The 72,089-nt window shown below is 40.2% G+C and overlaps 2 long non-coding RNA genes across 2 annotated transcripts; both read right to left on the bottom strand.

The window, feature by feature from the left end:
- Positions 1-711: 711 nt before the first annotated feature.
- LOC119087418 lies at positions 712-6,501 on the bottom strand. The gene is made up of 3 exons (XR_005090866.1): positions 6,342-6,501; positions 5,094-5,256; positions 712-1,760 (listed from the first exon to the last, which is right to left on the bottom strand). It is a non-coding gene; the product is annotated as an uncharacterized LOC119087418 (long non-coding RNA).
- A 36,394-nt stretch (positions 6,502-42,895) lies between these two features.
- Positions 42,896-58,160, bottom strand: LOC119087417. The gene is made up of 3 exons (XR_005090865.1): positions 57,998-58,160; positions 47,326-47,413; positions 42,896-43,837 (listed from the first exon to the last, which is right to left on the bottom strand). It is a non-coding gene; the product is annotated as an uncharacterized LOC119087417 (long non-coding RNA).
- Positions 58,161-72,089: the final 13,929 nt, after the last annotated feature.

Here is a 72,089-nt window from a genome sequence, read left to right as displayed (position 1 = left end):
GGAGGAGGAGGAGGAAGAGAAACCAGTGGATGAACAGGAGTGAGGTGTATTCGGACAGTGTCTAGACGGCAGTGTGTGATCTGTCACGTCCTTGGCTATGTTATCCTGAGGACAGTTTGAGATGATTACAACAAGCAAAGCCCATGCCAGCCTTGGAGGGATAAAAAGTGTGAGAAAGGAAGAAAGGTAGGTGGGCTAGGCCATTAAGATAAAGTTGTTTGTTACTGAGACAAAACCTCGAGTGTGCTTCCTGTTGTGAGATACGACCGAGTATTAAAAATTGCTGATTCTAAATTAAGGCACGACCCTCTTGGCATCAGGATACAGTTGCAAACGGATCAGTGGTTAGAGGTTGAGTCAGTGTTTTATAATAGAGCAAAGAGAACTAGAAAGTCAGGACATCGTGGGATACTTGTAAAAGTATGATAGAGAAGTGCTGCATCTACTTATCAGAACATCTCTCTGGAGAGCACAGCAAATCTGCCTGTCAAACACCATAGCACATTCACTCAAGCACGTAAACAGTGTTTGGGGTACAGCATCTGTATACACTAAGAACCCCAATAAATTGTACTTATTTCTCTTTTCCGTTCATAATCAGCCCTCCCATCCCCCGTGCCCCCCCACACACAAACACACAAGATTGTTTCCAGTATTAATTACAAAAGATTTCTCAACAGCTACTTTGAAGCTAGAGAAAGATTTCTTAAATTCTTGACCAGTACTTTTTATTGTCATAGATGACAGAGTGGACTCAATCATAATCTACAGTGACAGTATTGGCAGTGTGACCCAACAGTCTCAGATAGATGACTTGGCCTCTAGATCTTCACATATAGCATCAACTCCAATGAAAGAAACAGTCATTTGTTTACTGCCTGTGAATTACTTCTGCTAAACACCTGTTCAGACTTCTACAGGCACTAAGTCAAACTGAGAGTTCAGCATGAAGAGTTACTGTGGTATGGTATTCCCAGAGATGGGCACACAAGCAAAATCTTTACAACAGTGTAAAGATCCACAGGCATTTTTTTTTTTTTTACCTAATGCTGAACTTTATCAAAGAATTTTTCTTTCCAATTTGCTCTTTCAAATAAATGTTAACCATACAGTGTCTTCTTTCTCCCTTCAGGATATACAAACCACAGAATTCCGATGACTCATCCCAAAATAGCTTATGAATATGCCAGGGCGGAAGGGCATGCTGTTTGCTTCTTTAAGACTTCCTGCCAAACTGAAGGAAAAAAAATCCGAGAAGCCAGGCATACGAAGATATTTGGGACAACTGTGAGTAATAACGAGAATCTAATCCTTTGTTGTTCTCAGCTTAGCAACAGTTGCCCGCCATGTCCAGTTGCATCCTGTTTGTTATACATGTGACTCTTCAAAATAATAATAATCTAACACTAATAGCACAATGTATCATTGTCCAGACTGCTATTATCGGTGTTCATTTGTAGACTTCTTGGAATATCTATAAAGAAGAGGAATTAGTAAATAGACATACTGCCATACACCTTTAAAATAAATTAGCCAGGATCTAATATGTGGAATTAATCACAAATCAGCATAAAGCATTGTACTGGCTAGTTTTAATATCATCTTGGCACAGGCTGGAGTCATTGGGAAGGAGGGAACCTCAATTGAGAAAATGCTCCCAACCAGATGGACCTGTGGTGCCTTTTCTTGTTTGATGATTGATGTAAGAGCTCACTGTGGGTGGTGCCATCTCTGGGCCCAGGGTGTATGCAGGAGCAGTCCTAGATACGATAAGAGAGCACAGTGAGCAAACCAGTAAGCAGCACTCCCCTATGGACTCTGTATCGGTTCCTGCCTCAATCTGCGTGGATGGTATACTACAGGCTGTAAGCTGAAATAAACTCTTTCCTTCCCAAGTTGTTTGTGGTCATAGTGTTTCATCACAGCAATAGAAAAAGAAAGTGCAGTGAAGTATAATTATTAAAATGAAAAATTGGTTCATCAGTCCAGAAAACAGCAAAGCCACCTTCCCTGCTGCTCAGTAGCCCCCTGGGTCTTCCATATGCAATTCAGAGTCATAATAATAATATTATCTGGGCCTAGGGACTTTGGGAGAATTGGACTGGAGGTGTTTGCAACAAAGGGAGACTGCTCAGAAAATGAACTCTCCAATGTATTCTCTCCTCACAAATGATAACTCTGGAGACTAAAGCCGTTGAGTAACCTAGGAGTTGCCAGCCTATAAGTGCAGCCCTAGAACAGGCTGTTGTGTTGCTGTGGTTAAAGACACAGGTCTCCAGAGCCAGTCAGGCCGATCTCCAATCCCTTCGTCCAACTGCTTAGCTGCACAGTCCCAGGAAAGTCACCCAGACTGTCAACCTCAATGTTTAAACTGAAATAAAAAATAATAATAGTAAATGATAATAATACATAATTATTATATTATTATTTATTATTGATATTATTATTATTATTATGCCTTTCTCAGAGAGTCGAGACACCTTAAATGTGTAGTGGCCATAGCTGTAACCGGCTGTAAAGGCAAGTCGGTAAATACTTCTGCAATGCAATAAAGCTAGTAGGTTCTGGTTCCTCCAAAAACAAATATTAAAGCAAAATAAAAGTCAACAATGCCAGGTTTTACAATCCGTATCCCTGAAAGCAGCCCTAACTTAAAAAATAAACAACTGAAAAGTTTGTTCAATATAGTTTACATGGGATCAAAATATTTGCACAGGTCCTTCCAGATCAAGACATAGGTCTTCTTGAAGCATTTGTTTCCTTTTCTGATAGAGGAAGGATACAAGCAAACAACGTAAAACTATTTCAAGCAACAGCTCTCTGCTCAAAAGCCACTCAGAGTTTGAGAAGACTGCCCAAGCTGAGGAAAGCTGGGAGCAGGAGAGGTGGCCCTCCCCAGGGAAAAGCACACCAACTGGTCCATGTCCAGTGCCAACCGGTCAGCCCTGAAAACACACATATGGGTGAAAACATACATATGGGTAGTATTATGTGGACTAAAGAGGTTTTCTTGTGGTTTTTTTGTTGCTGGTTTTTTTGTGTGTGTGTGTGTGTGTGTGTGTGTGTGTGTGTGTGTGTGTGTGTGAACTGAGCGGTGGTGGCACACACCTTTAATCCCAGCATTTGGGAGACAGATGTAGGCAGATTTCTGTGAGTTTGAGGTAGACCAAGTTCCAGGACAGCCAATAGATACACACAGATATACTCTGTCTCAAACAGATGAAAAAAGAAAGAAGGGAGGGAGGGAGGGAGGGAAGGAGGAAGGAAAGAAGGAAGGAGAAAGAGAGAGAAGAAAAAAAAGAGAAAGATCTATGTATATGCACATACATATATACATACACCATGATTAGTGAAAAAAGAGGCCATGAATTTGAAGGAGAGCTGTGGGGGATATATGGGAGGGTTTGGAGGGGAGAAGGGGAAGGGAGAAATATTATAATTAAATAAAAATAAAGAAAAGACTAGCAGTACCCAACTGTCCACGGCATCTATCCATCTAGCTTCAGGGTCTTTCTCCAGATCAGCTGCAGTGAAAATGCCATACCTCTGCCATATACAAAATAAGAACAACAGTGCACATCTACCTTATGATATGTCTAGATGGAAATGGATGTGTGATATGATTTATAAATATAAACTGTTCTTCTCATTCTGATTTTATTTTAAAAGTTATAGTTCTTTGACTAATTTATGCAAAACTATTCTGAAACAGATACCCAAAAAGAAACAAAAATACTTTTCTTTCTTTATTTATAACGTATCCAAAGGATACAGAGAATGTCAAGAAACAGTGAAGGAGAAACTTTCAGATCCTGGAGAAAGAAACACTGTATTTTTGTACCCCTTGACAAGAGTTATCACAGAACTACATACTTAGTAGATTCATGTGTTACAACTAGGTGAGACACAAACCCAATAGTTAGTATCGATTGTGTCCAATATTCAGTTGAGGTGACTCTGCTCCTATTCCCACCCAGCTAGGACCTAATTTGAAGATCACTGGCCTAGGCAGAGCCATCAACGGCTTCCTAGAGTCAGCCAGCTCTGTGAGCACCTTTATGCAAATGTTAAAATGGGTGGCAACAGTGTGAAGGTGCCAGTAACCTAGGACTTTGTTTCTAGCAGTGGCACACTGTCTTTGCATTGCCTTGAAATTGTGCAAGTGACTGAAATCTCAAATTGAGGCCAGTTGGCCACAGGGCACTAAATGTCATGTTTACTGTCCCAAATACACTTCCTTTGAAAGTGAAAGAGAAAAATGCCACATGTGCTGTGTGCTCCATACAAAACAGGAAGAAATGTAACATAAAAACAAATGGGAGTGTTGTATCGTGTGGGGGAGAGAAGGGAGCCTGAGAAGGTGATGGCCCCTCACAGCCCTTCAGACTTCCAAAAGAGAACTTGATGAACAGACATCAGTTTGAATGTTTCAGGCAACACCACAGTCAGACTGTTCCCGCCTGAGCACATCACAGCATCTCCACTAAAGATTAGCCGCAGACAACCTTAGCAGATTCGTGTCTGCTGGCACAACAGCTGGTGTGTCCGAGCCTCACCTGATATGGACTTATCAAATCAAAAAAAACCAAGGCATACAGATGACCTGCCAATCATTTGTAACTTGCCATTTCCATCCAATGGCGCCAAGCCCCTCCAGATATCTCCTGGGTTATTTTCCCCTTACACTCTGAAACATTCCTAAAATCCCAGCCACTGACACTTGGGCATTCTCACATCATTCAGAGGGTTCGGTATCCCCTGATGGGTCCTCCGTTCATAGCCACCTCCATGCCAACACTGCTGCGGAGGCCGACAGTTCATGGCATGCTCTGACTTCACTCGCCTCAGCTCAGAGATGCCAGGCAGCAAAGACTGCCAGATTTCCTAAACGCATCTTGAAAACGTGGTCTGGCATCACAGATATAGGAGGTTGTTTCCTCACAGGGAGAAATTTTCTCAAAGGCACTGCATTAAGTCTCAGTAAGACACTGTGTGTGTGGCGTTCAGGCTTCATGTAAATATAATGCGTGTCTGTCACCACACTGGAAACGTGAATCAGTAACAAAATCCCCCCAGGATAACAGATGACTCACAGATCTGAGTTAAGCCGAGTGTACACTGGACACAGTGGTCTTGATGCATTCGATTAGCACGCCTTCCCATCTTCCGCAACAGACTCCACTGCCCACTGTGTATACCCTGTTCCTCCAAAGTGCTCAGAACAATGATGGGCATTTGGAATATTTTCTTCCAGAACTAAAGAAAAAAAGTGAATAGGGAATTACAGGAGAAAAAAAAGAAAGGAAAAAGGAAGAGGGGAGACACTCTATCCCTTATCCTCAAAGAATTGAAAAAATTTCCATGTATATTAAAATGTTCGAGATTTTAAAAAATCAGATTTTCAACTAAGGAATGCTGAGAATGAGAGAATAGTCTTCCCCAGGGAAGGACATACTGATTATCCAATAACCAAATATTGGTTATCTAATAGCAAATGGTCAGCCCTAAAATCATACATACAAGTAACATTATACAGACTGAGCAGCTGTAGTTATATATTAAATATATATAAATGCATATATGTATACAACAAAGAAAAAAGAGGCCATCAATTTGAAAAGGAGCAAGGAAGGGTCTATGGAAAGGTTTGAAGAAGGAAAGGGAAGGGGGAAATGATTATATTGTAATCTCAAAAATAGAACTAATTTTACAATATTAGATTTGTACAAGGATCAAACAACTCACATATGAAAGACTAGCGATACTTTTGAAATGTTGAGAAGGAAGAGAGTTTCTGGGAAGTTAAAACACAAATAAATAAGTGCATGAATAAGGAGGAGAAGAAGCAAATGCAGGTGGACAGGTGGGGACTGCTGGGGCTGGAATCTATGAAATCGAAAAAGAGAAGCTAAGAGCAAATGTCTGATGAAGCACTCCAGTTTGTACAAGGAGTGGTCAGGATGGGAGGCAGAGCCTGGCCTGGCCTGCTCTTCTGCAGAAATGACCTGCTCTTGGTTGCAAGCACTCTACATAACATCTAGTAGTCAATGGGCACATGTGCAGGATGAGAGGAAAAGAATGAAGAAAAAGAAAAACCTTGAAGAGCCACCAAGGCCAGCTGGGGATAACCAGCCAAGATAAGAGAGGGCAGCAGAGAAGTGTGTGAAGCCAGCACACACACACACACACACACACACACACACACACTCAGCTGGTCTGTGCCCGAGGCCTCTAAGGCCATTTGCACTTAGCAGTCCTAGCAAATGTGTTACTGATTTCCTCCTTTTCCCCTGCCAGTTTACCGCCTCCGAGCATGCTGTTTGCTCACAGCAGGTACTTACAAAACACTTGCTGATTGGAAATGGAAGGATAGAACCTTGGACAAAGACTTCTCCTGTAGCTGAGGTGAGAGTAAATTCAGCCCTGGCACAAGCTTCTTTAAGGCCCCCAGACCTGTGTATTATTTTGAGCCTATTTTTGTAGTAGCCCATGCATAGAAATTTGGTAAGAACAGCCTCTCAACCGGAACAAAGCTGAACGCGTATCATTCTCAGCAACTCTAACTGACTTAGAACGAGATTGCCTTTTTATGGTTAGCTGCACAGCAGAAGAAATGCCTGAGATCGCATTTCTGTTGTGACTTAAACGCAACAAAGAATGATGCAGGACACAAAAGACAGACACCCCCACAGCTCTTAGAACCAGGAGCAAGGAGTCCACCAGTCCACGGACAGAGTAAAAATGCAGGAATTAGTAAAAATGCAGGAATTTCATGATGTGGCTGGCTTTAAGAAAACTAATAAAATGCAAAAAAATAAAAAAAAAGAAGAGTTATTTTGGCAACATAGGAGAGAGGTGGTGAATGACAAGACAATAATGGGTCTATTTGGGAGAACTTTGCACTTAAGAGACTGTTTATATTGACAATGTATACAGATTGCTTTTTATTTTTTTTCTTTTGCTCTTCCCTGGAGCAAGTTAAATAGGCACCACTCTCTCAAAGGGAAGATTCCTAACCCATCAACTTAATGGCATGTTACATAGCCTCAAAATACACCATTATTCATTTATGTGGAAGCATAAAAATTCACCTATTTATTGATCAAACAAATAGCTGCTGACTTTCTCCTCTCTCCAGCTCTGATGAGCTATGTCATAGGATGTCTGTAAACATAAAACAAGATTAAACAAGATGAATTCCAATCAGGATCAGATCCGACAAGACAATATCCCAGCTACCCAAAGAAATCCTCTCAGGAGAATGTCGCCAAAAAGGAAACAAAAAGGAAATAAAAACAGAAGTTTTGTAGCATGATTAAAAAAAATAATAATAAAGTATGTGTGCCTGAGAAGGCAGGAAAGCCAGGGAAATTCTCAGAGGCCAGAAGTGATGAGGAATCACATAACCTCAGAGCCAAACAAGCCACTGAGTCAGCAGCTGCTTTGTGGGCCTCTGTGACTCAGGAGGACCAAGGATTGGGTGCCAAAAAGGTGAGGAATGAACCGTAAGGCCAGGATTCCCAAAACAGTGGTTTCAAAGGCACACTGAGGAACTCTCCCATGTCACCCTTATAGTCAGTGTGTGGGAAAAATAAAATCTACATCAAAAGTCTCCTGGCAAAATCCTGCAACCACAGAGATCAAAGGGCCTTTGGTCACCGTCCCTGTGAGGATCTGGGTCGTGAAAATAAAGGTGGTAATTTAGACTGAAATGTCCCCGGGTTTGTGAAGGCATCAAGTCCCTGACAAGTAAAATGACAAACTCATTTCTCATGTGGGCTCCATTACCCCTTCAATTCACAGTGTCTATGAAACTGAGTGGGGAAATGCCATGTGTTTGTTTTCATAGCTGTAAATCTAGTATTTCTTTCTGTTATGAGCATAAAAAAACAGAAATCATAGTCACGACAATAATAACTGGCATTTTCTCAAATATGTCAGGTATTTTCATATTATGACAGCTGTTATAAGTATCATTAAATATCACTTATACTTATCAGGATTATGTTACTCATTTTAATCAGCTTAGTGACTCTTATTATTTGATGAGTTGATTTTTTTTAAAGTATACATATTCACCAGTCCTGGTATCAGAGGCCAGCTGAGGAAGCTGAGGGCAAGAATACTGCTGTTTTGAGACTAGCCTGGGCTACAGAGTGAATTCAAGGCCAGCCTGGACAACTTAGTGAGACCCATCTTAAAATAAAAGGCAAAAAGAGGCTTGAGAATATAGCTCAGTGGTTGAGTATGTAGCTAGCATGAGGTCCTGGGATCAATGCCCAGTATAATAAAATGTGTATATGTTAGCATATCACAATGAGGCTTTGTGCAAGCACACAGGTGTGTGTGTGTGTGTGTGTGTGTGTGTGTGTGTGTGTGTGTGCGCGCGCGCGCGCACGTGTTTATAACTATATTTCAATATAATCAGCTTCTTTTCTGTTATTACTTATAATTTGAAGCATCCCTGGGGTATATCCGACAAAGTCTTCTGTTTTAAAAACAACACTACAGAAGAAATTCAGAAATGTACACCTGACTGAAACTTCATACTGGACTCCAAAAATACATACAATTATTTGTTCAATGGAAGTTTTTAGAATTCAGAAAGGAATGCGATGGGACGGCTTCTCAAAAATATCAATCAAATTTAACTTCTTTCTACTTTTAAATGCTAAGGAAATTTAATTAAAATGTTTTTGTTTGGGCCTTCACGTTTTATTGCAGATATCTGAGGCAAATTCAATAGTGAAAGAATACTAAAGGGAACAGAGTTGGAGGGGGTACTTTGAAGGCTACCCAGCTGTAATCTCACTGCTTATTTGAAGGCCTTTACTTTCTCTTAGTTAATTCCAAGTCACTCATCTAAGAATTTATACTGGACATTACATATTTTCTTTTCTATTCTTCTGAGGAAATAAACTACTTACACTCACTGCTTGGCATGTAAAGTGCAATTTAGTTTTCCGATGTTCCTACACAAGAGCCTGGGTTTAGTTAGGTATTCTGCAATTTGTAAAACGAGGCTGTGTCATCCCATCCAATCTTCAATCTCTTTGCAAAATGTAAAAGTGAAGCATCTACGTGTTTGTGTCTGGGCTCCATAGACTCAGCTGACCCACCACACCCTCACCAGAAAGAACTTCAAAGGAAGCTCTGAGAGGCGGTGCTTTCCTAGCTGGAGGATCATCCTGTGTCCCTCCCTGTTTACTCTTGCAGTGTTTGGGGCTCCTTTCATCTCCAGTTCTCAGACTCCAGAACAATAGGCCTGCTCTGACATTTGCCTCTAACCCTCTGGGTCTTAGCTGTCACAGGAGCTTCATGCTTTGATGATTCTGTGGCTGTCCTCACTTGGATAATTGCATTATACACTATCTGGCATGAATCTGTCTAAAGTCAATGTTTACTTCTCTAGAGAGCAGGTAGTGAGACATCGTCCACAGGCCTTCTTCATGCAAGAGGCCAGGCAGACTTGGAAAGATGCTCTACCAGTAGCCACACTTCAAAGCAAATTTCTCTGTGCCTCAGAATATGAGATCTCTGATGCTCTCCTGTGACTCCACTGAATCCAAACATCATGTTCTACTTTCAATCCTACTTCAACAAAGCAGCACATCCAGTGGGACAGAAAAGCGGTCTTTTCCAAATGTTTCCTAAGTGGATAGTGAATACAATGAATTATGCCTTTCAGCCTGGAGAAAATCTTCCCAAAGATGTGCTTTCCCCAGCCTCCCCCCGACCCCAAGTCCTCTCATTGTACAGCACTGGCCTCCCCTCTCTCTTGAATCTAGCTCACTTTATCAAGTTCCATCTGTTATAAAAACAGCATGACAAAGATGTCCATGAACAAATGTCTATGAACAATTTCCAGATACTGTTACATGATGAAAGGGTGGGGCAGAAGAGCGTGCAGTCTGCCACCTTTTGTGTAAAATGCAGGGTGTGGGGGGATGGTAAATCTCACCTACACCTGCACATGTTTGCAAAAGGAACAAGCAAGAAGAAATCGGAATACCTTGCATCTGGTTACCAAGAGATGAAGGGAAGGGAGTGAAGTGGGGTTCACAAGTTCCTACCACTTGGCTGAAAATGTTATAGTTTTGTCATGACATCATATATATTGAAAAGATAGACTAAATTCGTAAGAGAAAAAAAAGAAAGAAACCACGACAGTGAATCCACTGTTTCTTCAAATGGACATACCACCAGAGCAAGGATAAGGTGGTGGTGGAATCATGACTCCAGGGACCTCTGGCCCACAGTCTTGGGCCTTGGCAAGGTGTGAGGGATAGAGAGTTAGGAAAGCACAAACACATCTTGACATCATGTTAGCGGGTTTGCTCTTCAGTGGCACACAAAAAGAACTTCTGAGATAATTCAGACCTTCCGTAATATGAGTGAACAAATATATAGATGCTTTCATTTAACTATTATTGCCCATGTGTATAAACATATATAAAGCCAGTTCATGTGGGTGTCTGCTGGCATTTATTAAGCCTAATTATATATCTTCGTGCTGTCCACAGAAAGGCCAAACACAAGGGCCACAACTGCAATAAATACACCAACTTTGCCTCTAATGTCATTTCCCATTCATGAAAACAGGGAATCCTAATTTCCATGGTCTCCATCTTCACTCAAACAGTTTCAAACTGACTTTTGAATGACCTATTTAAAAATGGATATTGCTAAGGGCTGGAAAGATATCCCAGTGATTAAGAGCACTGGCTGCTCTACCAGAGGACACAAGGTAGATTCCCAGCAGCTACATGGTGGCTAGCAATTGTTTGTAACTCAAGTTCCGGGGGACCTGACACCCTACTCTGGCCTCCATGGGCACCAGGCACACACAAGGTGTACAGACATACATTCAGGCAAAATATCCATACACATAAAATAAATCTTTTAATATGGATATTGTTGTTATTCAAAAATCACTACTTTCTAATCAAATCAAGTTCTTCAAGTGTTTTTTATCAAAGAACTTGTTACGATCTTTAAAGAATCCTATTTATACAAAAACAAGAATGAGCCATTGATAGGGGTTCACTGGCTGTCAGGATTTTTTTTAAAAGATCAACATATTTAAATGCATACAGCCCTGCTCATACTGATGTTATTGAAAAGAATACTTGGGAAATAACCTATAGGCAACAGCAGTGTTAATACAGAAAACTCAACTCTTTTTTGCTTCAACGGCCTTGTAGTTACAGAAGAGTTGAGAAGATCACAAAGAATGGGCTAAACCAAAGTTATGTCATTAATGCTTGGACCCTTTTCAGAATAATACAGTAAACTCATTTTTTAATCACAAGGAAGCTGAAGTATAAACAGGTTCCCAAGCATATACTTTGCATTCATCCCCTCTTTTCTCTTCTCTCTCTCTCTCTCTCTCTCTCTCTCTCTCTCTCTCTCTCTCTCTCTCTCTCTCTCCCTCCCTCCCTCCCTCCCTCCCTCTCCTTTCTCATTTGACATTGATTTTATAGAATCTTTACCAATGACGGCAGCTTTCATAGAAGTAGGTTGTAAACAGCAGCTTAGTTTCAAAAGGAGAGAAGTACATGGCTTAGCATGCTTTCCTTGTAATAGAGCTATCGGTGGCTTCTTCCTGGGATCTGGATGGATGATATCAGAAAGGACCCGGGTAAAATCCCTACCAGCAGGGAACTCACCCTGCTCCCTGTTGATAAATCCAACGGGCAGAGGCTTGGCCAGAGCCCAAGGGGAGTTAGTTGGTTAAACCAATGCCTGAGCTAAGATCAGACTGTACCCAGTTGGCCAGTCAATAGGCACGGCTGTCATGAGAACTCAAAACAAGAAAAAAAAAAAAAAAAAAAAAAAAAACACTATTCATCTATATTGATTTCCTCTTCAAAAATAGAAGGTAGGTTAAAAGAATGTTCAGTATAAAAGTGTGACACACCTGGAACTAAATCCATAATTTTAGATCTCCATTCTAGAATCTCCAGAAGAGAATCTGTGTTGTGACTGTTCCTTATGTCAACTGGCTCAGTCAGCTCATAGGCGTGACAAAGTCAATGTATGAAAAGTTTATTTTTGCTGCTGAGTCTCATTACTGCCCAGCCCTCTTGCACTGTACTAAATAAACCTATTTTCTTAAGAAAAAAAGTAAGTTTCTTCTTGAAATATTGAAGTTTACTTCCTATGTTGTGAATTATCTATGTACATTAAAAAAAAGGCAGAAATAATAGACTGTTTCAATACCGTGTAGGCTGTAAGAAACAGTAAATGGCAGTGGTGGTAGGCATAGTATATTAGTATTGAACGAACATTCAAAAAGTATCGACTTTGGTAGATATAACTAAGGTGTTGGCCTAAAGGGAGTAGTATTGTTTATTGTTTAAATTGTTTTTCCTTTCACTACTAGAGATTCAATCACAGTTTGTGTGACTGTTAATGTTGTCAGCTTGACAGAATCTGCAATTACCTGGGAGATGGGCCTCTGGGCATGCCTGTTGTGTATCTTGATTAAAGAATTGCCCGCTATGGATAGCACTGCTGCTGACCGGGATTCCAGCCACAATTGAGAGAGGGATCTGAGCATCTCTTGCTGTCTGTCTCTTGACTGTTGTTGCAATGTGACAAGCTGCTTCAAATTCATTCTGTCTTGACTTTCCTGACACGTTGAACTGTGCTTTGAACTGTTGATCATAATAAACCCTTTTCTTCCTAAGTCCTGCTTTTGTCAGAGTATTTGATCACAACAGGAAAAGAAATAGGGATAGTTTTGAAATCATCCATATACTCTGGACCCCTGAGTCTTTATTTAAACTTTTTAAGTTATATTGTTTTGTTCAGATATGTATAAGGACAAATGCTTAAATGTTGTTTGAGATTATGCTGGTTCAGTAAAGTGGAGGCTGTAGGTTTTCCTCCAAGATCCATGACTTCATTAGCCCTGAGTAGTTGTCTAGGTTTCCAGTACCAGGCATGGTTTACCTCTTGCTGAGCAGGTCCTAAGTTCAATTAGAGAGCTGTTGGTTACAGACGATGCATGTGTGCACTACTGTACCTTTAGTGTTCTTATGCCATGCTGGTCATTGTTGGGGTTCATAGGTGTCATAGCTGGGTAGGACTGTTGGTTGCTTTCTTTCCTTGGAAGCTTACATGAAAGCTAGGCTTTCAGGTTAGCTCCAGCACAGAGACCTCTGAACCCTGTGTCTGAAGTGCATGGTGTCTTCAGCAATAAGGAGTTAATTTCCACCTCTGGAGGGCAAACAAGGGCAACAGTCATAGTCTGTAAAGTTTTGGGAATCTCTTAGACAGCCCTGACGGCACCTCCAAAGAGGGATCCTCATTCCTAGCATTGATGGTGTTGTTAGATAATCTTTGGCTTTCAGAGGGAGCACTACCAGCCCAGATGAAGACATTTCATCTAAACTACATGTCTTATTTAATGGCAATTAAAGGCCAGATAATGCAGCCTTCTACTATGATGTGAAAACATAACTGATTCCAGGGCGGGGGGTATCCATCCAGTCAGTACTGCAAAGGAATCAGGGAAGGAAAAGATGGGGAGATGAGAAAAGGATCTATCTCAGTACTTCTCCATAGTCAATCCTCAGCTAAGACCAGAAAGCCGACATCTGATCCTGGATGGAAGGTGTGGACCTGGGTGGTATATGTGGAAATCTTACTATATGAATGAACCAATGAAATCACCAAAAGTTTCCTGTGTCATATAGGAATGACAAATGTGTTTATCAACATGTTATAATTTAAGAGCATTCAATTAAAGTGCTGGGGATCCAGACACTGGTTTTAGTATTAGGGACCACAAAAAGCTAATGAAAACAAGAGTTTCTCAACAGTTAGAAGAATTCTAACTTTAGGAGGGCTATTAAATAGTATGTCAGCTACACCTGACTTCCTTGCCAAAATTTAATATTTAAACAGACATTCATTTATCTTAAAGTTAATACTCTTCCAAGTGTATCAATGACTCATTAATCCTTATAATAATATAAGAATTAATTTCCAATTAGAAGTTTTTGTTGGCCGTTGCATTCCTGGGAGGCACAGGAGAAGATTAAGAGTGCTGGGGAAAGCCTAAGACACATGGAGTTTGTGTCTCTAGAGAAGGTTTTAGAAGCAGGAGGATGAGCCCTGAAACAGGAAAATATCGTGAAAGAGCAAAGAATTGTGATCAGACACACAAACACTCAGAAAAGAGTTTTCAAAAGTATTGAAAAAGAATTCATTCTCAAAAATGTTAAAAAGAAAAACAGAAAGGTAGACAATATTCCATACATCAATCAAAAACTAATACATTAACATATTAAACCGATAGTTTGTTTGAAATGAATATTCATTTTCTAAACTAGAAGATAATAACTAGAACTAAACAACAGATACTTACAATCTTGAAAGTATTTACAGTCCTCTCTGTGGAATTGAGTTCCATTTTTGGGGATTTGCTACAGAACACTCACTAGTTAGCACAAGGAGTGAAGAAAAAGTTTAACATTCTCAAATAATCTGAGATAAATACATCAAACAAAATTTAAATTAAAATAAGTGACTTGGAAAGAAGTTCTAATTTTTTACACAAATACACATCCTTATACATGTTTTGCACACCCCCCCACACACACAAAGGAAAGACTAAGAAATACATCAGAATACATCAGAATACTGAGTGATTGCCACCAGGTGATGGAATTGCTATTTTTTTCCAGCATTTTTCTAAGAAACATGTATTTCTTTTATAACCAGAAAAATAAAAATTAGCAAAATGAAAATAATAAATTATTCAACCTCCCAAGAAAACAAAATTTCATAAAATTTAAAAAGGAAAGATGATGGGCATGTCTTTAATCCCAGCACTCGGGAGGCAGAGGCAGGTAGATCTCTGTGAGTTCAAGGCCAACCTGGTCTACAGAGTGAGTTCCAGGGCTACACAAAGAAACCCTGTTTCACAGGAAACAAAACCAAAAACAAAAGTGGGAAAACTTTTATATTGCCTAACATATCATTTACAAACAGAGACAGCCTAATGTCTCAAACAAGAGGACTCGGCTGCCCTTCAAGCTGAGACAGCAGGGCTGAGCTCCTAGCCAGCTCCGGCTAGGAATGACTGGAAGGTCTTTGTGCACAATTAGGAAGACTGTCTCAAAATGAAATGTAAATAGAAGGCTGGAGAGACAGCTCAGCTGTGAAAATCACTTTCGTAACGGGTGATTTGAGCCCCACAACTCAGAGTCGATGGAGAAAACAGACTAAGAGTTGTTCTCTGACCTCCTCACACACAGTATGGCACACTTACCCGGGTTCACACAAGCACACACACACACACATATACATGCACACACACACACACCATACAACCTTTGTACAATGATAATAATTAAAATCATTAAATAACAATTTAAAAAAGCACAGAGGTCTGCAGACATACATACATATGTCAGTGGTGGCACACTTTCCTAGCTTGTGTGATGCTCTGGCTTCAACCTCTAGTCCTCCAAATAAAATATAAACAACCACAACAGAAATACTAGGAATTTTCACAAATCCCTGACATAATTGTTTTTGTATAATTATTACTCGTCTATCATAATTATCATTTTATCATCATTAGTAAAAGTGTTTTTATCAAGTAAGTGCTTTTTATGATTTCTGGCCACTCACTTTTCACTTTCTTTGCTTAGTCACAATCAACGGGAAAGAACTGTTGAAAGGAGTCTGTCAAGCAACTTTGGAAATAGATATTAAATAATATAAAATCAATTTTGTAGTTATGACACAGTTTATACATAAAGTCTATTGTCTCAACTAACAATGCATAATATATTACTTATGGCTAAAGTCATTCAAGGTCTGGAACTCACCTATATATTTCATTCACAAAAAAAGGATAGAATACATGAACAAGTTCATCCAACTATTGATAATAAGCTGACAGGATCATGAGGATTCAGGATGCTCTATTAAAAGTACTGGGAATTTCACACCATGCACCCCAATCCCACTCACTTCCCAGTCCTTCCATGTCCTTCCTCCACCCTTGTAGCCCCTAAAATAAAATAAAACCAAACAAACAAACAAACAAACAAACAAAAAACAGAAAAAAAATATTTCAGTTCTCAGTCTTTCCCACCTCTCCAGGGCACATTCATTTGTCATAATGGCCTTGCGAGCTATGGTGTGTCATGCAGTACACTCTTTGGCCCAAACAACTTTACTTGCAAATGTTCAGTACAATGAGTTGTTGGTCAGGTTCAAAGCCTCTGACTTCTGGTACACCATCAGTACTGGATCCCTCACTGGATGTTGTCTCAGACATCCTGCCGTTGTCCCGAGTCATGGAGATCCTGCAGCTGTGGTACCACAGGACCAGCCCCTTTGCATGCTTCAGTGGGTTATAGATGAGGTAGATGTTGGGGGGGGGGTAGCAACTCAAGTGTGGATATAGGCCTGGATGGTAGCTGAGTTGGTCAGTATGAGCCTCCAGCAGGACAGCCTCCCTCAGGCAAGGGTCAGGGCTAGCTCTTCAGTGCTCATGCCACTGGGGCCAGTTCTCCTGTGAGAAGGGAACAGCTCTCTCACTGATGGAGCTGCCAAAGGGCAGGACCAGTTCTCCCGGGGCCCCATGGTATCAACCATGAACATCAACCCTGGCTGCAGTAGGACAACTGACACATGGCCTTAGGCTGCAGCTTGGGCCCAAATGTCACTATAGCCCTGGGTGGCAGCACAGGCCACTCAGATCAGCGTGGCCCCAGGACACCAACATGCCCCCGAGTGACAGCTCAGACCCATGGCATTCAGTGGCAACATGGGTCATGGTCATCGTCATAGACCCTGGCTGTGGTTGGGTCATGGACCCAGACATGGCCCTTGGCTGCAGCTCTGGCCCAGACATTACCATGACCTCAGGTGACAGCACAGGCCACTCAGGTTAGTACCAGCAGCATTTCGCTCTTGGAAATCAACATGGCCTTAGGTGGTGGCTCAGACCATGGTTATCTGGATGGCCTTTGGTGGTAACATGGGTCACAGATACCAACACTGACCGCAGCTGTGGTAGTCCCAAGGACCCAGACATGGCCCCAGGTGGCAGTGTAGGCCACCCTTATCAGCCTATTCCTCACCACTTTTGTGTTTTCAATTCCACTTCTCTCCATAAAGCATGAACCACTCTCCTTCTCCTCCTCTCCCATTTCTCCACCACATACCTGTTCATATAGAGTGGCATCCACTAGGGCACCAATATATGATTTTTAATGCCATAATATTATTTTATACTGTGTAATAAAATTTCATTTTACTTACACTTAATATCTACTGTACCATTTAGGTAAAAAAAAATTAATACATTTAAATTAGATCAACATGTATAAAGTTAAAGTGGCCAAATAATGAAAGAGAAAAAGAACCCATACAATGATAGCAAGCAAAATATACACTTATTTATGTATTTATCAGTGTGTTGTTGCCAGATTTCATTGAATTTCAGATCCTACTAGACTTTTATGAGTTTGAAGTCACACAAAAAAGTGTGTCGATGTTGATACATGTTTTGGTGAAAATCTAAATGAGTTTTTAAAACAATTTCATTGATATTATAAGAAAGATTATTAGAATTTTTATGATTCTTTTTGTTTCAAATAATCGTAAGGGGGCCTTTAGTGTTCCTGGTATTAAGCAACGAGCACTTTCTCTTAAAAAAAACTAAATTCCCTGCTTATCACTCTGAGGTGACATTAATGACCCTAGGATAGCATATATGTTTCTCTTGATGTGTTTAATCACTGTTTCACAAAATGTAGAGAGATTTTTAAAAGTAAAAAGTAGGAAAGAAACACCCCTTTTTTTTCACCTTCCGCCACAACATCATTTTTTCAGGCTTTAAATGCAGCCATAAGAATTTGGTAAATGTCTCCTAAGAAGAAAATTCACTCACTAGAAATGGAGGCATTCATTCTTTAAAGGGAGTAAATGTTAGTGAATAAAGAAGACATCCAATTAGTAGGTTTTTCCGTGGGGTAACTAAAGAAGTTAAAGAGGCATTGGCTCTTATCAGAAAGCTGTCACTAAAGCACTGTGTCATGGTGGCTCCCACGGGGGTGTCTAAGAGGGGTGCTTTATCAAGTTGGAGTTATAAAATGCCCTCGGTTATTTTCCAAGTGTGAAGCAGATAAGGACAGGAGACCTTTTTATTGATCGTATCCCTAAAGCAAAAACAGCCACCTGAATTTTGTAGGCTAACAAAACTCACCTCTGACCTAATGGTAAGATGGTAAATACTTTATCCCCTTTGGTGGTAATTGTATGTGTTTACTTGTCTATACTGTAGCGCCAAGCATTTGGTCAGACGGCAGTTAAGATGTTGCCATGAAACTGTTTTATATGGAATTAATTTAATCAGTAGACTTTGAGTAAAGCGGAGTACCCTTTAGAATGCAAGCAGGCCTCACCCAATCAACTGCAGGCTATTACTGAAAAAAAAAAACAGGTTTCCTCTAGACTACAACATAGAAACATTGAGAAGGACCTGTTGGCTACTGCCCTAGGGGCACAGTACATGAGATTTGGAGCTATCTTTCTCTCCTTCTGTGTGGATGGGAAATGTTTCCTGGAGGAAGTATTATAGTCCTTAAATATTTGGCCATATGGATGATCCTATCTAAATCCATCCGCAAATCCTCCCACTGTCAGCAAAATTTCAAAAGTTTAGGCCATGTGTTCTTACTCTTCCCTAAGGAATACTTACCCACAGGGCCACACAGTAAAACGACAGACCACAGAAGCAAAGGCATCAGGAAAGAAAACAGCCTGGGGAATGGCAGCCGTAGCAAGTCCATCAGGACGGCTGCACCGCTGTAGCTCAAGATCACATGAGTGTGCGCATGCGTGGGCACACACACACACACACACACACACACACACACACACACACACACACACCCCTGAACAATAAGGGGAAAAAAGATGAACTCCACATAATCCTATCACTTATTATAATAGGAAGAAATCTGGACCTAATGAAAGCATTAAGAATTCTAGGAGAAGAAGCTGGAGAGAAGGCTCAGTAGTTAAGAGCACTGGCGGCTTTGCCAGAGGACGCAGATTCAGTTCTCACCACCTATACGGCAGCTCACAACGGTCTGCAGGTACAGTTCCATGGGATCAGATGCCTTCTCCTAGACTGCACACACACACACACACACACACACACACACACACACACACACAATTATATATATATAATTTTAAAACAAGAATGACTTAAAAGAAATAAAAATAATTTATATTTTAGAAAGTAGGAAGTTTATACTCCTAATTACAAAAAAAAAAAAAGCGGGGGGGGGGGGGGTGCTGGGAGAAGATCCAAAGTTACCAAAGAAATCAAACTCAGTTCCCCGGGTCAACAGCTATGAATCCTTCAAGTATAACTTGTCTAGAGACCTCTCTTTTAAACAAATATATATTCCTTTTACTTACAAAACTACTATCTATAATACAATGACCTATAGAAAAATAAATATTAAAAGATTGAAAATACCTATTTCACTGTATTATGATAATTATATCTGTATCTATAGCTGAGAGAATATTTTACAATGCTTGTATTTTAGTTCATTTCAGATCACAATGAGTATACATTTTTTCATTTGATATTTTTGATAATTTGATATTTTTCACTTGATATTTCTTCATGAATATTTTTATTAACTATTCTTTGAAGTCTAGAGGCTCCACAACATTTACAGTATGAATCTGTATCACAGACCTATCAAAATGTACCTTCTATTGTTGGATATCAATGTTGCTAACCAGCTTTCTCTATTGTAAGTCAAGGATGAAGGAGCACCCACTACTTACCATGAAAACTGACAAATACACAGAGTCAAGGGTGATATGTACTACCTTTCCAGCATGCACTGTTTTAAAGTAATTGGATTATTAGAAAAGACAAATTTTTCTTTTTTTAAGTGTTATAGAAAATTACCAGTTAATTGATATAGAAAAGATAAACTAGCAGCCTATATTTAATAAATTCTAACAGAATGGCAGATCAAGACAATGATCACTAATGAATATATTTTTCATTTTATTTTATGTGTGTGTGTGCCTGAATGTATGTATTGTACCACATGTGTACATGAGCTGGCAAACATCAGAAAAGAACATCAGATTCTCTGGAACTGGTGGTTTTGAGCTGTCATGTGGTTGCTGGAAACTGAACCCAAGTCCTCTGCAAGAGTAGCAAGTTCTCTTAACCACTGAGCCACATCTCCAGTCCCACTAGCAAATATATGAACCATGATGCAAAATGTCAATGAGAAAGTTGATCGTGGAGGAGTCTTCATATGCTGTTAACCAACTTTAGCTCCTTTAAAAACAGGGCAACCAGAAACAACATCATTCTGGTGTGTTGCAACAGGAAGAGCACATACCACAAATCTACGATCTTGCCAAAAGCAAATAAAATAAAATCAACCTGACTCCAGTCAAACCTCTCATTTCAAGTACTGTTATACAAGAAATAAGTGGGAGGAATCTCATGACATTATGAAGCAAATATCAGCTGGATGTAGAATATGGCACATATAAGACAAAGAACAGGACAGTGTTCTATTTATCCAACACAGAACAGGACAATGAGCAAAGCAATGTATTCTGCAGATCTTGCTTGGGCTCTAACGTGAAAATAATATACGAAAAAAATATATTCTTAATTGAGCACAATAGTGCATACCTATACATCTGCATCAATGTATAGTTCTTGTAGTACGTATCTATCCAATTTGCCACACCATCACCAAAAATGAATGTATTAAGAAACACTCATTCTATTTCAATACATTATTTCATGTTTAATTAACATTTTCTTTACTAAATGATTTGAAATTTTTCTATGGTAGTTGGGTATTTATATTCTTTTCTTGCTTGAACTATACAGCTGTAATCTTAATCCACTCATCAGTTCCCAGTGTTTTAGTCTTTGAATTATAGGAATATCAATGAGTTTTGTTGGTGCTACTTACAAGAATGTGGGTGATGGGTTACTTACAGGAGCAGAAATGACTCCAAAACAGCTGCACCACCAAAGCCCACCCCAGCAAAGGTGACAGTTCCCAAAGCTGGGAACCAGGAGCACACTGCACAGCCTGCGGGCAGCACAACAGGTTAGAGAGTGTCCTTTCCAGGTACCTCAGTTAGTCTGAACCTCTTCCAGGCAGATCAGCTAGTTTCTGCCTCTTCCAGGTAGCTGGCCTGGTCTCAGAGTCTTCTTGGCAGCTTTGATTGAGAATCTTCTTTTCAGCTTGGCTTTTCTCTGTCTGAGAGAGACTCACAGTTTTTATCACTTATGCTAGCTGGGAGAAGCCTAGTAAAAGTGGTCAGTTTCAGGGACTTCTGAAGCTATTCTGAGTGGTTTACCTTCATGCTTAAGGAGCTTCCTGCAAGACAGAGTGTTTTAGTCTCAAGGGAAACAACAGTAAACTAAACTAGCAACTTTCCTTTATCTGATACCAAGCACTGCCTGTTAGTTATTTGGCTTTTATTTTATTCTTATTCTGAATATTTTTGTTGCGGCTATTCTTTCATTATTGTGTTTATGCTTAGGAAGTCTGACATTAGGCAGAAGAGAGTGGTGCAGACCTGTAGCCCCAGGACTTGAGTCTGAGGCAAAACAATTGTCATAACTTCAAGACCTCAGACAAAACAGAGAACAAGGCTCACTCTCCCCTAAGATGAGCTAAAGGTGCATGCTGTTGCCACTTCATTAAAAACTACCTTTTTACTTTGAAATCCATTCTGTGGCAAGGATTGGTGGCAACTAGGATCTTCAGTCTTTTGCAAACAGTGCAACAATCGTTTCCTTTTTCCTACTGAAATACCACCTGACAGAATCTCTATCAACTCCCTACGATTCTCACCTTTTTCCTTTTCCATTTGTTTATTGTTTACGGGAGGAGCATGGGTCTGCCATTGCATGAGTGTGGAGGGTAGAGGCCAACCTGAAATCATCTGTATGATGAGACCGTGAGTAAAAGAGACAAAATTCTCACCGTAGTTCTAAGGCAACGGGGCAGGTGTGATGCTCACGGTCATTCCTAAGAGCTCTTACAGGTGAGATTTGAACACATTCTTCTCTGTTCATTTCAACAAATCCTAAGGAGCCAGGCACATGGGATCAGAATCTGGGATCTATGTCTTCAAAAAGATGGAAGAAGCACACAGTAGAACAGCAGAGAGGGGTGAAACACCCCAGGGAGGCAGCCCGGATGAAGTTCCGCCCTTGCACCCACTGTTTCAGCACTTCTGACCACCCACAGTGCAGTATTTTGTTCTGATAATCATCTGTCTTTAATTCTGCTGCTGTCACTGCTTCTCTGCTCTCCTGCCAGCCCAAGCCCTGATGTTTGCTGGCTTCCCAAACATTTGTGACCTCACTTTTCTGGGCCTCACCTTTTATGTCAACATGGATAGACGGACACAGCCTGAGGCATACCTTCTGTAAATCCACTAGATGGACCGATCCAAACTGCAAGTGGATAACAGAAGGTGCTGCTGGAGACTGGAAGGCATCAGGCTCAAGTCGAGATTGTACAACTATACTTTACATTAAGGTTCACATTTACATTTTTCTCAAGTGAGAGAAGTGGCCTATGAAAAAGAATGTCCACTAAAATATAACACCCATGAATAAACTTTAAACCTACTAAGGCTTCTGTAGCTTTTAGTAATGGTATTTTCTCATTGTTTTAAGTGCATCATCTAGGTGTGAACCATCAAATGAAAACTAAGTCTGCCTATCATCCCACACTTACCTTTAATCTATTCAATGTACTCTCATTATCAAACTACATTCACATCATATGCATAAGACCAGACCATATATAAACAAAACACCATCCTGAGTTGTCAGTGTTTCACCTCGGAGGGAAAGGCTTCCCAGATGGAAGTATAAGGCTCTGAGGGGAGAGCTCCCGCACTGGAGGTGTTGCAGCTCTGAGGGGAGAGGCTTCCTCAAGGGAAGTGTTGCAGCCCGGAGAGGGGAAGGTTTCACCAATGCAAGTGTTACAGCTCTGAAGCGAAAGGTATCTTGGCAATTGGGAGCCAAGGAATACCACAAAGTCACACAATGCGACAAACCTCACAGAAGAGATTCAGTTGGGAAAGACACAAGAGAAGGCTACCTCTGCTCAGGTGGGAAGCAGCAGGGGACCGAGCAGGACACAGGCTTATAGAGAGTTTCTTGGGGAGAATATTTCCAGGGTGGAGATTTCCAGGGTGGGGATTGGTGAGATTTCAAGCCTTGCCCAGGGATTGGGGGGTTTGTGCTCAGGGACTGGTGGGTTTTGGTAAGTTTTCAAACCTGAGTTGGGCTCAGACATTTTGCCCTCCATGTATGCCCTTCCTAAAACCACCAAGTAAAACCAGGACCTCACACCGACTACAACTAAGTAAAAAGTCTAGGCCTCTTTTTTCTCCTATAGTTAAGCATTAAAATTAAGCATGCTACTAAGTTTTGTTTTCTCCTAATTTCTAAAATTCCTATTAAATACTTACCATATGTTAAACATAACTGGGCACTTGCCCATCAATTTTCTCACTTAAACCACATAGCCCTCTAATATCATTGCATAGTGTGGTCTTCTTTCCCAGATTCCTGGCAAAGTTCAGTTCAAAAACAGAACAACCAAAAACACATAAGGAGAAAATATCCTTACACTACATGCTTCAACATGAGGTGCTGGGGCTTTTCATAATTCCAGTACAATCATGGATCCCACACATGGAAGGGTCAAATTTAACCATTCTCAACCGCTGTTTCACAGCTGAGTCAGAGCTGCTTCCTGCAGGATACATAAACCAACATAAAAAGGAGCACGTGTGTTGGTCTCTTATGTGCTTGCTACAATGTTTGATTTCACTTCCCATGCATAACACCATTCTCATTTTTCATATAAAGAAACCGAGGCACAGAGAGGTTAACTTGTGTACATCACAAAACCTGACTATGACAACACTTGGATTTTGACACAGTCTGATTACAGAATTATGAGTCTTTTCCCTAGTCCTGTGCAATGTCATGAAGAAGAAAAAAGTGAAAAAGGCTTTGTCCTAGTTGGCTTTCTGTTGCTGTGAAAAAGACCATGACCAAAAGCAACTTGGGAAAGAAAAGGATTATTTGGCCTAATGTCCCCATCACAGTTCATCACTGAAGAGAGCTAAGGCAGAAACTCAAGCAAGGCAGAAGGCTGGAGGCAGAAACTGAAGCAGAGGCCAAGGAGAATTTGTGTGGGTGTACGCACATATTGGGGGTGGCTCGTGCCACATCACATATGTGGAGTTCAGAGAACAATTATAGTGTCAGTTCTGGGGGTTAAATTCAAGCTTCCAACTTGTTTAGCAAATGCTGGCCCATCTCACTATCCCTGCTAGTTTAATTTTTAGTAGTTAATGATCACTAACACAATCTTCCTCAATTTCCTCACTACAGTGTAAAACTCTTAGAATATATCAAGTGGAAATTCATTCAAAAATTCAAAACTGTTATTTCACTCCTTCTCTCTTCCTACATCTCCAGACTAAAATCTCGCAGTCATGAGGCAAATGGATAAATACACCCACGTCTGTGGCCTTGTGGTCATTCTTGAATATTTATTCAGGTTTCTTTCAATGCCAACTATCTATATACCACAATCTATACCCCACATTTCTTTCATTTTGCAAAAACAAAGCTATCTTCTGCAAATGATTCAGCAAGCCTCATAATATAGCAGCAGCAGCCGCTAGAACAGGAAAGCGAAGGAGGATTAAAATGCCTTTAAAAGTAAGCTTTACAAATGATTCTTAAATGTAGTGAGCACTTACCTAATTTCGACACAAAGAGTTGGTCAAAAGAGAACTTGTTTCTGAATGTTAGCGGTTAGATATTTGTTTAGGATGGATGTTATAACTCCAGCACTGTGCTCAAGAGATATTTCATAGATAAACAAGTAGGCATTTCCTTTCTTCAGGCCTGGGAGATTGGTGTCCAGGCAGTATTTCTTCCCTAAAGCTTTCAGCCCACCATCCTCCAAATGCCTTTAGTCTGCACGATCATAAATCCAGAGAGTTCTTCTAATGACTTACACTATACCTTTTGAAACTGACTACAATTAAGTTTTAAGCAAAGTCGTATCAAAAAGGAATAAAACACAGATTGGTAGGAAGGCCCTCATTTATCCTTATTTTTTTTTATTTTACATGCCAACCACAGTTTCTCCTCTTTCCTCTCCTCCTGTTCCCTCTCCCCACCTCTTTTCTACCCTACCCCCTATCCATTCCTCAGAAAGGGTAATGCCTGCCATGGGAGTCAACAAAGCATGGTGTATCAAGTTGAAACTGAACCAAGCTCTTGCCCTATGCATCAAGGCTGAGTAAGGGAATAGGTTCCAAACAGCCAGCTCATGCATCAGGGACAGATCCTGGTTCCACTGCTAAGGGCCCCACAAACAGACCAAGCTACACAATTTCACCCACATGTACCCCTAAGTCAGTCCCATGCAGGCTCCCTAGCTGTTGGTCCAGAGTCTGTGAGCTTCTGTGAGCACCCATGAGCTTGGGTCAGCTTTCTCTGTGGGTTTCCCCCATCATGATCTTGACTCCCCTTGGTTATATAATCCCTCCTTCCTCCCTTCAACTGGACTCCTGGAGCTCGGCCCAGTGCTTGGCTATGGATCTCTGCATCTGCTTCCATCAGTTGCTGGATGAAGATTCTATGATGGCAATTAAGGTAGTCACCAATCTGATTACAGGAGAAGGCCAGTTCAGGCACCCTCTCCACTATTGCTAGGAATCTTAGCTGGGGTCATTCTTGTGGATTCCTGAGAGTTTCCCTGGCACCAGCTTTCTCCCTAACCCTGTAAGGCCCCCTTTATCAAGATATCAATTTCGTTGCTATCCCTCTCCATCCCTCCCCAAACTCAACCATCCTTTTCCTTCGTGTTCCCATCCCCTATACCCTACCCTCAACTTCCTCTCACCTGCCACCCCCAGCTTACCCAGAACATCTCATCTATTTCCCCTTCCCAGGGTGATCCATGCATCCCTCTTAGTGTCCTCCTTGTTACCTAGTTTCTCTAGGACTGTGGATTATTGTCTGGTTAGCCTTTGCTTTACATCTACTATCCACTTATGAGTGAGTACATACCATGTTTGTCCTTCTGGGTCTGGGTTACCTTACTTAGGATGATTTTTTTCCTCTTTTATCTTTAAAAGACAAACAGTTCTGGGTTCTTCTCACTACCCCATCAGTTATTATCAGACTATCAGTGTGACTCAAGACACATTTTTTTAATTCTGATCTCCAGTCTATAAATTTGCAATAGCTATATTTACCCATAAAGGCTATAGCAAGAGTCAAGGACAATGATGCTGGTATAACAAAAATTCTTGCCCCAGACTGGCTGTATGTAAATGCCAGCAGCAGTTACAATTAAAACAGTGAGATTCTGCAGATAGAAAAGTGTTTATCTGTATCATTTACAGCTCTCTTTCCCACTGTTTTTTACACTCTGTCTCCACCTCAGTTTTGGTTGTCTAGAAACTCATGGGATTTTCCATGTTAATTATTAATTACTAGCACCTTTCTTAAATACATTGGTGTTCAGTTTGTGGAACATTAAGCTCTCTCAGAGGAATATTTAAGAATTGTGGGTGACTGCAACCTGATGCGCCAAGCAGGAGATTGCACAACTTTGTTTCACAGGCTCAAGCACACCCGCCCACACACCCAGGAAGCGCAGGGGTATGTGGAAGTCAGTTCTTTATCTATTATGTACACTCCGGAGCTGTAAACAAGGCCATGTGAGGACTCAGCTAGAACACTTCCTCTGAGTCAGTACTAAACAAACTTCCGAACTGTTAGGGAAGGAAATAAAGCCATCGTACCCCTCAGTGACACCCACAACCATGTGCCAGGAACTATAGAAGATGTATTCAACATTTTGTCAGAAACTGATGCAATATTAAGATGTGTTTTGTATTTTTAATGCTGTTTAATCTTTAGTAACTAGCATGAATTAAAATGGCCCATCATCGCACTGGGAGTACACTATGAGAAATGTGTATGCCTTACCATGGGGATACGCCAGACCATGCTGAAAAGTTCTGATGTTTTACTTTGTGTGACTGAGCAACAGCCAACACAACTTTCTGTTTAGTGACAGTGACTTCAGTCCCATTGTATCTAATATGACTTTGATATGTAAGGAAACAATCTCATCAGTGGTGGGAAACATTACAGATCTTACAAACACCACAGCATTATACAGTGGGAAAGACCCGGGCTCTAAAGCCAAAAGTATTCCAAGAGTTCTTCTAATGAATTCCACTTTATTTTTTGAAACTAACTTCAATTAAGTTTTAAGCAAAGTCATATCAAAAAGGAATAAAACACAGATAAATAGATGGGAAGGGCCTATGCTTCCTGGGTATTTTACAGTTTCTAGTCTTGAGACCTCAAGCAAATCACAACCTCTTACAGGAACTCTATTTCCTCATCTACAAGTTCAAAACATTTACAAGATTTTTATTGGAATCATAAGCACTTGGACAGTTATGAACAGTTATGTGACAAAATGCTTTAATCATAAGTGTCCTAGGGTTACTTAGAATCTGAGAGAGATCCTGTTTAGAGCACTCTAGAACTGTTTGCTTAAAGTAAACAATAAGTCCCGACACTCATATCCTTTCTGGCCTGCAGTGCACTTTGGTACTTAGGAAGGAAGATAGGTCCATATCACCTGTAATTAGATATCTGCACTCATAACTCGTGGAAATTTTAATTTCTGAGATTCAGAAGGCTGAGTACAGATATCACAGTTCATTAAAAAAAAAAACTAAAACAAAAAATAGAGCAGGTAAATAATTTTAAAGCATTTGAATCTTTACCAGTGTCCACAAAGTAGAATACCTTGTTGAGGATCGTCTGGGTCTCAGACAGTAAAGGACATTAACATTTCCGGAAACCCAAAGTTTGACCTTATGTTTGGACTTTTGGAGGTAAACTTCCTGAGAGGAAATTAACTACAGAAAACCTGGTCCAGCTTGGAATCCTGGTCTGGCAAAAAATACTGTGAGAATTGCTTGCACTAAATTAATCTTTCAATTTGCCTTTAAAATACCAAAGCTAGAGAAAATGACAGTAATTTTTAATTTATAATGGGAAGTGAAATCAAAGCCACAGAGGTCCAAAATATCCTTTTCTCCATGCTTCTGGTCCTATACAAATAAGCTCAAAAAGTAAGATAAAAGAGTTCTACCTTCTCTCCCTGGACGACTTTTTCTTAAACTCTTATCTCCAGACCTTAAAAACAAAAACATTAGACCAAAAGACACACTGTGGCAGTTATAATTTATATATGTACCATGTGGAAATCAAATTAAACATGAAAAATGTTCAGGATATTTTCATCAGTCAAGCTCCCCAGGATCACTCAGGCTCTTTTCCTTTGGGAGCTGAGGTTCACCCTCTGGGTTCAGTAGACACTTCAGAGGTCAAATAGAGTCCATCCTTTAAGCAAATGAGATGCTGTCTATTTTTAAAAGATCTGGAGAGAAGGAAATTCCACAAGCCTCCCCAGTTACACATCGCAGTGTCTATCAAACCTCACTGTCTGAAAATTTTTCCTTTTCTGTTATCTAAATCCTTCATGCAGCAACTTAAGCCTCTTGCCTCCTGTCTGGTCCCTAAGGAAGGCCAGCACTGTTCTTCACACATCACCATTCTCGCACCAGGATCTTGTAAAACTCTGCAAGCCAAGGCCTTCTTAGTTCCTAACTCTCTGTTTACGGCCTTTCCATCATCACTCTTACTCACTCGTGGTTCCTTCTGAATTTTCTCCTTCCACTTCACATTCATTTCAAATGTCCTTTAAAAATAATTTTCCTAAAAAGCCAAAGAAAATTATTTGTTGTTTTTATGACATGAAAACTACCTATCTGCTGTTTCCTTTGTCACCTGCCCTCCTCCACACATGTACATGCATCATTGGAACCATGAGATATCCACTATTTTATTGAACTTAATCCAAATTTTTAGATTCCTTCAACCTTCATAATGCAGAACACACTTAGAATGCTCTGCTTTATCATTGTGCTGTTGACAATATGAATTTCCAGTTCATGGTTTGAAGGCTTTCCTCTTTTGCTCAATAAAATTAAATTATTAAAGACCACTAAAAGACTCAGCTAGATTCTAGGGATTTGATGCATGTAAAAAGAAATAGATTATGTTTAACATATAAGAAAACATATAAAGATCGTTTTTAAAATACTGACTATCCTGGCATCTGTCTATGTTGTGAAACTGCATAAGGTGGGCTGAGAGAGCTGGACTTCAAAAAAGGCCAATGTAGACATTGTCCGATGATTAGAAAGGTCAAAAGTTTTCACTGCCCACCCAGAAGTCAGAGCAACTGAAGACAGAAGTTCAGTAACCAGAGTTCAAGTAGGCCTCTGTGAAAGGATATTTGGTGAAATAATGAACTCAGTGCAGATGCCTGAGAGCAACACAAACCTGGGGATATAAACATAAATTATTCGCAGAGCAGTTTGAATGCCTGACCAGTTAGCAAAATAGCACCAGGGGCTCCCTCTCAGGGCCTGTAATTTCACTCCCTCTCAGGGCCTGTAATTTCCCCAGTCATGGGATTTTGACCAGATTACAGTACCAAGTGTGCAATCACTCCTGTGATCCAGGCCTCATATCCAAACAGAAAGTGCCTAATTTGTTTTCAGAATCACTAAAAATGAAAAAGATACAAGGTTTATTACTAGGATAAAACAAAAAAATAGTATAAACATTAAAAATTTGCTAATCAAAAATTTTTTCTCTGTGACAAAATAAGACCATTAGTAAGGGGAAAAGCTATTTCAGTGCATGGTTTCAGACGTTTCAATTCATGGACATGTGCCATTATTTCTATAAGCCTGTGACAGTACAGTACTTCAGAGAGAGACAAACAGACAGACATCTCCCTCCAGCTGTGAATGCAGCTCAGTGAGCAAAAAACGTTCCCAGAAAGCACAAGCCCTGGAGTCAACCTCCAGCACCACAAAGAAAACACTACCCCTGATATTATTCTCATTCAGGACTTGAATATAAGAGAAAGCCATCTGTAAAGACAAGGACAGAGCTAGGTGTAACAGCACACACTAATCTCCCAGAACTTGGGAGGATCCCGAGTTCAGGGTCATGTGAGCTACGTGGCAACCTTGAGGTCAGCATTGGCTCCATGAGACCCTGTCTCAAGAGTGAAATAAAAGTAAGAAAGATGAGGACAGCAGGAGTCTGGAAAGAAAGACCACAAATGTAAAGGTTTGAGAAAGTAAGTCTTTGGGGGCATGTAAGAAATGTTTTTCATAGATAATGAAAAGCCACTAACATTTTTCAAATGTTACCCAACAGGTCAGGCAAGAGCTATCAAGTCTAGAATCTAGTTTAAGAACATTCAAAATAGAACACATTATATAGGCTGCTGGAAGAGAAAAGGCATCAGTTGTCTCATCCAGCACTGGACCCTGCACACTACAATACTGACATGCATGGCAGGATGTGCCCACCAAGGCTATAGTGGCATGATAGTAACGGGGCGTGTGTGTAACCAACCACTTTATGATTGCCTATGAGGCCTTCTCCAGAGCAGGGATTTCATACTTTATACTATAAACCAGGTCAGAAGCCCATGACTAGGAGATCACAAGCCATAGGTGGAAACAAAGTAACTGTTGTTACTTTGCTAAATGGTCATGCTGTCAGACTGCTTTCTATATATTTATCTTTATACCAATAGATTTGTTTTGCCCTCAACTTCGGTCAGAGAAGCACCTTTCTGCATGTATTTCTCCACATTTCAGGTGAAAAAGTAACTGTGAGTGCTCAGCTGCAGGTAAATCATCCATACCTCCCTCCCTCATCCTCCACTAAGGAAACATCTCGGGAGGGACGTCAAGAGGGGACAGAAAGAATGTAAGAGTTGTGGGGTGGGAAGCAGAGCCTTAAAATGTTGACTTGGCTCACAGAACGTGGCATGGCTGTTCACACATGAACATGGTTACCTGCACACGCAGTCGAAGTTTCAGCATGGATTGGAAAGGGAACCCCAAGACTCTTTGCCAGAGAAGCTATTGGTAGTTGATGGCTGCCGGGGGAGGAAGAGTCCCTTTTCTTTGGGGGGATTTGGCCACTGGTAGATTGCCCATGTTCCAGTGGATGGTCCTATACACATGTGCACATGAGCAGCACAGTTACTGATAACGAAAATGTTGCTCTTAAGACAGGATGAGGGGTTGTCTGAGAAATCTGGAGGGAGGCAGTAGTGGATGAACATGATCAAAATATATTGTATAAATGTGTGAAATTTTCAAAAATAAAGATACTTTTTAGAAAGAAATGGAAAATTTCTTTGAAATAATATCCTCTCCTCCAAATAATAATGATAATAATGTTAGATGAGTATTTAAAATAATAATAACTGTGGTGATATTTTCTTTGTGGTCTAACAAATAAAGCTTGCCTGAAGATCAAACTTGGGAGTTAAGCCACTAGTTAGCCATAGAGGCCAGGCAGTGGTGGCACACACCTTTAATCCCAGCCCTCAGGAGGCAGAAGCAGATAGATCTCTGGGAGTTCAAGGCCACCCTGGGCTACACAAGATTGATCCCGTTGAAATGAGAAACAGAGCCAGACAGTGGTGGCACACACCTTTGATCTCAGCACTTGGGATATCAGGCCTTTAATCCCAGCACTAGGAAAGTGGAGACAGAAAGTATGATGTGGCTGGACAGAGAGAGGAATATAAGGTGGGAGGAGACAGGAGCTGAGCTCCTTTTCAGACTGAGGATTGGGTAGAGGTCAGAACTCTAGTGGCTGGATGCTCTGCTTCTCTGATCTTTCAGCATTTACCCCAATATCTGGCTCCGGGTTTTTACTAGGACAATTAATATTTGTGCTACAAATAACAGTAATACTTTGTTTCTTATCAAAACAATGGGGACAGCAGACAATAGAAGACGTGTAAGTTGTGAAGTAAAAACCAAAATCAATATAAAAAGAAATGACCCACTCAGAGAGCTACATCAGTGAACATATATTTTGGAAATGAAAGAAAATAGTATTTTCCAGATAAATAGAAACCGAGGAAATATATTAGCAGTAAGTCTGTGCTAAGAGAAGTTACTTAGGTTAACTAGATGACAGAGTGAGAATGCAGATCTGGAGAAAAAAACAACAAACAACAAACATGGCTAATGCACGGGGAACACAGACCTTCCTGGTGTGTTCATCTTGTTTAAAATGCAGCCAACAACATTTAAATTTTCTCGGGATTAATAGACATCTGTGGAAATTTTTGACATGGAAGTAAGGAGCTAAACTGCAGATCTTTATCAAGGCACAGAATTTGAAATTTCAGAAAACTGGGGCTAAAGAACATTGTATTTTTCCAAAGAAGAAAAAAAAAATCATACCTACAGGACTACACAGACTTATACAGGGACCTTTCACAGTAACACTGGCATTAAGACAAGATTACCTCCAGACACTTTAAGGAAATAACTTCTGACTTGTAAGTCCATATTATTCAACAGTGTGGAAGGGAACAAAAGCATCTGGTTTTCGAAGTTCAGAAGGGAATTGCCCTCGTGAACACTCTCTACCACTGTGCACCAGGTGCTCCTAGGAAGCAAGCATAGAAAACAAGAAACGTTTGACACAGGAGAACAGCAAAGAGATGCCTCAGGAACCTAAGATGTAGGGATGAAAACAGACACGTCAGAGAGGAAACAGCTATAAGATGAACTATTTTAACCACTCTTTAAACTATTTAGTGGGGGAACCCTTTAAATATGGCCACGCAAACGCTTCCAGAAATTCTGTTAAGTCACTTGTTGGCAGTCCTATCCGCATATTCCTGTTTTCTTTTTTCCTTGACACATATCAGGGAAGCAGCAGGGATGATCATAAAACGGAGCCGAAAAGGGCAAGAGGAGGAGGCATCTGAGTTTAAGGATTGCTGTTCCGGTTGACATTTTCACAAAAGCAGGGCCTGGGCAGGAAGAGGGCACACACAAGGAACAGGCGTGAGAGAGACTGAGGGAATGTTGAAAGCAATTTCAGTACGTGAGGAGGTTATCATCACCACCATTGTGTGACCTGACAGACTGTCTGGAACCTTCTGGGGTACGTGTGGGACACCTTTTGAAATCGATTTCCAGAGGATCCACGGCGTTCGTCTGTCCAATTGGACCCCACATTTGTTGAGTCTTGCCTTGGGATGAATACCTCCCAACTGGATGTAATCACCTGAACAGAGGTCTCCCCAAGGGCAATTATGGCACTGGAAACATCCGAGGGCAAAAGTGTAAAACGTCTGGTGCTTGAGAAAAAAAACCCAGCATGACATAAGCCGAACTACCCACTGAAGCTACACTGTAATCAAAGATGAAGCCAAGAGGATATGAGTCAGGAAGGCAGAAGCAGCCCGCACAGGCTAGCCTTTGTACCCCTCTGGTACTCCTATGCCTTCCAGTTAATTACCTCTCAGGCTTCAAGGTGGCCGTCAGCCAGTCTCTACATGTGACCTGATAGAACAAGGCTGCCTTCGCTCCTGCAACTGGTCCTGAACTGCGCTCGATATCTATCAGCTCCTTCCACCACTATTAGAGTTCGCCTCATGATCATCCGCCGCTTTTTCTAGCCTAATAAGGTGACTCAGACCTTCTACCTTGAGCAGTCCATGCCCACGGTTACCTCACTTTTGTCGGGCCACATTAGCTACAAGCACTGATCATCTTTTTCACTGGGTATGGGAATGCCAAGGAAGTTTGGTGATTATTTTTATCGCTAACATAAATATTACTTGTGCAAATGAGTGGAACTCACTGTGGTATTTTTTTTACATGCATACAGCATTCATGGATCACACGCATGCATCCATCTGCCCTTCCAGCCTCAATCCCTGCTCCTGCTAACCAGTTCTTAGAAACAATTCTCCTACTTCCTTCCAGGTCTAGCTCTTGCTGTTTTTGATTTCAGGTTTCCACATTGGGAAAAAAACACACTTGTTTTTTGTTTGTTTTTGTGTTTTGTTTGGTTGGTTTTAAACTCAATTTTTTTACTGATTCTTCGGGAATTTCACATCATGTACCCCAATCCCACTCATTTCCCAGTCCCTCCATATCTGCCCTCCCTCCTTGTAGCATTCCGCCCTAGAGGAAAACTTAAAAAGAAATAATAAAAATAAAAATATGAATAAGAATATTAATTAAAAACAAACAAAAACACACTTTGCTCCTCTTTCCCACTTCTCCACTGGCTCTTCATTGGTCTTGGTGGCACCAGGAGCTACCGTGTGTCATGCAGTAGACCATTTTGCCCAGATAGCTTTACTTGCAAATGTTCATTGTGTAATGTGTTGTGGGTCAGGCTCAAGGCCTCTGGCTTCTGGTACACCATCAACACTGGACCCTCACGGAAACTCAGATACCCTGCTGTTCTCCCAAGTCATGGAGATCCTGTGGGCTTCTGTTCCACAGGACCAGTCCATCCATGTGCTCTAGAAATTTCTAGATGGGGTAATGCTGGAGTATGCCAACTCAAGGCTCTGGATGTGTGCCTGGGTGGTAGATGAGTTGGTCATTCTGGCTGCTGGGATCACCCCCCTCAGGTGAGGGGCAGAGACTGCTCTCTCACACCTGTAGTGAGCGGTGGGACCAGCTTTTCCAAGTGCATGGGGGTGGGAGGATTTCTCCTATTTTCCTGTACTGGGGTCATCTGGATCCACTATTCCAGGGCCACCAAGAGAATAGGGTCATCTCTCTAGTGAGGGGGCTGGCTCTCCCTGGGACTGTGAGGAGCAGATGCAGCTCAGCACTGCCTTTGTAATTCAACGCATGGTTTAACACATGGTTCAACACATGGTTCCCATGGGCCCCTGTGGTAACACAGGCAAAGGACATCAACCTGGACACCAGCTGCAGCAGGAACATGGACCCAGACATGGCCAACAGCAGCAGCTTGAGCCCAGATGTCACCAGGTGACAAGCAGGCCACCCATATCAGCCTGTTCCTCACCACCTTCACCTCTTCAGATCTGTCTCTCTGCACAGGATATGAATCGTTCTGCCTCCCTCTCCCATAACCCACAAATATATTCACTCACCATAATGGTGACCAACTAGCATCTTGTGGTTTCTTCTCCCTGCCTAGGGCATGCAGCCCCAGCAAGCTCTGTTTGTGTGTGTGTGTGTGTGTGTGTGTGTGTGTGTGTGTGTGTGTGTGTGTCCTTTACCTACTCCATCCTAATAGCACCCTGCTTTTGCTTTTGATTTTTTTGGTCTGTCTTGTTGGTTTTTTTGGCATGTCTCATTTTGTTTAGCATGATATCCTCCATTTCCATCCATTCTGCTTCAAACAGCAAGTTTTCATTCTTCTCCTGGCTGCATAATACTCCATATCTCCTTTATCTGTTTGTCTATTGATAGGCAGTCATGGGGATTCCATCAGCACCATAAAAAATGACTTATGGGTTTGTCTTTTGAGTTCTGCCTTCATTTCTTTGACTAGACAGGAGGGGGCCAACTTGATCACATGTTAAGTCTACTTCTAGTTCATGAGGACTCTACCTACTTCTTTCCAAAATGGACCTATTGACTGATGTTACTATCCACAATATCTAAGAACTGCTTTTTATCCACATCCTCACATTTATGTTCTAGTTTTTTGATAGCCATTCTAACTGTGGTCAGATAGTATTTCATGTAATTTTGGTTATTTCCCTGGTGACTGATGATAGTGAGTACTTCAGATACTTACTGAATATTTATATTTCTTCTTTTAAGACATCTCTGAATTCCTGTGATTGCCAATGTTTTGGCTACCTCAACTTCCCTGAAGATTTGGTTCTTAAAGTCTCTTTATCCTAATCCCCAGGAGTGAGATCTAACACTAAACATGATAGCTGAGATTCTACGAGAATAGAAAAGTAGATTCAATTCTACTGCCTGTCAATAGACAAACAGATAAAGGAAATATGGAGTATATGCAGTCAGGAGAAGAATGAAAACTTGCTGTTTGAAGCAGAATGGATGGAAATGGAGGATGTCATGCTGAACAAAACAAGACAAACCAAAAAAAACCAACAAGACAGACCAAAAAACCCAAAAGCAAAAACCAGAAAGCCAAGCCTCAGGAAAGGTGACAGGCTTATTGGGCACCAGGAGGCCATAGCTCCTTCTGTTGGAATACTCACCAAATAAATATAATACTTTCTTCTGGACAATCTTTTATTCTTCCAAATGCATAACACCATACTTTGGGGATTTTCTTTTCTTCAGTAATCTTGCATAAACAACTGTAAACTATATGTTAATGTAATCATTAGCACAATTGACTTAATGCATATTCTGTTTATAATTTTGGTATAGATTTGTATTTCACTTTAACAAGTAATTAACATTCTAACTTCAAAGAATTCCCTTAACCTTTTAGAGTTTTCAGCTTCCTTGTCTTAAATAGGAGAAAGCTATGAATAATCTACAGAACTGTATGCCATACATACTATTCACATGTACGTTCATTAAGTCAACGAACAATAAGATTCTTTGGTTCCTATATGCCCTGGGTTCTGCAGATGCTTGTTCAGCAAAGACTATATTCCAAAAATATTATTATACTATTGTCTACACAATGAATAGAATTGGGATTTGTCACTTGTTAGTTTCGTTGGCTTATTTATTTGTTTCTTTAGTGTGTTTGTTTAGGGTACTGAGGATTAAACCTAAGGTCTTACACATGCTCAGTTAGCTCTCCACCACTGAACTATATATCTAATTTTTTTGAGACAATTTCCTTAAGCTGCCAAGACTAGTCATGAACCCCCTTTATATTCCAGGCAGGTCTTGAACTTGTAATCTTCCTGCAGTCTGCACCATCAGACCTAGCCTTTCATTTGTTTTAAAAAATTTTTTACCATTATATTACATCTAGGAAGCAAGCATCAAAATATTTTCTAGAACCTAGGAGACAGCACTTGTACATACATATATGTACACACCTACACATACACTTGAACACAGACATGGAGACGGCACTCATACAAACACATGTGTGCACACCTACACACACTTGAACACAGACATGGAGACAGCACTCATACACATACAAACACACACACACATGTGCACACCTACACACATACTTGAACACAGTCATACAAATATTTTCAAGTTCAGATACAGCAAAGGTTTCAAAAGCTAAATTCAACAGCTAATTTGTGGACTTGGTGTAGATTCTATTTTACCTCTAAGGAGGTAAACAGACACTCAGTCAAGAGATCTTGAAATTAAACTGAGGAAAGTAATTAGTGTAAAAAAAAAAAAAAAAAAAAAAAAGCAGAAAGTGTAGCAGGGAATGGGAGAGAGGGAAATGTGACCAGAATCATGTGTGCACGGACTCTTTCCCTCTTGGCATTTTGGTGTACGAATGACCTTGGGAAGACAGAAGGCTGAAGAGATAAACTGTCCATAGCCTGAAACTCTGTGAAATAGTTCAGGAAATGACCTGTCACGAGATGTTCTGATATATACTTTTTAATATGTGCATTACCTGTATTTTATTATATTTCTAGAGCTATTTATGTGCATGAGTATTCTGTGTGTGTGTGTGTGTGTGTGTGTGAGAGAGAGAGAGAGAGAGAGAGAGAGAGAGAGAGAGAGAGAGAGAGAGAGAGAGAGAGATGTGCCGGGTACCCATGCAGACCAGAAGAGCATGTCAGAAACCCTGGATCTGAATTACACACTGTTGTAAGCCCCCATGTGGGTGCTAGGGAAGATCCTGGGTTCTCTTCAAGAACAGCAAAGAGCTCTTAACCACTGTGTAATCTCTTCAGCCCCCATTAACCATATTTGAAGCATAAAATCTCACATTTCGTTATATTATGGAAAAAAGTATTTGTTTCTAAGTACAAGTAATAGACATTGCTGGAAGTTAATGATAGACAAGTTTCACTTTTTTTGTGAGCAGGCCAGGACAAATTTAAAGAGAGAGAAATATTTCATCTCTCACAATGCCTATGACTTCCATCCAACTTTATCCTGAACATATAGTAGGAAAGTGGGGATCAGCCTACATAGGTATTTTTTAATATCATTTGCTACCTTTTTGCTTGATCAGGACAGATTTTACAAACAAACACATACTATTTATATTTTATGATTTCTGGGAATTTAAAAAATCTTTCACATATGCCATCTATTTCCTTTGTCACTACATCAAACTGACAATTTGGAACTGGATAAAAACTGGAGAGTAAATGCAATAAATAGAGCTTAAAATAAGTGGACAAAGATTTGCATTGACTGATCTATGCCAAAGAAACACAGGAGCCAACTAAAAGCTTCCAGTAGCCATAGTTGAAACAACTTGAGCAATATATAAGTGTATTATAGCCCAGAGGATAAATAAATACCCACAATTACAAACTGATGTAAATTAGTGAATAAATAAATGAAGTTTAAAAAAATCTCTCATGCAGGAAAGTTTCAGATAATTTATATAAGTCCTCCTCCTTTGAGAAGGAGGTACATAAATCTTCAGTCCTCAAATATGAACTCTCACAGAAGCCTGCTGCCAAAGAGTCAATAGGGAAGGGAGGGAAAATACTAGATTTATCACGGAGAAACCTGGTAAACACTAGCCCAGACAAATGACCAAGGTCAACATTAGCAGTGATAAATCATCTTGATAGTATGCACCCTTGATTTGAGAATGACACAGCAATGACACTTCACCTCTGTGGTCTTTCTCCAAGTTGCTCAAAACCCCATGAGAAAAACACCAGCCTAATTCCAACAGATAAGCATGCCTTAGAATGCCTGCCAGTACTACCTAAACTGTTAAGCTTATCAAAAACAAAAGAAGCCAGAGAAACTGTCACTACCAAGAAGAATCTAAAACATGGCAACTAAACACATTTGGTACTCTAAATGAGATCCAGAACAGAAAGGTGATATTATATATAACCTAAGGAAATTCCAACAAAGTATGGGCTTTAGTTAATAATTATGTATCAGCATTAGTTAATTAACTTTTAAAAAATTTACAATACCAATGAAACATATCATGTTAGGCAGGGTTCCAGAACTAGTGGAATGTATGTAACTGTATCATTAAAAGGAATTATTAGATTGGCTTATATGATAGAGTCAAGGTAGTTCAATCATTGTCTTATGAATGCTCAAGATCAGGAAGCAGAGAGCTCTGTACTGTTCAGTCCAAAAAACTAGAATCTCAGCAGTCCCAATTCAACATTGAAAGCCTGAGAGGTTTCTGGACAGCCACCAGTATTTTAAGTCCAGATTTTAAGACTAAAACAGTTGAAGTCTGTTGTCAGGGAAGAACCATAGTAGCAGCAATAGATGCAACTGTTCAAAAACAATAAAGGCCAGCATATACACACTGCTTTTTCCTTGGATTTTGTTTTCCTGCAAAACCCATTGGAGAATACCACCAACATTGAAGGTAGATATTTCCCTCCCAGTTACTATCTCACAACAAATTCTCTGGAAGTATCCCCACAGACTCACCAGTATGTTTTATGAGACCTTGATTCCTCTTAATTCAGTCAAGTTGATCAAGACCAACCACCACAAGTCCATTCCTTGTCACCTTGATACCTAAAGCACATCCCTTTATGTCCTACTTAATTTGTAAACAAAGTAGCCAGGTCCATAAATCTACCTAACTTGAGATAACTATTCCACAAGTAACTCAAAACATACTAATTCTTTCACAGAATAGACGGCAAAGTTCCTTGATGAATGCTTACACTTTTAGTGTCTCCAAATTTAAAAATGATAATACAGATTTCACAACTTAAAATACTAATATTAACTGAGTTGTTATATTGCAGGGCAAAGGAATACCAAAGTAAAGAAATGAGATATGTACTTGATATATGTATATAGGCACAAACATATTCTCAAAAAAAAAAAAGAAAAAACACTTACAGTTACAATCTTTGTTTCTTTAACTTGTCATGTGGTCATTGTAATTACCTTCTAATACCCTTTTTGTGCTTCCTCCATCCTCACCAAGTACCTCAGTACTTGAATCTGAAAGGGTGGCCTACATTGCTGAAGGTTCGGGGCCATTCATCATCTTACCTAGATTGAGTTGTAGTTACCCTGTTCTTATATTAAGAACAGGGTGTGTTAAAAAAAAAAATAAAGCCTGCCATAAGTTGTCTCCTATACTTCAGACATGTTCTTCCTGACCTCCGCTATGGAATAGTAGTCCAAATCCCCACTGGTACCCTAGATCAATCACCTTGTTAACTTCTTAGCCTATTGACTCAAAGACATGAAGACCCCAAATGACCAGCGGTGAATCCAATTCTAGTTCAATGGCCTGATTATTGCATCTTCTGGTAGAAGCTATTTTCCTTTGGAAAACAAGATAATATATGACAAATTTATGTACTCTGTTGTTGGGTCCCATCTGACCTGTCAAACAGTCCTGAATAGGGGAATGAGGATTCAGAAATAACAGAGACAGAAGAATAGACAGAGACACAGGATAGGTTCGGGAGGGCTCTGAGTCAATACCACAGCAGCCCTGAGTTTATTTCTCATAGCCTTTTTATACCTAAAGCAAAGGGGAATACCCTCTCTCAAGGACACCATGGTTCAAGGAACAAACAAGCATAAACACCTCCTTAATTCTCAAGACATCTGGCAACCACACCTTTGGCCATATATCTTGTTATCCAGCCTTGAAGAGCAAAACATCTAGCAGCCACACCTTGGGCCAATTGTCTTGTTATTCAGCCTTGAAGAACAAAGACAAACTTGAACTTTCTGACTATGAGTCAAGATGGAATCAAGCCACAAACTGGAATCACTGTGGGCTCCTACAATCTGGAAGCAAAACTTTTGCTAGAGTATCAGAGGATGATGGTGAGTTCCCATTTCCACCCTTTTATTCCAGGACCAACAAATTCTGGACACCAAGTGGGGGGGGGAATGCTACATACTAATGCTAATAGCATACATACATATATACTCCTGGATAATCTTGCCCAAGTCTTCCAAACTACTGCCACCTGATTGATGCTGTATCTGCTTCTTCAAAAGGACATTTACCATTCTACCAAGTCAGCTGCTTCAAGATGATGGGGAATACGGGGAAACTAGTGAATCCCATGAGCACAAGCCTACTCCCACTTCTTTAGCTGTGAACTGAATTCCTTGATCAGAAGCAATGCTGCTGTAGCACTATAATGGTAGATAAGGCAGCACTGTGGCAATAGTTTTGAAAGAAGTATTATGTGCAGGAAAGGCAAATCAATACTTAGAATGAATATCTATCTAGTCTGTGAAAGCAGAGCTCTGCACTTTCTATTATGGATGTGGTCCAGTGTAGTCGATTTGTCACCAGGTCACTGGCTGTTCAGTTCAGGGAATGATGCCATATCAGAGACCAATGCTGGTCTCTGCTGTGTGACATATTTGGTTATCATCAGCATTCATACTCAGATCAACATTAGTAATTGGAAGTCTGTGTTGCTGATCCTATACATAACCTCCATCCTTGCCACTGTGTCATTTTGTTCATGGGCTGACTGGGCAATGGCAAAGATGACTGAAGAAATAGGTTGACTACTATCCATATAATGGGTCAGCATACCTACTTGAGCCTTCCCGTACTGAGGTCGACTCTTGATGAGCATTTAGTTGGGATACAAATATCTCCACAGCCTCTATCTATTTGTAAAGGTCCATCTACGTACCTCCTTTATAAATGCCTTTTCTCACCAATTTTCTAATCATACTCCTTCCAAGTTCCTGACCATCAGCCAAACCATTGGCTACAATCCACAAATCAGTATATAATCACATCTTTACATTTTTCTTGAAAGGTATGTTGCCTGAAGTTTTATCTAATGTGAAGATTTCCCTCCACGACTGTCTTTCAAGGATGTCCCCCAAAAGGACTGTAATGTTGCAGTTGTTGAAGTGGTGCCTGAAGAGTATGCAGAACCATACATAAATAATCCCCATATTCTCTTCCTCAGCCCACCCAACCATAAGGCACACTCCATGAGGTCATGGGTGCTTGATGGTCCAGAGAAACCACTGTGACAAGAGTAGGAGCCCTGGTGTTTGGATCACTCATTCATGTACTTACTTGTGCCTTTAGACCCTGCTAAGCCCTGGTCACATATACCACTTCCATTTGATGATACATTGCTTCTGTGCATATCCAACTTATGGTTTGATGGATCAGATAAAATCCAGATCATGATGAAAATCTCAGATGGTGACTTGCTAGATGCACTCACTAGTGTTTGTCAACTGACACACTATCGTCCCCTGGGAAAAGGGAACTTCAACTGAAGAATTGCTTCCACTGTATTTGCCTATGGACAAATGTATTTGTGGGGCATTTTCTTGACTAGAGATTCTTGTGGGATGGCCCTGCCCACTGTGGGTGTATCACCCTTAATCATGTGGTTCTGGGTTGTGAATGAAAGCAAATTGAGTAAGCTCTGGATAGCAAGTCAGTAACTGGGGTTCCTCCATGGTGTCTGCCTCACTTCCTGCTTCCAGTTCCTGCTTGAGTTCCTTCTCTGACTTCCCTCAGTGATGGATTATGACGTGGAATAGTAAGCCAAATAAACCATTTCTTCCCCAAGCTGTTTTTGATCAGTATTTTCAAAGCAATAGAAAAGCAAGCAAGTACAGAAATTGGTATCAGAAAGTGATGTATCTGACCATAGAAAAGTTTATATGAATGAATGTTGAGAGAAATGCAAATGCATATATACACAAAATTTTAAATTTTTAATTAAAAATTTTTTAAAGGATACCTCTACATGCCTTGAATCACTGGACACCTAGGAATTTTACTGATGTAGAAGACCACTGGTTTAGTATTATTATTATTGTTGGGCTTATTTCTTATTCTCTGAGACACAAACATTTCATGAACAAATGCAGAGTGTTTGGTTCAACAAATGATATCATCAATGTAACCAACCAGTGTGAAACATTATTAAAGGGACATGTGATTAATATCCCTCAGAACTAACTTATGGCACAGGGCTGGAGAGTTTAAATAGCCTTGAGGTGGGACAATAAAGGTATATTGCTAGCCTTGCCAGGTGAAAACAGATTGCTTCCTGTGGGACTTACAGACACAGATAGAGCAGGAAAATATTTGCTAGATCAATAGCTGTATACCAGGTGCTAGGAAGTGTTTTAATGTGTTGAAAAACAAACGAAAAACAACAATGACAACAAACCACAGCTGGTACAATACTTACAATAAAAATCACTACTGAGTTAAGTTTACAATAATCAACTTTCAAGATCTATATTCAAGATCTATAAGTGTTCTGTACAGACAAAATTAGATAAAATTAGTTCCTTTTTGCATCACTGTGACAAAACACCTGAAAAAAAAAAAAGAACTAAAGGTTGAAACTACCTGGGCTTGCATTCCAGGGCTACACTCCATCACATTCAGAAAGTACGGTGATAAGAACTTCTAGCTGTGGCCGATGAGCATGTGATAGCTGCTAAATCATAGTAGAAGCATGGACATTCAGCTTTAGTCCCAGGCCTTCTGGGCTCAGCTCAACAGCAAGTGCAGAATCATGATATCTTGAGGGCAACAAGGCAAAGCTGGTTTCTCAGCACTGTAAGGGCATCCTGAGAGAAGTCACTTCAGGCAGATGCCCAGCAGGTTCTCAGAGGGGTGAAGTTTTCCTGTGGATGGTAATGCTGCAGCTTCCTGCCTGTGAGCCCTGATAAGCTGTAGAAAGGATAAACAAACACAGTAAAGCAGCAGGATACAGAATCAACTTGCACAAATCAATAGCTTTTCTACACACTAACAACACACAGAGAGAGAGAGACAGAGACAGAGACAGAGACAGAGAGAGACAGAGAGATCATGGACACATACCCATTCACAATAGCCTTGAAATATAAATAAAATATCTAGGAATAAACCTAACCAAGAAAGTGAAGGGCTTTAAACTCTAAACTTCTGAAAAAAAGATAGAGAAAGACATTAGAAAGTTGAAAAAACATCCCATGCTCATGGATTGGTAGAATTAACATTGTTAAAATGACCATTTTACCAAAAGTTATTTATAGATTTGGTGCAATCCCAAACAAAATCTCTACCTCATTCTTCACAGAAATAGAAAAAAAAATCCTAAAGTTCATATGGAACTATAAAAGACCCAGCTAGCCAAAACAACCCTAAATAAATAAAAAGGAAAAATCTGGAAAGTTTACCATTCCAGATCCTAAGACACATTATAGAGCCACAGTAGTAAAAACGATATGGTACTAGCACAAAAACAGACATGCAGACCAATAGAATAAAATCAAAGATCTAAAGATGATTACATGGAACTTCAGCCATTTAATATTTGACAAAGATACCAACAAAATACACTAGAGAAAAGAAAACATCTTCAACAAATGGTTCTAGGAAAATAGATGACCATAGGCAAAAGAATAAAGTTAGAATTGTATCTATCACTTTGCACAAAAAAAAAAAGGAAAAAAAAAAAAACTCCAAATGGATCAAAGACTGAAACATTAAACACTGAAACTTCTAGAAGAAAACACGCAGTATCCTTCATGAATAAGACTCCATTTACCCAAGGATGAAGGCCAACAATTGACAAGAGGAACTTTATAGAACTAAAGGGCTTCTGCACAGCTAAAGAAACAACTGGGTGATGGAGAAACCCACAGAATGGGAGAGTCTCTTTACCAGCCACACATCTGACAGAGCAGTAATATCTACAATATTAAAGAAGTCAAGCAAAAGTCAAAAATAACCCATTCAAAAAATGGACCTGGGATACGAGCAGAGAGTTCTCAAAAGAAGCAAATTGTGTGTGTGTGTGTGTGTGTGTGTGTGTGTGTGTGTGTGTGTGTGTGACAACAATTAATGAAAAAAGAGGCTATGAATTTGAAAGAGAGTAAGGAGGGTTTGAAGGTAGGAAAGAGGAGAAAATGATATTTAGAATATGTAAGACGAATTGCTAAGCAATCTTATTTAAAAAATAAAAAAACAGGAGCCAGATACTGGGGTGAAAACTGAGAGATCAGAGAAATAGGACAAGCCACAGCCAACCTCACCTTACCAACTCCTCAGCCTCCAGAGAGAGCCACTTCCTGTATTCTTGTGCCTATATGCTTTCTGTGCCCTGCCATCTCACTTCCTCTCTCCACCCAGCTCTATCACTTCCTGTCTGTCTGTACAGACCTCCAGACCTCTATGGTTAACTAGTGCTGGCAATTAAAGGCATATGCCCCCATTGCCTGACTAATATAGTGGCCAGCTTTTTCCTCTGATAAGCTTTATTGGGGTGCACAAATAAAATATCACAACAATATCAAAAAAAGAAATAATATATTGAAAGAAATAATAAAGGAGTAAGTGGAGCTTCACTTGGCTTTGTTCTTTTCCAATTTTTATTTAGTCTGAGACTCAAGCCATTGGGATGCCAGTCACTTTGAGGGCTGGTCATCTGTCAGTCTTCTGTGGAAACATCATAACAGACAAATCATAGGTGTGACTCACTAATACCTAAATGTTTCTTAATCTAGATAAGCAGATAATCAAAATTAACCATCACAGTTCCACACCTTGTCAACCTCACACCCAAATGCATCATTTTAACTCTCACTATTTACTCCCTGGTCTCACAAAAACATGTGTCCCTCTCACAAGGTAATGTGAATTTATTCCATCTCTCAGAGTCCCCAAAGTCCTTAACGTTTCCAATACTGTTCTAAAGTCCAAAGTGCAAAGTATTTCATATAGGCTTAAATGTGAGCTACTATAAAATCAAAATGCAAGTGATAAACTTTGAGTGCCTAGTGGTGAAGAGGAAACACGTCCATTAGCCCAAAAAAACAAAAAACAAAAGAACAAAAAAAAAAAAAAAAAAAAAAAACAGTGAAGCATAGCAAGCAAAATAGAACTGAATCAAGACAAATCAGCAGAACAAACATCAAATTCTGCTGATTTGTGCCTGGCATTCTTGAACTTATGAATACATCATCTGGGATCCGAGAGGCTTAGATATAGCCTGTAGTACAGGCAGGCTATTTCTCGGGCTAGCTCTACTTCACTTGGTGCCTAAAGCTTCCTTTGGTGGACATTATCATATTGTAACAACCCCTATAGTGTGGGCACCCCACTCTGACTTGAACTTTCCCTTCAGAGTTTCACAGACAGCCCAGCCCTGGGTTTCAAGGCAAATATGTGTCCCTGCTGTGTGTCACCTGGCCTCTGAAGCTTTCTGGAACACTGCTGCCAACTTCATAATCCCTCATTTTTGCATCGTGCATACCTGCAAAATTGGCAAAGTGTGATGGTGTCAACGAGTTCTGTAGGCATCTTGAGATGAAGACTAACACACCTCACCCACAGCTGCAGTGGTTTTTCTGTGTACCTTCATGCATGGGAGCACTTTAAGTAGCCCTGCTTTGGCAAAATGCCCTAGAGACTTTGTTTTCTCAGGTATTTTCTCTCAAATGAATTTGCATGCTGAATAGGGTTAATGGATGAAATCTTACAAGCCACTTTTCCTATTGTGTTAGTGAAAAGTCCTTGCTTCTCTTGAATGGCTCTAATCTCAGAAATTACAGATACTTTGCCCATACTTGTTTTATCACTCTGTCCATAATTTTTTCCCTTTTATTTTATTTTACTCCTTTCCTCAACAAACTGAACATTTTCATATCTTTCTACTCCTTTCTGGTTCTGAATCTTACTATAAGTTTAATTTGCATTGATCAATAACAATAGCACATCTTAAATGCTATGATGTCCTGAAATGTCGTCTATTGAACAAATCAGTCTATCATTTTTGAATAAAGTTTTGTGGATTTTTAGGAATTGGGCTGAATATAGCCAGAGTCTTTGAGAGAATATAGTCGTAATGGCCTCTGTCCCAGTTCATGATAAAGCCTTTGTTATGCTCTGAAGCTTCATGAACAGTTTTCATTACTGCATTTCTATCAGCATTCTGGTCTTCCAAAACCCTATCACATTCACCAATTAACTTCTAGGACTTCTCTACCCTGACGTTCCAATTTTTTCTATAATTCCCTCTGCAAACCTGCAAAATAGTTCCAAAAGCCTACGAACCACATAGGCATAAAACCCTATTCCTGGTACCAATTTTCTATATTGGTTGCTTTTCTGTTTGCAATGGCCATTACATAACAGTGAATAATTTAAGGAAGGAAGGATTTCCTTTTGCTCACCGTTTGAGGGTGCAGTCCATCATTGCAGAGACGACACAGAAGCTGAAGTAGCAGAAATGCGTAACTGCTTATTCACGTCTTGATGGATCTGGAATCACAGATTGGATGAGAAGTGGGGTTGGGCTGTAAAAGCCCAACCCTATCGCATAAATCTACATTTCCCAGTTTGGTCTCACCTCCCCATTTTTCTACAACTACCAAAATGATACTACCATCTGAGAACCTAAGTTCAAACACATGACCCTGTTGGGTACAATTTGCATCCAAATAATAACAGATGTTAATAATAATGATACCTAAGTATGGGATTATTAGAATCCTATATACTATCTTTTTTTTTTTTGATCCAAACCATTCTTTAGAATTTTTTTTTTTAAGAAAAGCCAGGAGGTACCTAAGAGATATTTAAGAAAATAGTAACTTTTATACACTTTTAAAATTTAAAAATAGGATATTTTCTAAGTCTCTTATTAGGGAAATTTCTAAACTTTGAAAAAATCAAGGCATTTTGGGGAGTTTTGTTGTTGTCATTTGTTTATTTGTTTATTTGTTTGTTGAGACAGGATCTCACTGTATAACTCCTCCTGACTTAGAATTCACTATGTAGACCAGGCTGGCCTTGAGTTTATAAAGATAGATCCTCTTGCCTCTGCGTCCCAAGTGCTGAGATTAAAGGTGTGAGCCACCATCACCTGGCTAAAAAAATCAAGCAAGTTTTACATTCATTAACAACACCAAGTTGTTGTTGTTTTGTTTTGTTTTTTTTTGTTGTTGTTTTTGTTTTAAATCTCAAACAAAGCAGAAAAGGCAGCAGGGATACACTCAAAGTAAAGCAACATTCTAAGTCCATGCTGTTTTGCAAAGGAGAAGGTGAAAAGATGTAAGAGCTAGAAGACAGAAAGAAGGGCTACAGAATGCCATCTTCTTTGCATGATACTGTGGTTCCAGTCATGAACTCATTGTAACTATCCTTGCCTTCAGCAAGCCTGAACAGGAGTGGGCCTGTCAACAGCCAATCGTGGCAAGGGGAAAGAGCACAAAGAACCTATCTTCCACATTGAAATACTGGCCACTGGATTCTGGGAACTGGGACTCACTGCTGTCAGCTATCCAACCACCAGAGAGCCCGCCAGGCTGTCATGCCTATTGTTGTAAACCTGGTCAAGAGACGGTGGCTGAGCAGATCATAGACTTTTATGGCAAACCCAGTATTGTTTTGCTAAATGGACACATGGTCAAACTGCCTTCTAAATACTCATGTTTATATCCAAAGATTAATGCTTCTCTTGGCTTCTGTCAGAAAATTTTTATTGTTATCTAGATATTCATAACCAGTCAAAGTTAGAACAAAGGACAGTGGAGTGCTCAGTACTAATTGAATCATCTATATCAGCCTCTCCAATCAGCTATATCAGACTCTCCAATCATCTATATCAGCCTCTACAATATTCAGGGAGCATCAAGGAAGAAGGAATAGAAAGAATGGGAAGGCTATAGACTAGAGGAGCATATTGTAAAAAGATTCATAAACTCACTGCAGTATGGTCACCAGCATTGGACCCACACAAGATTGGAACTGCCAACATTTCATCACGGAAGAGAAAAAAGTTCACGAGGCCCCGCCCCTCCCTAAGGAATTACTGATGATTGTGGTTGCTGGGGGAAGGGATGTTTCTTTATTCTGTGCTACATGCACTGATAAATCACTCGTGCACTAGTACATAATCTCCTATACATGTTTATGCCAGCAGCCACAACTGAGCTTAGTGGGACAGACACATACACACACACACACACACACACACACACACACACAAAGTAGGAGGGGGCTTGATGGGAAGAAGGATTTCCATGGAAGAAAGAGGGATGAGAGAGGGTAATGAGGACTGAACTTGACCAAAATTCATTATATGCGTGTGTGTTTGTGTGTGTGTACATATATACTTTTATATGATATTGTCAAAAAAAGTCATAAGTTTCAGACACACATTAATAAAATATGAACTATTTAAACTTAGAAAAGTTATACATGTGATCTATATATAGATGATTCTCAAAAGTGTGGTTATTTTACATACACACATATATCTTGCTCTACACAATAAAGTATCTAAGTAGTTTCAGAAGGCAATGTTAGGGAGCGACAAATATATGTCTAACATATGCATATGAGAGCATTTAAAATGTTGCTCACATGTGACTCTAACATCCTATCATAGGGATATACAAACTATTTGTGTAAAAAGCCAGAAAGTAAATATTTCAGTTCTGTGAGGCTACATAGGCTCTGTTGAAACCACTCATTCAGCTGAATTTGCAAATACATAAGTGTAGCTGTGTTCCAAAACCACAGACAAGAGGTCAAGTTTGGCCACCGAGCCATATGTTTAATCTCTGAACAGAGTAACAAAAGCCAAAGAAAATGAAGAAAACAAAGTTACAGACGCTGTATGATCTTAACTACACAAAAGTATTATAGAAAAAAAATGCTAGCGAGAACAGAATTAAATAACAGTATCTTTTCATTTAAGTAGAATAAAGAGTTTTTTATTCCCCATTTCCTGCATTTCCATTTTGAACATATTAAAAATTAGGAGGTGGTCACAGCTACCTGGGAGGCAGAGTCCAAGAGTTCAAAGTCAGCCTGGACAACATAAAGAGTTCTGTCAATAACAACAATAATATAGAGAACTTAAAAGGGAAAGAAATGAGGAAGCGGGATGGAAGGAGAACACCAGAAGTAGAAGGGGAAAGAGAAAGAAATATCTGTGCTGTTGTGAGGAAGCCAGAGATTCCCAGGGCAACTCAAGGTTTGAAAATATGCTTTTTGTCATATTTATGTAAATTCAGGAAAACACTTGTTACCTCCTTTCCAGTTCTCATTTAAAAAAAATAGGCATATTTTAAATGGCACGCATTTTGGAATATTTTTTAAATCAATTCAGAGTGTTAGTAATTAGAGAAATGCTTCAGTTTGTCCAGAGCTCAGGGGTTTCCTGGAGCTCCCCAAAGCCGAAGGGCTGGAAACTGCTGCTGCCTTTTCTAAAGCTCTTTTTAATGACTCATGTTCTTAATAGCCTCTGTTCAAGTGACAAAAGAAGCAGTGTTGTTAGGAGGGATGTGCAGTACATTACACAAGTTTACCCTGGCAAGCCTCGGGGCCTGATCTGCAGGCCTGTGTCAGCACTTTCGGGTCCCACTAATAGGAATACAGATGGACGTGTGAGTCGCTGGGGCATCTCACAGGGCCAACCCAAACATGGAAAACAAAGGCCTTCATCAGATCCATGCTGACCACAGCTCCCTACAGTATTGCTAAAGCCATATTCCTCTCTTAACTTTCCATATACAAAATACCTCTCACCTGAGAGAAACCAGATTTCACTGGTTCCTCGGCTTCCAAGTTGTTGTTTTGCTGAGTATGTAATTACCCCCTTGGGAAAGGGAAAACCGAAGGCCTTTTCAGTCTTCCTCTAGGAACTTAGAAAACAACCCAACAGCTTTGAACACACAGGATGTAAATGAAAGACAGGGCGAACAGTCGGGCTGATACTGAGTGAGCACGAGAAAATCAAAGTGTTGTCTGAGACTCTTTTAAGGAGAGAAACTTCTTTTCCTGAAGCCTCTGCCCCACTTGGCTGTCACTAAACAGAGCCGTCCTCACACACCACAAAGGTGGCCACCTCCTTGTCTGCAGCCCACACTATTTCCCTCGGAAGGACACCATGCTCTTATAAGAGGATGTCGATCCCCACAGTTTAATACAATAGAAATATGCTTTCGCTGAGGGCGGTGTGTGTGTTTGTGTGTGTGTGTGTGTGTGTGTGTGTGTGTGTGTGTGTGTGTGTGTGTTACAGCTTGTGGAATATTTACTAGAAACAAATAATAATTGAGTTGAAAAACTGGATGGCCAGTCTGACTGTGTATGCTCCAGTTTTGACTCTACTGCACTAGTGAAACTTCTCCTGCTTTAAGGATGTGTAACCATAACTCAAATCTCAATCACTGATGTGAGCAAGCATTTGCTTTCTCCCACAGTCTACGGTTTACTATGATTCTGGAAGGCTTCGCAGCAATTGGACTTTTGGGTTGGGTTCGTTATGGGTCCTGCAGCTACTTGGGACCAAAGACAGAACACAGGGAGGAGGCCAGGGACCAGTGAGACTAAAGCTTCGGCTGGGAACTGGCACCAAGTCCCTTCTGCTACTTTCCACTGGTCTAAGAAAACATGATCAAGCCCATGCTCAAGAGAGCAGGGAAACAGAGTACCAACAATATACCATGATGAGGAGAAAAGGAAGGCCTGTGGGAAAATGAGAACTCTACTATGTTAAATGAGTAAGATTCATAGTTTCAACTTCTAAAGAGAGAACAAAGTAATCCTAGGTCATGCCAGATTAAGGCTCTTGTGATGAGCAATGGCTTTAACATTTTTTTATTACATTGATTTAGTTATGGGTAGGGGAGTACACCAGCCATGGTGTGTAAATGGGGAAGGACACAGGATAACATACAGGATTCGGTCCTCTCCTACCATGTAGATACCACTTTCCCCAATGAGTCATTTCACCAGCCTGGGAGAATGGTTTTATATGCACGTTGTTGAATTAAAATTCATTTTGACTAAGGGTTAGGCTTGCATAGGCATCAGATAATGACTTAAAATCAAGTCATTTTTTTTTCTCATAGATAGTGTCTTAATTATGCCCTCCCCCTCTAGATCTTTCTTCCGATTTTAGCCCTTTCTTGCTTGGCATGCATATAAGCATGAAAGGGTATTTCACATGAACCTGTGCCAATGTCTGTAACCTATGTTACATTTGTTAACCATGTTAACCTGTGTAATCTCTTATTGACAACTGTCCAAAACTCAGGGGGCACTTGTCTCATGAAGAGCAGAGACCTTACACATCAACCATTGATATTTGTGCACTTACCAGCTTCAGTGTGGACATGAACAACATCTGCAAAGTTTTAGCTTTGGGAACATTTTAACAATTTTAGGCACAAATGAAATCATTTATACAATTAACAGTGGGTATGCCTTGAAGACACATCATGTCAAACCAGTATCAGTGTCCACAGAGCATTTAAGAAAAGCTACTGAAGGTCGCCTAGATTTTTTCCATGCTCTGGATACCATAGTCTCTCAGAATATGGAACAGGCTAGACATCTTGAAATTGTTGTTCTTAAACTGGTATGAAAGATTGGCCCAATCTTTTTAATAATCATTATTTGTTTAACAAGTTCCTGTGAGGAAAGTTATGCAGCTATCTTGTGAAGTAGCTTCTAAAAGGCTTTTATTTTGTCTAGCTATGATAAGGATCATTACATGGTGTGTCTAACTGATGACTTAGAGCTCATATGCAGCATAGCAATGTCTATGGGAAAAAGAATTAGACAGTAAATACCAATGACTTAATACACATTATGTTTCTAATTCAATTTGCTTTGATAAAAATCAAATAATCCCCAGGAACACAAATATTTGTCTATGGTGATTGGATAGTCTTCTAAAATTGGCCTTCTCCATGCCTTAGAAAGTCATTTGTCCTTTACACAACCCACAGATTGTCAAGAGGTGAACAACGCTGAGAAATTCCTGTGGTGACCTTAGTTTCTGTACTATCTAGAAGAGAAACATCAGGATCCCTTCATTTCTTTTAAATGTGACATGCCTTTTGTTCACTGCCTCTGTCTTAATAAATAAAACAAAACAGATTCTTGAACCCTAAAAGCACTATAAATTCATAACATTTTTCCTTTGAAGTAAAAATGTCTTACACGACTGCAGTGAAACATGAAAACAATTCATAGGGTCAGAAGACTTAATAATCAAAAACGGAAAACTTTGTCCCTGTAGAATAGGCTAAAAATTTCAAAGTAAACAAGTACTTTTATTAAAGAGTTTGGTAACCTAATTTTTATGTGGTGTTTTTATATTTTAGGATATATTTCAAAATATGAATCAACTCTAAATACAAGTGTATATATAACCATTGTTATATGTAGCTGAAGTTTTCATGGTCCTGTCTGGCCCACAGTCAGGACAAATCTCTCTCACCTGCCAGTCCCTCAGCCAAGTAAACACACAGAGACTTATATTACTTATAAACTGTATGACCGTGGTAGGCTTTTTGTTATCTAGTTCTTTTATCTTAAATTAACCCATTTTTTTTTCATCTATAAGTTACCACATGGCTCATGGCTTACTGGTATCTTAACATCTGCTTCTCATGGAGGCGGCTGGCAGCATCTCCTGACTCAGCCTTCCACTTTCCAGAATTCTCTTCCTGCTTGTCCCGCCTATACTTCCTGCCTGACTACTGGCCAATCAGCATTTTATTTATCAATCAATCAGAGCAACACGTTCATAGCATTCCCAGCAGTTATATGCATATATTAGCTCTATTTAGATTTTTTAAATATCTTAGTATCAAGTTTCCTAATATCAGGACAGAATGAACCTTTAAAAAAAATAAATTACCCACTCCAAAAAAGTCATAGCAGATCAAACATTTATCAAATATGCCATGTATATATATATATATATATATATATATATATATATATGTTTATATATAAAACCACAATACTAAATACAGACAATACATTCACACTTTGAAGCTTAAATCAAACAAACTTGATGTTTTCATGTTAGATTCCAGAAAAAGAGGGTTTAGGATTAGCAAGATAAAGAAATTAATGTTCCTCCCCTAAAAGCACAGATCACTTCCCTCAACCAGTCTCAGGTGTTTAGAGAGAAAAATGCCATGAGAAAAAAGTATCACACTTTATGCTGAGAAAGGGAACCCAATTTTAATGTATCTAGAAGATGAGACTCTCAAAATCTATGAATTATACAGATCCCACTGGTCACTACAATGAACGTTTTACTACCACAGGGCACTGCAATGAACTGTTATTCCTCTCATTATCATGCAACTTCTTATGTATATACTTGAATTTCTCCCACTACCTTTTTCTACCTAGCTCACTGACCGCCTTTGTTCCTCTCCCTTTGATGAACACTGTTCCCTGCTGTGGATATTGCTCTGTATGGCTGTGAATGTGTTGCTCTGACCGGTTAATAAATAAAGTGCTGATTGGCCAGTAGCCAGGCAGGAAATATAGGTGGGACAAAAAGAGAGGAGAATTCTGGGAAGTGGAAGGCTGAGGCAGAGAGATGCTGCCAGGACCTTGAGAGAAGCATGGCGTAAGACACCGGTAAGCCATGAGCCACATGGCAAGGTATAGATTTATAGAAATGGGTTAATTTAAGATATAAGAACTAGATAGCAAGAAGCCTGCCACAGCCATACAGTTTATAAGTAATATAAGTCTCTGAGTGATTATTTTATAAGTGGACTGCGGGACTGTGGAGGCTTGGTGGGACCCAGAGAGAAACTTTCCAGCTACAGTTCCCTATCTCCTTCATCTTCTCCCTGGCCTTGCTAATGACTCCATGATAATCCCAGCCTCATCTGTACCCATCCCAACTCAGCACTACAACTTTATCTCAGAGTGCTCCTGTGTGGCCTTGGACCTGTGTACAGTACTAACTCTGTTTGATTAAGAGCATTGGTTCTCAAAGGCTGAGGGGCCCCCAACTGGATCAGGCCCCCTGAATGGGTGAGACAGTCATTTGGCTTGATCTGTTTGGGAGGCAGCTGTGCGTTGGTGCTGGGTCCTGGGCTCGTTGCATGAGTTGGCTGTTTGAATCCTGGGACTTATGCAGGGACACTTGGCTCAGTCTGGGAGGGGGGGACTGGACCTGCCTGGACTGAGTCTACCAGGTCGAAACCCGGTCCTCGGGGGAGACCTTGATCTGGAGGAGGTGGGAATAGGGGGTGGCTGGGGGGAGGGGGGCGAGAGGGGGAGAACAAGGGAATCTGTGGCTATTATGTTGAACTGAATGGTGTTGTAAAATAAAATAAATAAATAAATAAAAAGATCATTGGTTCTGTGCTCTTCTTGGGCTTGGATCTGAACTCAGTTCCTACTACTTATGCAGCAGGTTAACCAATTCCATAAGCTTCCATGCCCCATCTGCAGACTGAGAATTAAGATAGAACTTTCCTAAAAGAGATGTTACAAAGATAAAATGAGATGGTCAAAAGAGGGAACTCAGTACAATGAGGGTGGAGAACGAATAGTTTTTGTTTGCATTTATATTTATCATTTCACCAACACAGAAGTTCTGCTCAGTGCAAAGGTGTTTGTTTCTATTTTTTTTTTTTGTCACCTTGTAAATATTATGAGTCTCATGCTTGATCTAAAATCAGGACAAGTCATCCAGCAATTCACATGCACTTGAAAAGAACAGAAGCACTGAAACAGAAATGGCTCCAGAGGATTCTACAAGAGGAAGTTGCTGTGTCATTCCTATATCTTGCTTTCTAAATAGAGCACATACAAGGTCTACACAAGCTAAATAAAGGAATGATTTGTTTAGGGCAAGAGAGAATTCAAGGGAAAGTTGTTGGTTTTTTGTTTGTTTGTTTGTTTGTTTGTTTTTCCAAGACAGGGTTTCTCTGTGTAGTTTTGGTGCCTGTCCTGGATCTCGATCTGTAGACCTCAATCTGGCCTCGAACTCACAAAGATCCTCCTGGTTCTGCCTCCCGAGTGCTGGGATTAAAGGCATGTGCCACCACTGCCCGGCTACAGGAGAAAGTTTAAAGTTTGGTCTTTTCTTCTTGCATGAGATACATAAATACAGAAACCCCATACAGAGTTCTAGGTTAGTTCTCTGAGGAAAATCTTGCCTTCTCCTCCTATGACTTGTTCTGGAGAATATGAATCAGGGAAATATGCTCAGTTCTGAGGCAAAAGGGGTCAGCAAAGTGATGGCAGGAAAACAGACTTGTTCCCATGTGAGAATTGGAAGAAAACAGGAGAGAAGCACCATCATGTCGGAAAATCTCAAATGACCTGATCAGAAGACATATTTGACCAATCTGCCTCGGTCTGCTAACAAAACTACCTCAGGAAATTCTAATTTAATTCTTTCAATCACATCTTCTTGTTTGCGAGCTTGTCAATATTTCTAAAATCTGTATATATAATTTTGATGGTGGTAGAGGTTGAACTCAGGGCCTTGCCCAGGCTAAGCAAGCACTCTGCTGCCGCCACAGAGCTATAACCCCAGTCTGTATGTGTTTATATCAAAATAACATCTTTAAACTGTTAAGGAAGAGAGACAGGTTTGGGAGGAGAGAGGACTCCAGCAGGGTCTATTCAAAACAGAAAACCACCTTAATGGGGATGTCTAAAGTAGACCCACATCCTAGACAAATTGAAGTAAAGCAATGCATTGCAAATGTTAATGCAGATGTATGGTGATTTTTCCATCTTTTAGAAGTCTGTGGCCTGTCTGCCATGCATTTGTATAGGTAATTGAAAAGACACGGTGCAGCCCTTTTTCTCTGATGCCCATGCCTTTCAGAACATGAGCCATGCTAGCCAGGGCAGACACGCCAAGGGTCAAAGGACAGCTGTGTCTTTCACTGTGATGACTGTGCCCTTTCATTGCCCTGACCAGTCTTAACTAGAACAAATCACGGACACTCCTGAAAACCACGTGGCTCCCAGTGGTCTTTTGATTTCATCCTCTTGACCTTCACATTTTCCCATTCATTGCCTGACTTTGCTTTATTTCCAAGGTGAACTTCCAATCTCTCTGCTTTATCTTATTTTGATAGCTAATTTGCCATGATCTCAACTACTGTACTTTTTAAAATATGACTGCTGATAACCTATTAAGACTTTGCATTAGAAGATAAAACATCCACCTTGTACTGAGTTCTTACAAGGAGTAGGAACTGAGCTTAAGATTAAAAAAAGAAAATACAGTCCAGTATGTACTACTCACTGCCAGTCATAGACAGGTCATACAGTTTTTCTTTATACCAATTTATGTGCCTAGAATAATGGTTGAACTCTTTAATAATGAAAATGTAATGAAATTTATATTTAATCAAGAAACTACTTCAGAAAATAAGAGGGACCCTGATAGCCTTTGGTTTCAGGTTATTACAGGTTGTATCCTAGGCAAACTTAAGCAACCATGCTGTGGTGCGGGTACCCAAAGAAAACAGAGAGGGTGTTGGATCCCTTGGAGCTGTAGTTACAGGTGCTTTGAGTTGCCTGATGTGGGTGCTGGGAACCAAACTCTGGTCCTCTGGAAGCAAGAAGTGCTGTTAACACCTTAGCCTTATAAAGTACTTCAGAGAGAGTACCTCATTTTCTCATGGAGGCATTCAAGGCCTGAAACTCTATACACTTGGTTCTTCAAACTAGCTTGTAGTACATGAAAAGCTAAGGCCTGTACAGAGCAGTCATACAGCCTGCTGGCTCTACAACAGTGCTGGATACAATTTCTCTGACCTTTGACCCTTGTGAAGCGAAGCTTATATAAGCTTCACAAAGCTGTGGTGTGTTAGGGCCTATGGATGTGTCAGACGATTAAGTTGTCAGGGCAGTTCTCTCTATGCCCTCCCTTGCCGTCATAGCTTCTGATACTAATCATATAATGTGTTTGCAAACCTGCAAAGACTGTCTGGATGTCTTTCTGCAAAGGTTTGGTTCTTCAAATCACCAGCAAGCTTGGCATATTGAAAATCACTATGTGTTATTAATAGAAAGGCTATTAATAGACAAAAAAAAAAAAACCTTGCTTTAAAGAGATTAGGTCCTGGGTGGTGTAGTATACCAAAAAGGATAATGAACTCCTTGTTAAAATCATAAATTCTCATCTCAGTCCATCATTATGAAGCTCTGGCCCTGAAAAAGACAATTAATCAAATTATTGTCCTTGGTAAAAGAATTATTTATATTTATATTTTTAAAAGTACATATAATTGTATCATTTCCCCCTTCCCTTCCCTTCCCTTTCCCCTTCCTCCCTCCAACACCTCCCATACATACCCCTTTCTCTCTCTCTCTCTCTCTCTCTCTCTCTCTCTCTCTCTCTCTCAAATTCATGGCCTCTTTTTCTTTAATTATTACATATATATAAAGATATATATTATATGTCTTTACATATATCTTTCTATAAAACATACACTATATACATATATATTCTTAAAATCATAAATACAGTGTACTCAGTCTATATTTTTCCTGTATGTATATGATCTCAGGGCTGACTACTTGGTACTGGATAGCCAACCAGTGAATCTCTTACCTGGAAAAGACCATTTCTCCCAATCTCAGCATTTCTGAGTTACACATAGTTCTTTTTCTAACTAAGGTTGAGGACCTGTGAGCCTTTCCCTTCCATGTTAGCATGTCCATTGGTACCATCCCTGTTTAGGGCTTGTTTAGGCAGCTACATTGATGATACTTCATGGGTATGGCTCTGACATTTATATAAATCACAATCTCACTTCGCCATGACTTGGGTAAGTTATTTCACAGTTCAGAACCTCACTGGCCTATTCTCTAACATAAAGTACCTCTGCCTTGAAGATTTATTTTAAAAAAATTAAATGATAAATGCTGGTAAAATGTTCCTGACATTTAGTAAATGCTTATGATCACTTTTCTTCATATTTGTCCTTCAGTTAAAATTCAAATTGTAGGGTTTTTTCTGTTTGCAAGTCATATGTTTTATTTATTTATGTGCATATGCTTGGTGATGAATTTATAAGACTTTTAAAATATCAGCCAGTTTCACTAAACAGCAAGAGGACTGTATTCAGTACAGCTCAGCAGTGGTGGAGGCAACATGGGACGCAGAAAGGACTCCTGAAGGGAAACTGATTTAGTCATCAAAAGCCACAGGTGTCTCTAATGCCCTTCCCACCGAAGCCCTAGTCAGTTCCACAGAGACATCGACCATGGCAATGTGGAAATCACCCTTGAATTGCAGGGGAATCACACCATATCACATGATCTACAGAATTGAAAGCCATGACAAGAACCCGCCCCAATAGCAAATGGACATAAGTGTGGTGTCTACATAGACTTTGAACTGCTGCAGGGGACAGCATGTCATTTGAATGAGAATCAGCTTTGATTCAAGAAAGTAGCCAGAAAAACCTACACAGTGCGGGATGGTGCCTGCCTCTCTGACACGTACACAGATCAGCAGGTCACTCAAACCAAAAACAGGAAAACACACACAAAAGCAGAACAATACAGACCAAAAAACTCTCAAATAATATTTACCATAATCTTATAGCCTAAATAGAGTACAGCATGCTCTTAGTATCCAACTTGCTTCATGCTAGATGTTTTGCTATAAGCAGATTAAATATGCACGTATATTTCCCTATTGTTTAGACTGAGTTTACCTCAAAAAAATAACACACAGATCTATTATGAAAAATCAGATAAATTGATTTGACAGCAAACATTTCCAGAGAAGCAGGACCCAGAGCAGCAGGTGGCCAGAAGAGGCCCTAATCCTGTTTGAGGGCACAGCCTCCTGTGCATACACTGTGGGTTTTCATCTGGCTTTGGTAGTTTTCAGGATGCTTCCCAGAAGATGAAGTTTTAAAGGCTTTGAAGATTGGCAGGGCTCAGTAATCTTGGTGACTTCCAGAGCAAAACAAAATAATGGACTATATTGACTTAGTGGGAGGAGAGTATCTTTCTGTCTCCACAAAAAATCGAAAACAACTGATCTGCCTGAACTTCAATGCTCCCATAGACTTCTTCCGAGAGTAGTTCCTTTTTTTCCAATTTTTTTAATAATTATAGTTTCTTTCCCCAAAATGTTATTCCATTTTCCTCATTCCATATCAACAAGAATGATTTTCCTAATTCTTGTTTCTGCTTTATTTTACTGTATTATTTTATAGAGGACAGACCTTTCCCCCTCGTAATAGAACCCCTGCCAGAAAGAGAATACCACAGCTACCAGCCTCCAGCCCACTTCCCCACTCTTCTCATCCTAGCAGTAAGAAAAGCCAGACATTCATCTGGACATAAAAGGGGCCTTGCCTGAGAAAGTATGAAACTCAGAGACAAGAGAGGAAATGCTGCAGACAATAGCAGAAGCTGCACAGTTCATAAACTCTCAACTTCAGGCCACACCCATTGGTGGAATCTGGTGCCAGCAAAGCACACAGTGCTCTTAGCACGGCAACTGACCGCGGATAGAAAAAGAAGTCGCCTGTAAGCTCAGCTCCAAATAGGATGCACATGAAAGTGGGACATACACTTTTAGGAGCCAGAGACAACATAGTGAAGCCCTTTACTTCGTGTACCCTGAGCGCAACAGCTCTCCAGAGCCTCCACTATGATCAGTACTTTCAGATGGAACCATAAAAGCAAAGCAGTGAGGGCCAGGACCATCTGTCAGGAGACCTTGACCAACTGGCCATGACAGTTTGCAAATGACCCTCGAAGGCCAGTGGAATCACACTCCAGCAGATCACACATCTGGAGAACTCAGAGCTAAGAAAAGAAAGCACTATCAGGAAATCCTAAATCTTCTCTATGAGTTACATTTACAAATGAAATCTTAGTGTTTAGTCTTGTGACCGAAAAAGCAAGCCTGACGAAGCAGGAAGAAATGTTCAACATGTAACATAAAATAACAATGGCAAATATTATGATGAATAAAGAAAGGACGTCGTGACAGCCACAGACTCAAGTGGTCCCTCTTCCCTCACCCTAGCCAGTTCCCTGCTAGCTGATGTGGTTCTAAGAACTTCCAGAAATCTCTCAGTCTCCTTCCTCCCTTCATTGTGTTTCGAAACCAACTCCAGTCGACACATGTCTGCCTCTCTCCACCTCCTTCTAATGATGCAACCTGTCCAGGAACTCATCACTGGAGTTCACGGAGGCTCTCCTGGTTTCATGCTCTGCTGCCTATTGGCCATGTTAATGTCCTTCTGTGTCACCTTGAACCAAGTCACTGCTTCATTCTTCTAGTCAGTTAGAAGATGAAGCAAAATGCTTCCTGTACAAACAAACAGCTTATAAGTGACCTCTCATACCCTCTAATTTGAGTTTTTAATACAGTATCTGCTTACTTTATTACTTACTGTTTATGTACACCCAGGGATCAAGAATTGGTGTTCGACTCTTCTCTTTGAAAAAGGCCCGAGCCAGGGCTATCCAAGAGACTCCCAAAACAGCTTATTGTTGTTGCCCTTGTTTACTCTCCATAGGTGGAAGCTGAGTCCCTATTCCTGAGGACACGATGAACCTCAGAAACAGGGCCCAGGAAAACCTGAGCTAGACCTGATTTGAATGCCCTCTCCCTGAGGACTAACTTTTATGGTACCAAAAGGATCCAAGTAAGCTTCCAAAGAAGGGAAAAAATCAACAGTCCTACATGGTAATGATGCCTATGAACCAGAACATCACATCAACCAGCACAGCATGATATCCCTAGGGGTTTAGGAGTGGCACACATATGTTGTCAGTAATCAACAGCTCTCTAATTGGATTTCAGATCCATGCAACAAGAGGGAAACCATGCCTGGTACTAGAAACCCAACTGACTCTCAGTGCTAGTGAAATGGTGGGTATTGGAGGAGAAACTACAAGTACTAATTTTACTAAAACATCACAATCCCTAACAGCAATCTATAAACATTTGCCCTTATACCCACAGATGAGTGTAGTAGTCTTCACCCCTCATCAAGGAAATTTCTCTTTGAGGCAGATGGAGACCATTACAGAAAACCACAACCAAACAAAATGCAAAGTTGTAGAGCCCAGTCCCAATAGATAAATCTACAAAACACTCCCACACCTAAGGCTCAGGGAACATTTGTGGAAGAGGAGACAGAAAGATTATAAGAGCCAGAGGATCAGGTAGTTTGCTGTGAGATGTTGTCCCCAAGGAATTTCAGAAGATACATCCATAAAGTCTCACCAACATGACCACCCAAACATAAGCTGACAAGTATGACACCAAAAAACATGGCAAACTGGATGGGGGTGGGGGCCTCTGGGGCGCTCAACCCTACACGAAGAACTTCAGACAACTGAGGAAAGCTGGGAGCAAGGGAGGTGGTCTTCCTCTGGAAGAGCACACCAACTGGTTGTCCAGTACCAAATGGTCATCCCTGAAAATATGCATACAAGTAACATTATACAGACTGAACAGGTTTTATATATATAAATACATACATGCATGTAATAACAATTAGTTTTAAAAAAGGCTATGAATTTGAAGGAGAGGTAGAGAGGGGTATATGGAAGGATTTGGAAGAAGAAAGGGGAAGGGAGAAATGTTGTAATTAAATTATAGTCTCTAAATAAATAATAAAGACAAAGCTTGTTTTCAACCACACCTTAATTAGTACATTACCCTACTGTATAATTTATATTTTCAAATTGTTTTATGGTTTTAGAAATAATAGATACACCCACAATTTAAAAAATTATCCTGCAAAAGAGTGTACAAATAAAAGGATTTGTTGCATCACAACGTCTAACAGAACTCATCCTTCCATGTCTTTCTAGACATTTAATGTGAGTGTACATATACACTGACATATGATTTTTCCTGAATTTGGGGGGTGGGTTGCAGTATAAAGGAGGAATATGAAGTTTTAAAGCTGTTTCTTTCATTTAACACTGTTTTACAGATCTCTGCACTTATTATACACATAAATTCTATTTAATTTTTTTCACTTTTTTACAATATTTAATTCTTCAGATAAATGAAAATTTATTCAATAGTTCTACTGTTAATTGATATGCTGTTTGTTTTATTATTTTCCTATAATGACTCTGCAAAAATATAATTTTGTATCATTGTATATGTACAAACACACACAAATATATTTCTGTTTCTTTTTTATCATGAATGTATGTATGTATGTTTATGTGTGTGTGTAAAAGAGACAGACAGAAAGATAGATGGTGCTGAATATGGAATGCAAGAATCTGTTGGCATTGGGTTGAGGATATTTAATCTATGTTAATCAAGTTTTTAAAACTTTGTAAAATAGTACCAGCATTTCTTTACAAAGTTGACACAATTCAACTTTGAAGCCATCTGATCCTAGGTTTTTCTTTAATGGATGGGATACACCAAGAAGCACCTATGACCCTTCTCCTTTACAACCAGAATGCTTACTGGTCACCTCAAGGCTAAGAAGCCAGTAGAGGCAAGCCATGTTACAAAACCTGAGTTAGAGAGCAGAGGCCAACCATGATGAATGCTGCAGCCCAGGTCCCTGGGGAGGACACCAAGCCTGAGGAGGTCATGGGAAGGCAGGCCAAGAAGCAGGGTATCACCTGAGTGGGAATGTACTGGACAGAACTCTGCTTCTTAAGATTACACAACACACTCACACACACACACACACACACACACACACAGAGAGAGAGAAGAGAGAGAGAGAGAGAGAGAGAGAGAGAGAGAGAGAAGGAGAGAGATGTCACTATGTCATTCAGCATGGCCTCAAACTATAAATTCTCCTGCTTCTACTACCTGAGTGATGTACCAACATGCCTGTCTTGTTCATGTACATTTGTGAACTTATCTATGAAATAAAGGACTTACATTCCATTTGGTAAATGTTTCAGTGTGTTTTCTATGGGTATGATAAAACACCATGACCAAAAGCAACTTGGGGAAGAAAAGATTTATTTAAGTTTACAATTAAGTTTACAAAGTGAAGTCAGGGCAGTGCTGTGGGATGGTCTGTATGTCAAATGTGTTGCTCTGATTGGTCAATAAATAAAACACTGATTGGCCAGTAGCCAGGCAGGAAGTATAGGCGGGACTAACAGAGAGGAGAGTTGAGAGAACAGGAAGGCAGAGGGAGACACTGCCAGACACCACCATGACAAGCAGCATGTGAAGATGCTGGTAAGCCATGAGCCACGTGGCAAGGTATAGATTTATAGAAATGGATTAATTTAAGATGTAAGAACTAGATAGCTAGAAGCCTGAGACATTAGACCAAACAGTTTAAATAATATAAGCGTCTGTGTGTTTATTTTATAAGTGGGCTGTCAGACTGCCGGGGCTTGGTGGAACCCAGAGAGAAAACTCTCCAGCTATAAAGGGCAGAAACTCAAGGCAGGAACCTGGAGACAGAAACTGAAACAGAGACTATGAAGGAGTGCTGCTTACTGGCCTGCTCTCCATGCCTTACTCAGCCTGCTTTCTTATACAACCCAGTACTTCCTTCCCTGGGCTGGCACTGCTCAAGTGGGCAAGGCTCTCCAAAATTGATCACTAATCAAGAAAATGCACCCACCATCTTGCCTACAGGCCAATCTGATGGAGACAATTCCTCAGATTTGTCTAGGTTTCTATCAAGTTGACAAAAACTAATGAGCATAAGTGAAACTGGTACCAGGAGTAGGGTGTTGCTGTGACAGACACCTAACCATGTTACTTTGGGGAGGATTGTGGAAGGACTTTAGAACTTTGGGCTTGAGAGGCTAATGGGTGTTCAAAGCTTGGTAAGTTATTGTGGGAACTTGGAAGAGAGTGCTGGGTGCCAACACTGCAGATGCTGGAAGCCTGGTTTGTGAAGTTTCAGAGGAAAACAAAGACTCTCTCCAGGCTGTTCATGTGATGTTTTGAACTACAAATATGTAATTTCCGGTCAGGTGGGACTAAAGAATCAGCTGTGAATAACAAAAGAGCAGAACCACCCAAGTGAAACTTTTGCTCTTCTGGAACAATAGATGCTAGTTGTCTGGGCTAGTAGCTATAAATCAGCTGTGGTTATTAAGAGACCAGAATCATTGAGGTTAAATCTTCTGGGAAGTATTTCTTCAGGGTCAGCATACAGAGCTGGGAGCCAAGGTTACATCTCATGCTGGTAGCCAAACTTAGTAATGCATAAGAGTCAACCAGGCTGAACTGGTCTTGAAGGAGTGAAGGGATCATGGAGAGCAGATGAGACCTGGCACCTTGAGAGGCCAGGAGAGAGAGGCCACTGGTGAGGGTGTAAACTATGGAGACTCCAACATATTGGAGATGTCAGTGGGATGACCACCTAGGAGAGCAGTAGCTGTGGAGAGGAGCCAACCTAAGCCTATGAGACAGGCTATATGTGCTGTGAACCGCAGAGCCTGAGAGGTGGGGCTACACAAGCCCTTTGGAGCCCGGATCATGAGTAAATCCCAGATGCAATACACCGAGCTTCAGGATTTAATTTACACTATTGGAGTTTGGGTTAGCTTTGTTTAGATTGTGATTTGCCCTGCTTCTTCCCTCTTAAAGTAAGATGTAACTTATTTTTGATTATACAGGAGTCCATAGTTAAGAGATTTGGGGGTTTTTAGAAAAATTTTGAACTTTAAAAAGATGTTGGATATTTTAAAGTGAACTTTTAAGTAATGGGACTTTTTTAAAGACTATGTGACTTTTAAAGTTACTTACGTTTTATATTTTGATAATAATATTAACATGAGATCTGGGGACAGGTTGAAATTTTGTGCTTCAAGTTGACAATGAGTCAATTGTGCTGATTAGTTTTCGTCAACTTGACACAAACCTAGACATATATGGGAAGAAGGAATCTCAGCTGAGGAACTGCCTCATCAAACTGGCCTACAGGCAAGTCTGTGGGACATTTTCTTGAATAATGATCCAGGTCTCAGCTCACTGTGGGTAGCGCTCCCTGGGCAGTTAGTCCTAGATTATATTAGAAAGCAGGCTCAGCAAGCTAAGTGCAAGCAAGGAAGTAAGTAGTGTTCCTCCCTGCTTCTGCTACAGTTCCTGCCCCTGCTTCTCTCAATGTCCTGTGACCCAAGATATGTACGTCAAATAAATTCTTTCTTCCCCAAGTTGTTTTTGGTCATTGTATTTTATCACAGCAATGGAAAACAAATTAGGTGGCCGTCATTAGTTCAGAACAAAGAGTTAATGTAAGAAGCAACACACAAAAGGTGGGTTACAAAGTAGGTCTGGTTAATTCCCACCTTATAAACATCATAATATTTAGACATCTAAAGACATCCTTCAATGTAGCATGATGCATCGTCATTTTTTATGCTAAGGACACTGTCAGAGTCCCATACATTTTTATATCTCCTCTTTGAATATAGTCATGAGAGTCAGCTGCCTTCCTGTACATCTTCAGTCATAATGGCTTCATTGTAACCTCTTCATTCATAAGAATGCATTTGGCTGAGTGGTAGTGGCTCACGCCTTTAATCCCAGCACTTGGGAGGCACAGGCAGGCAGATCTTTGAATTCAAGGCCAGCCTCGTTTGCAGAGTTCCAGGACAACCAGGGCTTAGAGAAACCCTGCAAGGGAAAGAAAGAAAAAAGAAAGGAAGAAAGAAAGAAAGAAAGAAAGAAAGAAAGGAAGGAAGGAAGGAAGGAAGGAAGGAAGGAAGGAAGGAAGGAAGGAAGGAAGGAAGAAAGGAAGAAAGGAAGAAAGGAAGAAAGGAAGAAAGAAAGAAAGAAAGGAAGGAAGGAAGGAAGGAAGGAAGGAAGGAAGGAAGGAAGGAAGGATTTGACTTTCCAAATAGCCCAAGATATTCATATCCAGATAATCTAAAAAATAAAATTGAGCTGAAGATATGGCTCAGTAGATAAACTGCTTGCCATGTAAGCATGAAGACTAGAGTTTGGGTCTTCAGCAATTACATAAAAGCCAAGTGGGCAATCCCAGTGATTGGGAGGTAGGGGGGGATCCCTGGGGCAGACTGGCTGGGGATCTTAACCAAATATGCAAGCTCCAGGCTCATCAAGACACCTTGCTTCAGCAAATAGAGTGAAAGACAATTGAGGAAGACACCCCATGTCAATCTCTGGCCTCCTCATGCACATATACAAACCAACACACATGCACATGCAAAAAAAGCACCAAATAAAATGAAATCGGTTAACAAGCAATATGAAATTTTTGATTAAGAATTTCTGTCTGTGTGTATATGTGGTAAAGACAGAGAAAGGGGCAGACAGATGGTTAGAGACACCATGGGAGATTAGGTTTCATGAGTGTTTCTGTGAAGGATTTAAATATATTTCAGGCCAGCGTGTATGAAATTTTCCCAAGGTCATGGCTCTGAAGGACAATTCCCATTTGGATGTAGACATTGTGGCATGTTTGCTTTAAAAGACTGATGATTTTATAGCTACCACTCATAAAGCTGGTGGTCATAAAACACCTCGCTCTCTCCTGGAGGCAGACCACACTGACTGTGTAAATACCGATATCAACTTCCAACTTAGCTGGAACTAGAGTGGGTTGTGTCATGGTGAGACTCCACTGTACCCCACAGCCGTGGTCATTTCTCGTCTCGCATGGCAGATAAGACTTCCAAGAGAACTGGAAAATTGAAAGAGGAGATTTAGTTCCAGAAAAAATAAAAATCATTAAGTGATGATAAATAAATGAAATGCTAAAAAATACTTTAAAATGTGGGCAGGAACATAATATTTTAAGGACATTTTTGTTAAAATCAGATCAAGAGAAAAAAGAAATAGACTAATCTATCTCGAGTCTCCATCTGGAGTTTGCACAATGACCACACCCCTGGCTGCTCTTTTTCTGACAGAGCTGTTTTTGTGACAATTCAGTTCCAACTGAATTAACTCTCCCCTCTGTCTCTTTCTAGTGGGACTTTTCTATAGGCTGTTTGCTCACTTAAGGCTCTTAACCTAAATCCTCATTTTCTACTCCTATTATCACCACACTTTGTTTCCCCATTTCCATCAGAATCCCTTAACATGAGAGGTAAAATTTCCTGAACAAAGCCGAGCTCTTAAGTCATACATGGAAATTCAAATTGTGATTCTTAGTCATGACCTCAGGAAATAAAATTAAGCTTTTACAAATTAAAAAAAAAGCACCATTTAAGTTATTTTAAATTATTTAAGCTATATATGCCTATAAAAACTGGGAAAAATGACTACACAAGGCAAGTGATTATCAACTGGTGTGTTTGTGTATGAACACGATACATGCTTTGATACTAGAAAAGGAACTAATTTAATTTAATATGTATTGCTCTATGTCACTTCAATTAAATAATTTTCCACCTCCTTAACACTTCTATCAACAGGGACTGAAAAATATATAACTGTATCAGTAGTCAACTCACCGTCATTGTAGAGTTGACTGGAGGAGGGTCTCCATTTGGTTTTACATCTTTTTCTATTTGCATCGATTTGTTCCCATTCTGTCCTGCACGATGACATAACTCAGTCCCCTCCGGTGGCCACACAACAGTATTTAAAACACTAATAATAGCTCTCCCCCCCCCTCAACTGTTTTTTTCCTCAGAGCTATGCTGCCTGTGGTTTTTCTGTCTTTATAAATTTATTTTCTCCCTGTCATCATGCCTGGACCTGGGGCCATTATAATTGTAGCACCTGACAAGTTACTCCTCTGTCCTGGAAGCCTCCTTCATCTGTGCCCTTACCTGTAGCTAGAGTTTTCCTGCCTTGCCCACAGTCAGGACAAATCTTTGTCATCCGCCAGCCCCCCAGCCGCTCAGACCCAGCCAAGTAAACACAGAGACTTATATTGCTTACAAACTGTATGGCCGTGACAGGCTTCTTGCTAACTGTTCTTGTAGCTTAAATTAATCCATTTCCACAAATCTATATCCTGCCACGCAGCTCGTGGCTTACCAGCATCTTCACATGCTGCTTGTCAGGGTGGCGGCTGGCAGTGACTCCTTCTGCCTTCCTGTTCTTTTATTTCTCCTCTCTGTTAGTCCCGCCTATACTTCCTGCCTAGCCACAGGCCAATCAGTGTTTTATTTATTGACCAATCAGAGCAACTTGACATACAGACCATCCCACAGCACAGCCAAGTGCAGACCATCTCAGACACCTGCACTCAGGCCCATGGTCCTAATCATCCTCCATGCAGACCTGCTGGGTAAAGCCATGAAGAACCTAAGAACGGGCTCCAACAGAACATACAGGACATCCTACAGCACTTACTCTTCAGAGAAAAGTTTTCTTTCATCAGCTTGGCTATAGAAGACACATCTTGGCCTGGCGGTGGTTATGCATGCCTTTAATCCCAGCACTCAGGAGGCAGAGCTCGAGGCCAGCCTGGTCTACAAAGCGAGTTCCAGGAAAGGTACAAAGCTACCCAGAGAAACCCTGTCTTGAACACCCCCCCCAAAAAAAAAAAGAAGATACATCTTGAGTCTCTTGGTGGAAACTTATACCACTCACTTCCTAGTCCTGCTGTTATAAAATTCATGGAGAGTTTCCCATACCTATCTCCATATCACTTCAGTTGTCAAATTCAGATAAAGACACACACACACACACATACACACACACACACACACACACACACACACACACACACACACACACACATGCACGCACGCACGCACGCACATAGAAAATTGCAGACCAATCTCCCTGATAAACACATATGAAAAAATCATCAGTAAAATACCAACAAACTGAGTTCAAGATCACATCAGAAATATCATTCATCAACCAAGTTGACTTCAAGAATGGTTCAGCATACATAAATCCATTCATGTTATCCATCACATATATAGACTCAAAGACAGAAATCACATGACCATCTCAATAGATGCATAAAAGTCTCTGACAAAATTCAACATCCCTTTATAGCAAATATCATGGAAAGGCAAGGGATGGAGGGGCGTATCTCAACATAAAAAGGCTGTATACAACAAGCTTATAATCAACGTCACACTAAATAATTCCTGCTAAGAGCAAGGCAAGTATGCCCACTCTCTCCACTCATACTCAGTACAGTGTCTGGACTCTTAGCTCATGCAGTAAGGAAAGAGAAGAAAATAAAAATGATAGAATTAGTAAAAGGAAAAGTCAAACTATCACTATTTGAAGATGGCATGGTCTATACATATGACCCTAAAGATTCCATCAGAAACCTCTAAGAACAGATAAACACTTTCAATAAAATAGCAGGATACAAAATTGATTGACTTCAGAATGATTTTCTCGTGTGCAATCAGTATATTTAATGTGCAACACTCTTTGAGTTGTGAAAGTGCCAGGGCTGGAGTCGAGCCACTGGGATAATGAGAATTCTTATTCCACCACTATTTTTCCTGTGACATTGGGACTTAAGTGAGGAGGTGGAGGGAGGACAATACAAAGAGAGGGGTGGTAAATAACACTAAGAATGCTTGGAAAAGCCCAAGGGAATCATATTGTTGCAAATTTACCTAAAATACATATAATACAGACAAGTGCATATATAGATATAGGAACACAAATTAACGTTATATCACTTTGGCTGATAATACTCTCCACAAAAGCTGTAGACTGCCTAACAAAAACTCCAGTACCAAACATGAGAAACCTCCTTTCCAGTTGCTGGTCAGGGTAGTACAAGCTACTCCCCAAACATTCTAGGCTATTGCTGTCGCCCTTGATTGCCTCCCAAAGTAGAAGGTAAGTCTGTTGCTGAGGATGCCACACACTTTGGACACAGAACTGGAAGGAATAAAACTGGAACTGACCTGAAAGCTTCTTCCCTGACAACTAACTTTCAAGTAGTAGAAGATGTTATGCAAGCTGCCAAAGGGGGAACAAAAGCAATTAATGTCTTACCCAGCTGTGACCTCTGTGAACTACAACAATGACTGGCCTAGCAAGACATCCCTAAATGAGCAATAGTGATAGTTGTATCTTGGCAGTAACCAACAGCTCTAAGGCCCCTGAACAAGACAGAAATCATGCCTGGTACTATAACCCTGATCAGCTTTATTTTTTTAATATGGCTGTGTATTAAAGTTGTTAAATCTCAACCACTTTAGAGTAGCACTACATCTCCATGCTTCAATTTCTTCATTGATAGATTGAGGATAATAGTTATCACAACCTAAGGTTGCTATTAGGATTGGTAGTAATGCATGTACAATGTCTACGTCAGCATCTGAAACCACATAGACACTATGCTTTTGCTGCTATGATGAGGATGATAATAACAAACAATGAATGCAAGAATATGGAAGAAAAAAAAAAAAAACACCAGAAGGGTATATGACAACATACCATTGTGGAGTTAAGTTTTATTTCCTTCATCTTGCTTATCTACATATAAACCATTACTAGAATGAGAATTTAATATTTTAAAAGTAATATTGCTAATTTTTAAAGCAAGAGATGTATCTTGTAGGACAGATTCCAGTCTGCCTCTGCCCAACCCTGGATTTATATGCTTGGGTAAATCACCTTTCATCTTCCTGTACTTTATTTCTCTAGTCTGTAAAATGAGAAGGGAAAGGCTTAAGTGCCACCACATAATCCTAGAGCCCTCGACATGCTACAAAGCATCCATAGGCAACAATTCATTAAGAAACACTTATTATTTCCCATGTTCTCTGCTGACCCAAATTTCTGATGCAGATGACCAGCATAATGCAAACTATAAATGCTGACTCTGGTCTTTCTAGTCTCAAGTCCTCTAAGCACACAAGGGTAGCTTCTGCCTATGCCAGAGTCTGACTGTTTTCTATAAAATGGCTTAGCACTGAGAACGCACTCCATGCAACCCTGAAAAACAAGAAAAGAAACAGGAAACGGATAAAACAAGGGCATTCATGTTTTTGGAACATCTATAACAGAGATTATTATAATATTAACCTCATTGAGGCCTCATAACAACCTATGTGGAAGGTTTTATTACTTATATTTCAAAGATGGATTCCCCGGAGATGTTCAAAGTTAGTGCCCAAGACCATAAGCTACTAACTACCTCAAAGCAGGATTTGAGAAAGGCTAGCTAATCCCAGTTTCAAGTTCCATGATGCCTAGGCGAGATCTGAGATCTGCTAGAACTGGAATGTTAGTCATTGTTTCAACTTAGCTACTCAGCTTCAAGCCTGAAGAGCTCTGCCTGAGTAG

The sequence above is a fragment of the Peromyscus leucopus genome, chromosome 2 (genome assembly GCF_004664715.2).
Source record: "Peromyscus leucopus breed LL Stock chromosome 2, UCI_PerLeu_2.1, whole genome shotgun sequence".
In the NCBI taxonomy this organism is placed as follows: domain Eukaryota; kingdom Metazoa; phylum Chordata; class Mammalia; order Rodentia; family Cricetidae; genus Peromyscus; species Peromyscus leucopus.
This window is presented reverse-complemented; position numbering and strand designations above follow the sequence as displayed.